This window comes from Babylonia areolata, chromosome 28 (assembly GCF_041734735.1).
Source record: "Babylonia areolata isolate BAREFJ2019XMU chromosome 28, ASM4173473v1, whole genome shotgun sequence".
Classification (NCBI taxonomy): Eukaryota; Metazoa; Mollusca; class Gastropoda; order Neogastropoda; family Buccinidae; genus Babylonia; species Babylonia areolata.
In genome coordinates, this window is record NC_134903.1 from 18,875,320 (window position 1) to 18,947,408 (window position 72,089).

At 43.7% G+C, this 72,089-nt stretch overlaps 3 protein-coding genes across 6 annotated transcripts in view; 2 read left to right on the forward strand and 1 right to left on the reverse strand.

Annotated features, from left to right (window-relative positions):
• LOC143301972 (segment polarity protein dishevelled homolog DVL-3-like) overlaps positions 1-7,161 on the forward strand; it is a 46,769-nt gene extending 39,608 nt beyond the window's left edge. Inside the window, exons 13-15 of the mRNA XM_076616454.1 lie at positions 1,853-2,179; positions 5,110-5,316; positions 6,824-7,161. Of these exons, the coding sequence (XP_076472569.1) occupies positions 1,853-2,179; positions 5,110-5,316; positions 6,824-7,161 (872 nt within the window). The remainder of the gene's footprint in view (positions 1-1,852; positions 2,180-5,109; positions 5,317-6,823) is intronic.
• A 21,347-nt stretch (positions 7,162-28,508) lies between these two features.
• On the forward strand, positions 28,509-50,962 carry LOC143301924 (myogenesis-regulating glycosidase-like). 4 transcript variants are annotated; one of them, XR_013057865.1, is made up of 7 exons: positions 28,509-28,638; positions 30,566-30,749; positions 37,033-37,365; positions 42,816-43,015; positions 44,630-45,237; positions 46,977-49,284; positions 49,692-50,962. XR_013057865.1 is itself a non-coding variant. In XM_076616367.1 (6 exons), the coding sequence occupies exons 2-6, from the start codon at positions 30,609-30,611 to the stop codon at positions 47,735-47,737; spliced, it is 2,043 nt and encodes a 680-aa protein (XP_076472482.1). In that variant the 5' UTR covers positions 28,509-28,638; positions 30,566-30,608; the 3' UTR covers positions 47,738-50,962. The 4 variants fall into 4 exon arrangements, 3 of the variants coding, with proteins under 3 accessions (XP_076472482.1, XP_076472484.1, XP_076472483.1); XM_076616367.1 differs by having other exon boundaries at positions 46,977-50,962; XM_076616369.1 differs by having other exon boundaries at positions 28,546-28,638; positions 30,585-30,749; positions 46,977-50,962.
• An 18,630-nt stretch (positions 50,963-69,592) lies between these two features.
• LOC143302107 (2-phosphoxylose phosphatase 1-like) overlaps positions 69,593-72,089 on the reverse strand; it is a 6,643-nt gene continuing 4,146 nt past the window's right edge. The window contains exon 3 of the mRNA XM_076616638.1: positions 69,593-71,349. Within this exon, the coding sequence (XP_076472753.1) occupies positions 70,109-71,349 (1,241 nt within the window). The 3' untranslated portion in view covers positions 69,593-70,108. The remainder of the gene's footprint in view (positions 71,350-72,089) is intronic.

The window sequence follows — 72,089 nt, forward strand, 5'->3', positions numbered from 1 at the left end:
GTACAGGTTCAAACCTCACACTCGCTCCTCCACCAGACCTTGAGTACACTCGCTCCTCTTGAGTACATTCGCTCCTCCACCAGACCTTGAGTACACTCGCTCCTCCACCAGACCTTGAGTACACTCACGAGTGTACTCTCTTGAGTACACTCGCTCCTCTTGAGTACACTCGCTCCTCCACCAAACCTTGAGTACACTCGCTCCTCTTGAGTACACTCGCTCCTCCACCAAACCTTGAGTACACTCGCTCCTCTTGAGTACACTCGCTCCTCCACCAGACCTTGAGTACACTCGCTTCTCTTGAGTACACTCGCTCCTCCACCAGACCTTGAGTACACTCGCTCCTCCACCAGACCTTGAGTACACTCGCTCCTCTTGAGTACACTCGCTCCTCCACCAGACCTTGGAGTACACTCACTCCACCACCAGACCTTGAGTACACTCACTCCACCACCAGACCTTGAGTACACTTGTTCCTCCACCAGACCTTGAGTACACTCGCTCCTCTTGAGTACATTCGCTCCTCCACCAGACCTTGAGTACACTTGTTCCTCCACCAGACCTTGAGCACACATGTTCCTCCACCAGACCTTGAGTACACTTGTTCCTCCACCAGACCTTGAGTACACTCACTCCACCTGACCTTGAGTACACTCGCTCCTCTTGAGTACATTCGCTCCTCCACCAGACCTTGAGTACACTTGTTCCTCCACCAGACCTTGAGCACACATGTTCCTCCACCAGACCTTGAGTACACTTGTTCCTCCACCAGACCTTGAGTACACTCACTCCACCACCAGACCTTGAGTACACTCACTCCACCACCAGACCTTTGAGTACACTCACTCCTCCACCAGACCTTGAGTACACATGTTCCTCCACCAGACCTTGAGTACACTCACTCCACCACCAGACCTTGAGTACACTTGTTCCTCCACCAGACCTTTGAGTACACTCACTCCTCCACCAGACCTTGAGTACACTTGTTCCTCCACCAGACCTTGAGTACACTCACTCCTCCACCAGACCTTGAGTACACATGTTCCTCCACCAGACCTTGAGTACACTCGCTCCTCTTGAGTACACTCGCTCCTCCACCAGACCTTGAGTACACTTGTTCCACCACCAGACCTTGAGTACACTTGTTCCTCCACCAGACCTTGAGTACACTTGTTCCTCCACCAGACCTTGAGTACACTCGCTTCTCTTGAGTACACTCGCTCCTCCACCAGACCTTGAGTACACATGTTCCTCCACCAGACCTTGAGTACACATAGACCTTGAGTACACATGTTCCTCCACCAGACCTTGAGTACACATGTTCCTCCACCAGACCTTGAGTACACTCGCTTCTCTTGAGTACACTCGCTCCTCCACCAGACCTTGAGTACACATGTTCCTCCACCAGACCTTGAGTACACTCGCTCCTCCACCAGACCTTGAGTTGTGGCCTGGATGCTAGTCATTCAGACGAGATGAAATACTAAGGTCCCATATGAAGCATGCACTTTGCATTCATGAAAAAACAACTCCAGCAACACAGTTGTCCCTGGTAAAAAATTATTTAGAAAATTTCACTTTGATAAGAAAACAATATACTTGCAGTCGGGGGGGGGGGAGAAAAAAAAAAGTTGTTTTTTTTTTTTTTTTTTTTTTTTTCACACAGAGAAGTCTGTTGTGATGAATAGAAAAGTAGTACAATACAGTGCAATACAGTACAATACATTGCAATACAATGTAACACAACACAACACAACACAATGTGTTCAAGGGACACAGGCTGCACACAAGACGAGACGGTGTACAGAAGGTAACCAAAAACACTGTCCGTCACTGCTGTCTGTCCCCCCAGGACCCCCCGTGTACCCAGACCTCAGCGCCGTCAGCCTGGACGATGTGGACTCCGTCTCGGACGCCGACCGCGACACCCTCGTCCCCCTCCCGACCCCCTCCTCCGGCCCCGCCCCCCTGCCCCCCAACCCCTACGCCTCCGTCGTCATTGACGGCAGCGGGGGCAGCAGCATCTATGCGGCGGGGAGCTTTGTCAAGGACGTCACCCCCACGCCCAACAGTGGCGGCGCCCCCCCGCCCCTCCCCCCTCCCCTGTGCAGCCCCCCCGGTGGTGGTGGAGGAGGAGGAGGGGGTAACGACAGTGCCAGCAGCGTGTACAGTGCCTCAGGTAAGTTTGTTGCGATGTAGGCAGGCGTTTGTATTTGTATTTGTATTCCTTTTTATCACAACAGATTTCTCTGTGTGAGATTTGGGCTGCGCTCCCCAGGGAGAGCGCGTCGCTACACTACAGTGCCACCCCTTTTTTTGTATTTTTTCCTGCATGCAGTTTTATTTGTTTTTCCTGTCAAGTGGATTTTTCTACAGAATTTTGCCAGGAACAACCCTTTTGTTGCCGTGGGTTCTTTTACGTGTGCTAAGTGCATGCTGCACACGGGACCTCGGTTTATCGTCTCATCCGAATGACTAGCGTCCAGACCACCACTCAAGGTCTAGTGGAGGGGGAGAAAATATCGGTGGCTGAGCCATGATTCGAACCAGCGCCCTCAGATTCTCTCGCTTCCTAGGCGGACGCGTTACCTCTAGGCCATCACTCCACTAGCTGGTAGGCTGGTTTGGCTGGTACAGGTGTGAGAGTGAGAGAGCAATGAATAGCATGTGTTCTTTTAGAATGTTTGCCATTTTGTTTACGCTCCCATCCGCATCCCCATTTTCTGATCAGAACACCACCACACATATTTCAGCATCCCCATTTTCTAATCAGAACAACACCACACGTATTTCAGCATCCCTGTTTTCTAATCAGAACAACTCCACATGTATTTCAGCATTTCTGCATCCCCATTTTCTAATCAGAACAACACCACACATATTTCAGCATCCCCATTTTCTAATCAGAACACCACCACACGTATTTCAGCATCCCTGTTTTCTAATCAGAACACCACCACACGTATTTCAGCATCCTCGTTTTCTAATCAGAACAACACCACACGTATTTCAGCATCCCCGTTTTCTAATCAGAACAACACCACACGTATTTCAGCATCATCCCCATTTTCTAATCAGAACAACACCACACGTATTTCAGCATCATCCCCATTTTCTAATCAGAACAACACCACACGTATTTCAGCATCATCCCCATTTTCTAATCAGAGCACCACCACACGTATTTCAGCATCCCCGTTTTCTAATCAGAACACCACCACACGTATTTCAGCATCCCCATTTTCTAATCAGAACACCACCACACGTATATTTCAGCATCCCTGTTTTCTAATCAGAACACCACCACACGTATTTCAGCATCCCCATTTTCTAATCAGAACACCACCACACATCAGCATCCCCATTTTCTAATCAGAACACCACCACACGTATTTCAGCATCCCCGTTTTCTAATCAGAACAACACCACACGTATTTCAGCACCCCCATTTTCTAATCAGAACAACACCACACGTATTTCAGCATCATCGTTTTCTAATCAGAACACCACCACACGTATTTCAGCATCCCCGTTTTCTAATCAGAACACCACCACACGTATTTCAGCATCCCCGTTTACTAATCAGAGCACCACCACATGTATTTCAGCATCCCCATTTTCTAATCAGAACAACACCACACGTATTTCAGCATCCCCATTTTCTAATCAGAACAACACCACACATATTTCAGCATCCCCGTTTACTAATCAGAGCACCACCACACGTATTTCAGCATCCCCGTTTACTAATCAGAACACCACCACACGTATTTCAGCATCCCCGTTTACTAATCAGAGCACCACCACACGTATTTCAGCACCCCCGTTTTCTAATCAGAACAACACCACACGTATTTCAGCATCATCGTTTTCTAATCAGAACACCACCACACGTATTTCAGCATCCCCGTTTTCTAATCAGAACACCACCACACGTATTTCAGCATCCCCGTTTTCTAATCAGAACAACACCACACGTATTTCAGCATCCCCGTTTTCTAATCAGAACAACACCACACGTATTTCAGCACTAAGTTTCTGATCCAGGGATCACATCAAGCATTTGCACTGACAGTGCATTTTCTGATCTGACAAGTACAGCATGCAGTGTCATCAGTCATTTTCATATCTCAGCAAGTACAGCCATACAGATTCTTCAATCATTTTCTTGTCTCAACAAGTACAGCCATACAGATTCTTCAATCATTTTCTAGTCTCAACAAGTACAGCCATACAGATTCTATAGTCATTTCTTGTCTCAACAAGTAGAGCCATACAGATTCTTCAATCATTTTCTTGTCTCAGCAAGTAGAGCCATACAGATTCTTCAGTCATTTTCCTGTCTCAACAAGTACAGCCATACAGATTCTTCAATCATTTTCTTGTCTCAACAAGTACAGCCATACAGATTCTTCAATCATTTTCTTGTCTCAACAAGTACAGCCATACAGATTCTTCAATCATTTTCTTGTCTCAACAAGTACAGCCATACAGATTCTTCAATCATTTTCTTGTCTCAACAAGTACAGCCATACAGATTCTATAGTCATTTCGTGTCTCAGCAAGTACAGCCATACAGATTTTTCAATCATTTTCTTGTCTCAACAAGTACAGCCATACAGATTCTTCAATCATTTTCTTGTCTCAACAAGTACAGCCATACAGATTCTATAGTCATTTCGTGTCTCAGCAAGTACAGCCATACAGATTCTTCAATCATTTTCTTGTCTCAACAAGTACAGCCATACAGATTCTTCAATCATTTTCTTGTCTCAACAAGTACAGCCATACAGATTCTTCAATCATTTTCTTATCTCAGGATGTACAGCCATACAGCTTCATCAATCATTTTCTTATCTCATCAAAAACAACCAAACAGTGTCATCTAGTCATTTTCTGATCTCAACAAGTACAGCCGGCTATACAGATTCTTCTACTACAGTCATTTTCATATCTTTAACAAGGGAATCCATGCTGTTTCATCAATGATTTTCACATCTCTCAGCATGCAGTTTCATCAATCATTTCACATCTCAGACACGATCGATCACCCATGCAGTTTCCGTGCTAATGACACAGGTGTTTTTCTGTCCCCCTCCTCCCTTTCAGTGCACAATGCCTGTTCGTGTGTCCCCCTGTCAGTCAAATGGCCCGCCTGTCTGACCGCCGAGCGCATGCTGGTCAAAACGGTGTGCACCGAGAAGTCAGAACCGAACAACAACTCCTCCTCTGCCAAGGTCACGGGGCCCCGCAGTTCCAAGGAGACCACCACCACCCCTGCCACCACCACCACCTCTGCCATGCCGGGAAACGAAGGTGAGTGTGGTGTGGCAGAAGTATGTTGGAAGTAGTCGCGTTGTTCAGGATGGGGTGGGTGGGGGTGACTCTTGAGACTGTTACACACTTTCTTTGTGTTTAGTGGGCTGCAACTCCCACACTCTTCCCTATATATAAGTGGGCTTTTCACCCCCTCCTTCACTGGTACTGAGGTCCTTGTGAAAGTCCCAGAGTCATTAGAACTGAGGCCATGCTGCTCAAGACCCAACTGTGCTGGGTAGAACTCATCTCCAGAAAGGAAGACCACTGCCTGCCCGTGGTCATTCTGTACAGTGAACTGTTACCTGGTGGCCACAAGAAGGAAGCGGAACAAAGACATGCTTCTTCTTCTTCTTCTTCTTCTGCGTTCGTGGGCTTCAACTCCCACGTTCACTCGTATATACGCGAGTGGGCTTTTTATGTGTATGACCGTTTTTACCCCGCCATGTAGGCAGCCATACTCCGCTTTCGGGGGTGTGCATGCTGGTTATGTTCTTGTTTCCATAACCCACCGAACGCTGACATGGATTACAGGATCTTTAATGTGCGTATTTGATCTTATGCTTGCGTATACGCACGAAGGGGGTTCAGGCACTGGCAGGTCTGCACATATGTTGACTTGGGAGATCATAAAAATCTCCACCCTTTACCCACCAGGTGCTGTCACCGTGATTCGAACCCGGGACCCTCAGATCGAAAGTCCAACGCTTTAACCATTTGGCTATGGCGCCCGTCAAGACATGCTGAAGAAGGCCTTCTCCGTCTGTAACATCAACCCCAGCCAGTGGACTTATCAAAAACCACTGATTGAAGTTTCAGCCTGGCACCACACCAGGAAACTTAATCCTTTGGCGAACATAGGATGGAGTGGTCAGTGCCAGAGACATGTCCTGGTTTTGTGTGATTTGTCTGTATGCATCTCGGAAAGATAAATAGGTTTATGAAGACTTTTCATAATTGTACCACAGATAGATAAAATGAATAAATAGATAAATGGGTAGTATGACTTTTCATGTTGTGCATTCCCTGCAGATTGTTATAAATAAGTGACGGGCGCAATAGCCGAGTGGTTAAAGCGTTGGACTGTCAGTCTGAGGGTCCCGGGTTCGAATCACGGTGACGGCGCCTGGTGGGTAAAGGGTGGAGATTTTTACGATCTCCCAGGTCAACATATGTGCAGACCTGCTAGTGCCTGAACCCCCTTCGTGTGTATATGCAAGTAGAAGATCAAATACGCACGTTAAAGATCCTGTAATCCATGTCAGCGTTCGGTGGGTTATGGAAACAAGAACATACCCAGCATGCACACCCCCGAAAACAGAGTATGGCTGCCTACATGGCGGGGTAAAAACGGTCATACACGTAAAAGCCCACTCGTGTGCATACGAGTGAACGCAGAAGAAGTTATAAATAAGTAATTAAAGATAAAAGACTCAGAACATATTTTGCATACACCCCAAATTGATAAATAAATAACGACTTCCTGTTGTGCATGCCCCTGCCTCAGGGACCAGCCAGCCCAGCACCAGCCAGAAGAAGACTGCCGCAGCCCCACCTCACCATGAGAAACCCGAGTACGCCACCCCCACCCCCACCTCCGCCTCCACCCCCACCCCGACCCCGACCCCGACCCAGGGCTCTGCCAACGACCCTGACCTCACCCCTGTGCCCGGCCCACGCTGCCCCACAGTCAAGCCGCCCATGATGCCGGCGGTGCCAGCGACAACATCGTCATCGTCTGCCACTGTGGCTCTGGAATCGCTGCCACCGGAACTGTTGGGGAGTCGACAGTCGTTCCGAATGGCCATGGGCAACCCCTGTGAGTTCTTTGTTGATTTTATGTGACGTGGATTGCTCGCTGGTCATCACCGTTGTGTTCGGAGAGGCTAGACTTGTGGGAACTTGCCTTGGGTCGATGTGGTGGATTCTTTATTAGTCGTTGCCAAGGATGTTTGTGTTCTGAGAAGCTAGACTTGTGAGAACTTGCCTTGGTTCGATGTGGTGTTGTTTTTTTGGGTTTTTTTTTTTTACTGGTTGTAGCCAAGGATGTTCGTTCGATCGCCATACCAAAGACATCTTGGGTTGTAGTGGTACGTCCCTGTAGCGGATGTCCGTGACATGACAAAATGGTGTTGTGTCAGTGGTTCGTTGTCGTTTTTTTGTTTTTTTTCTGTTGTGAGTGTCGTTGTGAAGACATGGTGGTGATGTTGTGCTCATCTTTTTTTTGTAGCTGTGAGATCATTCTGGAATCCTTGATTTAAGATGTTGTGGCATCTGTTATGATTTTTTTTTTTGGTTTCTATTCATGTTCTTTGGAATCTTAAGATGTGCTCCAAGTAGCCTTCGTCATATCCACTGCTTGTGTTTTGTCAGTTTTGCAAAGGTTTGTGATGTATCTGCATGTTTTATGGCATGGAGGACTTCGAATCTTAAATGGCCAGTGCCATAGTGCAAACTTTTTCCTGAAACCTTTTTTTTCATTTTGATATCGTTTTTTTTTTTGTACGTGAGGGAGTTTTGCAAAGTTAAGATTTATGGAAGCAGGGATCGCGCTAGACTTTTTCAAAACGCGTGCAGCTTACGCAAAGTCGGCAAAAAAACGCGTAAGTTAGAGTCAGAATTGCGTCAGACCTATGACACTAAATCAAAGGTTTACTCACCTATTTTCGCCGCTCACGTCGGCGCTGAAATTCACCACAAACCCTGACAATCAGTTCGTTGCACTGGCTCAATGCTGCCGGACCTTCCATTGCAAGTTGCGCATACTCTGTTAATTGGCTGTAGCTGTTAAGAGTCACGTAGGCATCTCGCAGTGCTCCGCATGCACAGACACTTTGTCTTGTACCATCTGATTCAGTATCGCAAACCTAGCTGCCAAGTCAGTCCTAAAGATGCATTGATACGGCTTGGAGTAAAAGTTGTTTTGCGTAAGTGTTACGCGTGAGCGCTGTGAAAATGCGTCAGCGAAAATCAAAATGCGTCAAATACGCGAAAAACATGCGTTAACGCGATCCCTGTGGAAGGTGTGATTAGGGGGCCTGCCAAAGAGATGAAGCTGAGGTCAGTATTGTTTTGTGCAATTTTTCTCTCTTTTTTTTTTTTGTGGGCGAAGGGGGGGGGGGGTTGTGATGAGGAGAAGGAAGAGAGAGCTACGCAAACGAAAATGTCAGGGTAACCTCCCCACCCCCACCCACCCCCAAAAAAAGGAAAAAAGCTCCTCCCCCCTCCCCCCCCCCCCTTCCACTCTCCTCTTTTTCCCTCCTTATCTCTACCACCTGTCATGTCCTCCTCCGTCCACTCCCCTCAACACCTCCCCCCACCCCCCTTCATCCTGCCCCCACCCCTCTCCTCTCCTCTCCCCCAGGTTCTGTTTTTCCACACCTCTCTTTTTCTTTCTTTTTTTTCTCCACATCAGTAACTTACAGCTCTTCGCCCTGACTGACGATTGGAAAGTCGATATTTTGTGTGTGTGCGTGTGTGTATGTGGAGGAGGTGAGGGGAGGCGTAGGAGGGGGTCTGCTTCTCTCCACGTGTTGTAGAATGCTGTCACCTGTCAAACTGTGTAAAAAAAGTTTGATACAAGTGAAACGCTTTGACCCTTTTTTTTAGGATTCATGTGTCCTTTTTCACTCTTGTTTCTTCCAGGACATGCATTGACACTTAACTGTGTGTGTTTTAGGACCAGTGTTTTAGATTACTTGACTCTGTATTCAGGACAAGTGTTAATGTTTGACTCAGTATTTTAGACTGAAACCAGTGTATCACTTGACTCTATATTTCCATGCAAGTGTGACACTTAACTATTTAATTCAGGAAGTGTTTAATACTTAACAAGGACAAGTATAATACTTGATTGTATTTTGTAACAAGTGTAACACTTTGACTGTTTTATGACAAGTGAAACACTTGGCTGGTTTAGGACGAGTGTTAACACTTGACTCTGTTTCAGGATGATTGTAAAACATGACTGTACTTTAGGATGAGTGTTAATGCGTGACTCTCATAGCTTTAAGACAAAATGTAACACATGAATCTACGTTTTTGGACAAGCATGACATGGACTCCACAGGTTTGAAACAGCGAAAACACTCAGGGCATCAACAGGGTGTGGCTAACACAACGTGAGCCCTGCCTACTTTACAACAGCAGGGGAAACATTGACAACGATACTGGTCTTCAAGGCGGTAAACATCGACAGGACGCTGATCTTTTAGACGAGGCGATTGACTTTAATACTGCTTTTGACTATTAATTTGTGCTGAAAACCAGTTCAGTGCTCCACTGTCAATCAGCGTGAGACATAACTCCGGCCCAAGTCTTTTGTTCCAGCTGCTGAGTAAACAACATGTGATGGTTGATGTAGACAACCCTGAAGAAGAACAAACATCTGACAGGTGTTGTGTCATGCACACTATATTGGTCATCAGTACACCCATTGATTGAGCACCAGTACACAAAAGATTGGTCATCAGTACACCATTGATTGAGCACCAATACACAATTGATTTATCATCAGTTCACAATTGATTGGTCATTGATACACAGTTGATTTATCATCAGTACACAATAGATTGATTGTACACCCCTGTCAGATGACAAAGAGAGCAAGTAGGATTGTGTTAGACACCAGATTCTATCCTGAGGGATGAAGTGAGTTTTTGTCAGTTCACCAAGGGAATACGCTTTGTTGTGTGACTGTTGTTTGATAGTAGCCTGCAGTTGCCTCCTCAAGATCTTCCAAGACATCCGGTGTTGAGGTTTTCTACAACATTGGGCGTTAAGATCTTCCAAGGCATTGGACTTTAAGATTTTGCGAGACATTTGGCGTTGAGATCTTCCCAGAAATTGGGTGTTTAGACCTTCCAAGACACCCGGCATTAAAATCTTCCGTGACATTGGGCATTAAGACCTACCAAGACATCGGGTGTTGAGATCTTCCAAGACATTTGGCATTAAGACCTTCCAAGATATTGGGCATTAAGACCTTCCAAGACATTCAGCATTAAATTCTTCCATGACATTGGGTGTTGAGATCTTCCAAGACATTAGGTATTGAGATCTTCCAAGACATTTGGCGTTAAGACCTTCCAAGACATTGGGCATTAAGACCTTCCAAGATAATGAGCTGTAAAATCTTACACAACATTGGGTGTTAAGATGTCTCAGGACATTGGGTGTGCCAACAGCTGTGGATTGAAAGATCAGAGAAGTGTGAAGGAAATGTGTGGTTGAACAGAGACAGGACCTGTGCAACATCCACTGACCAGGGTTTCCTTCACTTGGGGCAAGGCACACACCTTCCTCTCGTTGAGGAGAAAGCCACAAAGAATATGTCTACATCTGTCCAGTGTCTTAAATGTCAGTCAGTGCTTGGATCTCATTACTTACGCAAAAAGTCATCAATCTTGTGTGGGAGAGTGACACACATTTGTCAAGTATTTTACAAAGCATTTACAAATTGCTTGTTGTAAAGTAGTGAAACCTTGACTGTTGTGTGAGAGGGAGAGAGAGAGCACGACAAAAGGCCAGTGACTTACCAGCCAGACAGTGCTGAAATCTGAATGTTTGTGAGGCAAAAGCTTTTACTTATCAATGAGAAAGTAACACAAGATGTTCGTCATCATATACCCGGCACTGTTTGAGTCACGTGAGGTTGTGTGTCACATAGCACTGTTCGATTCGTGTGATAAGTGTGACACACAGTAGGAACATGTACTTTGTGCTTGAAACTCTTCTGAGTTTGCAATTTCAATTTTGTACCAAAAAAAAAAAAAAAAAGAATTTAAGTCCGCGGATTTTGCATATTACAGCAATATTGATATTGATTGATGCTTTTTTTTTTTTTTTTTTTTTTTAATGTTTCCATGTTTGTCCATTTCACATATTGAATCATGTACAAAATCTTTTTTGCACTACTAACCACATTTTGTTGTTGTTGATTTTAATTGATTTGATTTGGGGGGGGGGGGGGGGGGGGGTGATTTGTAACTGATTCTATTTTGAAATACATTTTTATTGATGTATGCTGATGGTATGATGATTTTGAAATATGTTTTTTTTATCAATCATTCAATGTGTCTGTTTTATTTGATGGGAATGAAGTATTACTGCTGTACAAGACAGAGAATTCACAGGCATTATATTTTTTTTTTAAATTCTAATTTCTGTTGTATTCATGCTTGAAAGTATTTATCATGTCAATCTTTCCAGGTTGTGTCAGTTCTATCCTTCGCGGTTGTGTCACGCATATATTCTCTCTCGGTTGTGCTGCTGGTTTTTTCCATAGAACTATACAATCTGCAGGTTGTGCATCTGCCCCCAAAGTAACAAATTGTGCCGTTCTTTCCATTTGTAGGTTATATATCTGATTGAAAAATTTTTTTATTTGTGCCATTCTTTCCATTGGTAGGTTATATATCTGATTGATTTTTTTTTTTTTTTTTTTAATGATGTTGTTCTTTCCATTGGTAGGTTGTGCATTAAAGAAATATATAGTGCCATTCTTTCCTTGTTGTTATTGTGCCATAGTTTATGCTTTTTCTAACGGTAGATTGTGCCGTAGTGTTCCTGAGGAAATGACAGTGCAGCTAGCATAGTCCCTGTGCGTTCAGTGTTCTAAAGTGATTTCATACATCTTGAATCATTTACTGCTGATTTTTTTTTTTTTTTTTTTTTTTTTTTAACACATTTCCTACCGCAAACGAGAGTTTCTCGTTTTCACTGTGACGTCACAGCAGACCGCAAACGAGAGACTCTCGTTCCTGAACAGTACTTTCGTTTTTGCACTTCTCCCGTGTGAATAGCCTGTCCTGGCTCGTTGCGAGGGGATTCCCCTTCAAGGGACATTACTCTAGTATGCACAAACGTCGGTAGAACGTTTTCGAGTGCGTTGAAAAATGTCGAAGCGACGATCTTTTGCCCCCAAAGTTTGCGAGAACGAACTTGTTCTTGATTAAGACAGTGAATCGGAAGAAGAACTGTCTGATGATAGTTCAGGCGAGTTTCAGCCCAGCGATTCATCGGAAAATGACAGTGAGTAAGTAGGGATTTCAACCTTTCTTAACTCTTTGATTGCATAGTATAGTAAAAGAGATTTCATTCTTCATAACTTTGTCCCAGTAAAATGTTCATGATTAAATCTGTTTGATATCTTTCACTGATGAATGGGTTTTTTTTTTTCTATTTCATTTTAAACTTCTTGCTCCTTTATTATTGAACATATTTCAAGTGATATCACTGTTCTGATTTCTTTCGTTGCCCCGTATAATTGTCATGATTCCATCCATTTTAAATCTTTTCTCTGCTTAACTTTATTTTTGTGAGTGTGATGATTTTATCCTCCTTCAAATATAATTTCTACTCTCTTTCATTGTGTGTTATAATTGCACTGATTTGATCTTTCTGAACGACGGGCGCAATAGCCGAGTGGTTAAAGCGTTGGACTTTCAATCTGAGGGTCCCGGGTTCGAATCACGGTGACGGCGCCTGGTGGGTAAAGGGTGGAGATTTTTACGATCTCCCAGGTCAACATATGTGCACACCTGCTAGGGTCTGAACCCCCTTCGTGTGTAAACGCATGCAGAAGATCAAATGCGCACGTTAAAGATCCTGTAATCCATGTCAGCGTTCGGTGGGTTATGGAAGCAAGAACATACCCAGCATGCACACCCCCAAAAGCGGAGTATGGCTGCCTTCATGGCGGGGTAAAAACGGTCATGTACGTAAAAGCCCACTCGTATACATGCGAGTGAACGTGGGAGTTGCAGCCCACGAACGCAGAAGAAGAAGAAGAAGATCTTTCTGAACCCTTTCGCTGTCTGATATAATTGTAGTGATTTGATCCTTCTGAAGCTCTTTCATTGTCTGATATCATTTTAGTGTTTCATTTTTCTGAACTCTCCTTGGCCGATACAATGGTAGTGATATCATTCTTCCTAACTCTTTCATTGTCCAGTATAATTGTTGTGATTTCACTTTTATGAGCTCTTTCTTGCCTGATGTAATTGTAGTGACTTCATCCTTCTGTATTGCATTATATGATTTGAGTGATTTCACTTTTCTGAACTCTTTCGTTGTCTATTATAACAGTTGTGATTTCATTTTTCCATTTTCTTTCATTGCCTGATATGATTATAATGATTTCTGTAACTCTTATAATTATTGTCCAGTATAATTGTAGCAATTTAATCTTTCTTAATGCTTTCATTATCTTTTGTGATTGTAGTGATTTCATCTTTCTTTAACTCTTCCAGTGCCCAGAATAATTGATTTTAATCTTCGCAATTCTTTCCATGCCTGGTATGATTGTAGTGATTAGATGTTTCATTGTCTGATGGAATTGTGGTCATTTCATCTTCTTAATGCTTTTATTATCTGATATAATTGTATTGATTTCATCTTTCTTTAACTCACTCAGTACGGCCAGTCCTCTTTTTTCCTCAACACAGACCCCTTGGATGTCCAGTGGGTGTCTGAATGACCCAATCTTTAGCTTCCGTCGTAAGAATTGTGGTATTCTTTGTCAACATTCACCTCTTCAGAATAAGAGCCTTCCTCTAGCAATATTTTGATGATGGTAATTGGGGTGTAACGCTGTTAACGTTGTCTCTTTCGCCGTTCGTATGGAGAGAGTTAACTCTTCCATTTCCCAGTATACTCAAAGTGATTTAATCTTCTTTAAACTCGTTTTCTTTGTCCAGTATAATTATTTGCAGTGATTTCACATTTTTTTTAACCTTTTATTGTGCAGTACAGTTGTAGTGGAATCATTCTTCTTATTTCATTCAATTCCCAGTATAATTTATTGACTGTTTACTTCTTTCTCATTGCCCAGCTATGGAATTTTGAGTTGCTGTTACCTGCATGTGTTTTTGACTATTTCATCTGCAAAGTGCTTTCTTTCTGATCAGGGATGACACAGGATTTGGGGCACACTTTGTCTGAAAGTTTTGACAGTTCCCACACTAAAAGGAGGAAGATTTTCAGCAGGAGATTTGTCTTCACATTTGTTGTTCTTTTAGGGAAACCCTCAGATCCCTTGACCCACCCAGCATGATTCCCAGTCTGGACCGTTATTTTTAGAAGAGGAACATCCAGCATCAGACAGAACGTGTCCAAGTTACAGTTTTTATTCAACTTTAACTCATTCGGGACGACAAGTTTTCTCCCTTGCTTTTCCCCACAGACGGCCCATTTGTAAGGGTTTGGAAAAAAATTACAAAAAATACAAAATACAGAGTATGAAAATGAAACTTTGAAAAGGGTTTGGAAAAAAATTACAAAAAATACAAAATACAGAGTATGAAAATGAAACTTTGAGAACTGGTTTATTACATTTTGAGCTATTACAACAACAAAAAAATCAAATTTCTCATCTTATTTTTACAGTTTTGCCATATGTAGAAAATAATGCCAATTTTTCACCCCGAATCACCATACCCATGCTCGCTTTCTGCATTAAATTCACTTTCTTCTTCGTCATCATCCGCCTCTTCAATGTCCAACCCTTCAGTTTGTAGTATTTCAAGTACTTCGGCAACACTAAAACGTTGCCGTTGCTGCCTTGTTCGCTCCACAACATTTTGAGAAGAGCCCACTTTGCTAACAGGCTGGCACGCGAGCAGACGACTGGTCAGTGACTTTGTCAGCATGTGTGTGAGACGGGCCACACATGGCAGGCTGGCCAATCATACCATTCGATTGTGGAGTGACCCAGAATAGCGCACTCTGCTTGGCTAATCACAAAATCACGTGTACAGTGCATGGTGGATTTTTATTATTTCTGGAAAATGCTATTCCATTCCGTCGTCTGAAACCGAATACATTTTATGTAGGAATGCTCACGCATTCCTTCGTTCGGAGAGAGTTAAGGAAGGACTTGGCCATCCACTTGCTGGAAGTCGGTTGACTATTACTTTCATCAGTATGGGACACAGCAGGCAGTGCTTTGTGTGTGTGTCATCTCAACAGGCGTGGCTAAATACCATTGCATTGCAGGGCAGGGTCTCTTGCAGTGGGTGGTCTGAGGGTGACTTAACATTGATGGTTCCCTGTGGACTGTTAGCTCTTGGGCTGCAGGAATCAGAGGCAGGGTGTGGCTGCTGATGGTGGATTCAGGTTGAAGTGTACAGGAATAATGCCATAGACAAACGAAAAAACAAAACAAAATATTGCCTTCTTACAAAATTCAGAAGTGCTTCTCTGTTTTTTCTGACAATGCCTTCTTGCTGTATTCAAAAATGATTTCTTGACGTTTTGATCAACGATGCCTTCTTCGGTAATTACATAAGTTCATTTGAGAAGTAGTGCCTTGATATGGTATCGAGATTTTTTTTTTTTTTTTTAAATATATATATGAAAAGAAGCAGTGCCTTCTCTTAGCATTATGGAGTAGAACATTTGCGCTGCTGATTTACATTTGTTGTGTGGGGCTGTACTGATTGCTTTATGGTACTTTTCCTCTGTGTTGATTAATTGAATTGATGTGTAAGATGACTTTTTAAATAAATTTGCTGCTAATCATTCAGAATAACTGAGAACATTGATATAGTAACTGCTGCATGCCGATACATGTTTTGCCATATCGCTGCTTTTTAAGTCATTCCCTCATCTTTGCTTTGATGTTTTGAAAAATATATTTATTTCGCCTTGCTCATTTACTCCATTTCCCTTGCTTTGTTTAAGAAGTGAGGAGAGAGTGGGAAAGACTGGGCACAGAATGAGGAGTTGTGTGTGTGTGTGTGTGTGTGTGCCTGTGTGTGTGCGTGCTTGTATTTCCTCTGACATAAACAGCATCAGATGTCAGTTGTTGTTTTGTTTTTTTTTCGTTTTTTTTTGTTTGTTTCTGTTTTACTTCCAGGTAAAAGGTGATTTATAGACGGACTTCACCACAGTGTGCATCTGCAGTTCACTCTTGGTTTTCAGCATTGACCTCAGCCAGTCTGTGTTGTTTTGTATTGTGGCACTGTTTTGTCGAAACAGATTTCTCTGTGTGAAATTCGGGTTGCTGTCCACCAGGAGAGTGCGTCACCACAATGCAGCACCACTTTTTTTTTTCTTTTTCTTTTTTTTTTTTTTTTCCATTTGAGGTCATCGCATTATTCTTCTCATGGTAAACTTGGTATAGAAAATGTCGTTGATAAATAAAGTGACAGTACTAAAATTATATGGAATAGATAGCAGAAACATTTGCCATGACAAATTTGTTCACTGTATTTCACCTCTGGCATTAGGCATGGGTGAGAACATTGTTTCCTTGATATATGGGTTTCCATATTGGTATTTTTATCTCTTTTTTTTTTTTTTTTGCTTCAGTATTGATATGCACGCTTTGGTTGAATGGCCCTGGCCATGATCCCAGCTGCACAATATTCAGTATTACAGTCATTTCCATCCATGCACTATTATAACAGGAAAACATATATATATATATATATGTATGATAGTCAGTCGTGTCCGACTATGACCATCAGAACAGTAGAGGAGGCAACTGCTGTTCCGACTATTTGGACTAGAATTTGATTATAGTCTTGCCCAAGTTACATCCCCACTCTCTCAGCCAAGAGGGTTTTATGACAGTCGGCGTTGGGATGGTTCCCAAAGGCCAACCAGCCCACAAGGCTGCAGCACTAAGAGCCAGTGCAATTTTTCCTCCTAGTTTGAGAGTCATAATCTTTCACAAAAGACTAAGCTGTAAATGATTTCCCATTGACTGGAGAAACCATTGATAATACAACTCTCATTTTGCTGTTGGCCCAAATGTAAACTTATATCAATCTGATAAGTGCACCACTTGTGGGTTTAGCTATAGACTTCAACAAACTGTCTCCTGTGAACCAAGGACAGCATTTATATATATTTGTTGAAGTCTGTGGCTAAACCCACAAGTGGTGCACCAGTCTAGAGCTGCCCGTCCACCTCTGAAGTGAGAGAATCTGAATACCGCACTCACCAGTATTTTTCTCCACCACCACTAGACCTTTAGTGGTGGTCTGAACGCTAGTGGTTCAGATGAGACAATAAACTGAGGTCCCATATGCAGAATACACTTAGCAGACATGAAAGAACCTGTGGCATCGGAAAGGTTGTCCCTGCCGAAAAATCTGATTTCTTAGGAAAGCAAAAAGACTTTTGCAGGCAGAGAAAAAAGAAAATAATGAAAAAGGATGATGCAACACTGTGGCCACACTCTGCAAGGGAAGGGCAGTCCTAATGTTACACAGGGAAAGGTGTTGTGACAAAGAGTTATACAGTACAATGCAATAGAATACAATACATTATGATACAACACAATACAATACAATACAATACAACACAATACAATACAAATCCTGTGCGTGGATCACAGGAGAGAGGGATGATTGAAGTCTGCCACCACAATCACATTGTATGGTGTTTGCTTTGCGTCAAACTGCAGGGTTCTCACAGTTATGGAAGTATGGAAAAATCTAGGGGGGGTGGGGGGGGGGGTGAACAAACATAAAGCAGGAAGACTATTTCCAGGGCTGGAAAAGTCTCGGAAATAAATGTTTTACCCCTGCAAGTTCAGGAAAATTCTTGGATTTATCATACCTTTCTCCACACTACAGTAATAAATAAGATTTTGCTCACGCAATACAAAGAAGAAAAAAAAAACAAAGGCAATGGAAGTGGTGAAAATTAGATACAGATCCTTTAAAAAAAAAAAAATGTCTAATGATTTTATTTTCAGCAACAGTATTTAAACAAATTCCAATGTATTAAACTTTTCATATGTTATCACCCTTGAAAAATACATTGATAGTAAATGTTAAACCAAGCTGAATTGCCTTTCAGTCAGAACAAAAAAAAATGATCACTGCTAGTTTTGATGGATGTGTGGTAATTCTGTAGTGTATAGTGTGTGTGTGTGTGTGATTTTGTTTTTTGGATCTTGGAAAGTATAAGCAGGGTTTCGGGGGTTGGGGGGTGGGGGAGGTATGGAATTTTTTTGGTCAGACTTGTGGGAACCTGACTCGAAAAGTTTCTTAACGGAAAACTTTTGTATTGTCGTTGCACCGTCAGACTGTTATGCGTATCCGTGTCGTCTATATCAACAAAGCATTGTGCTTGGGTTGGGGAGTATATCCATTTTATATGGGTTTCTATATTATTATTCTGCATTTTAATGATTTTTATTTTGTTTTCTGTGTTTCATTTTGAACTGGTGATAAGCACTTTGGTTTGAAGTGACCTTTGGACACTGGTCACAAACATTTCAGTATTACAAAAATCATGTAGTCACTCCCACCCATGCACTGTGTCTTATGGGATGAAGGACATTTTACTTTTTGTGTTCAAGTTCTTGTGTTGTTTTGGGTTTGTTTTTTTTCTTTCCTTTTTTTGTTTTTTTTTTTTGTTTGTTTGTTTGTTATTTTTTACACTCAAAAATTCACATCAAACATGAAAATCCACTTTAAACACCATTGAAAGGAAGACTATTGTTCTGACATAAGACATTTTCTTGTGATTTGTTTCATTCATATTTCACTTTTTATTTTATTTTATTTGAGTTTAAAACACTGGGTTTTTTTTTTATAATAATGCAATTTGATGGCATATTGGCGGCATACTGTGCTTAATTAACTGATATTATACCATGCTTAGATACAAATGAATGTGTTCTTTTCCACTGTACTACTCACAGGGGTGGGAATTGATGATGGAATGTGTGCAAGAAAGATGTCGGGTGGAGAGTTTTGAAAAAGTTTTGCGTTTGTACAGAAAGTGACTTACATGTGCGTAACGATATGTTCTTGGTGTGCAGAAAATGGCGACGGACTAGTCAAGTTGAAGATGATCGGTTTATTTTAGTTTTGATATATGTTGACGGCTTTTCTTCTCTTTTTTTTTTAATTATATATTATGCTTCGTAGCATGTGCTGAATTCATATCAAAACAAAAACAAAAAATCTTGAAGAGCAGAGTAAACAAAAACACTTTTGTGTTCTGAAATCCATGTAGGTGTTTGTGTTTTTTGAAATTTTGGTGTGGATGTTTGTGGTGAGTGTGTGTATGTGTGTGATTGTGCGTGTGTATGGGTTTGTCCATGTGTATCTGTGTTTGTGTGTTTGTTTGTGTGTACATGTATGCTTTTGTATACTTGTCTGTACATTATGTGTTTGTGTGTGTGCTTCGTCTGAGAGAGACAGAGGAAGTCTATACTTTGTGAATGTCTCAGTGTGTGTATGCAAAACAGAAAACAACAAACAAAACAAATAACAAAAAAAAAAAAAAAAAAAAAATCTGTGAGAGTGTGAGAGGCAATATCATGTCTGCACGTGTTTAGCATGTGTTAGTTTTGGTTGGCATGTGTATGATGTCACATATACTTGTACCTTTTTTATGTGGTTGCGTCATTCTGCACGTTTGTGTCTGATCCACATTTGTGGCTTGATGTACGATACTGTTGGTTTTGATTGCAAGATTCTGTCACACTGAGCCTCCTCATCCAAAACAATTATTCCCAGTGATGTTGTTGAAGTGACAGAGCTACACCTGGTGGACTCATGAGGAAAGCATTGGGAAGACAGCCTATTGGTGGATGACGTCATGGGTAATTTAAGAGTCATCTGTTCCTTGCTTCATTCATCAACTTGTCAAGCTCATGCATTTGCACTAGTGCTGACCGAGATGCGCGCGCGCACACACACACACTCACACACACACACACACACACACACATAGAAAAGAGAGATTTACCATTGTTTCATTCCAGTCAATTATTCCATTGAAGGCATGAGAAACAGCATGTTCCTTGACAAAAACTGTACACGTTTGAAGCGCAGTGTTTGATGTTAACCCCTTGCCTTCTGAACCTGGGTGAAATGAGATCTGTGTGCTGTCAGTCTGAATAACAACTACTTCTTATGTACGTCAAAGTGTCATAGATGATAGTTATAATAATGAATAATAATAGTAATAATATGTTAATTTATATAGTGCCTAATCAAATCAGTTTGCTCTAAGAGCTTCACATTACAACAGTTTCAATTAAGATGAGAAAATCCATCACATGCTGGTTGGTCCATTAAGAGCAATCTCTCTCTCTTTCTCTCTCATTTTACTAACACCATGCTAGTGCCTGTGTGCGTGCGTGTGTGTGTGTGTGTGTGTGTGGTTGTTGTTTTGTTTTGATTTATGTATATTTTTTCCTCTGTTATGTATCTCTACTAACACCATGCTTTCATTTTATTAAATATTGTGTAGTGTAGACCCTATTCAGGGCGGGGACTGGATGTAAAAAAAGCACACCAGTGCTTATCTATTATCCTCGAAATAAAGAATTTGTCTTGTCTTGTCTTGTCTCTTGTCATACATGCAGACATATATAAATGTCTTCACACATATATGAATATGAAAATACAATAATATTGATAATGATGATATTGCTGAACTGAAGTAACCCAACTCGCAAGAGGAAGAAAATCATATACGCAATGATGACCGACATCCTGACCTGTCAACTCCATTCTGTCACAGTGAGATAACAGTCTTCACTGAGCAGCAGGTACATTTGCCAGCAGCTGTCAAGGGGGTAGGACTGTAAGCATGCTTGTGCATCTGGTCCAATGTATATGGCTGTAGTGTTCAGTGTTCTCTGTGATGTCGCCTGCAGTGGAATGCTTGCTTGTGGGGTTTTTTTGGGAGGGGAAGGGGGTTTTTTTGGGTTTTTTTTTTTGTTTGTTTGTTTTCTGCCCCATCAACTGCACCATTTTCAGTTGCATCTCCCCCACGCCACTCATTACGAGTCTGCCATACATGGCCACACCTGGGTTCATCCGTCGCAGTCCCAGTGACAGCAGTCCACAGAGAACCAGTGATGTCTAAGTAGACAGGAGGCCACACACCAGAGGAGACCCTGCACTGCCGTTGAGTCACTTTGATGGTGTTCAGTAGTGCCTGTTCTGATTTGATGTTCAAAGGACACCACCTACTAAGCCTCCTTACTGAGAATGATAATAGTTTAGTTGTTGAGCCTGTGACTAAGCGCGTTGGGTTACGCTGCTGGTCAGGCATCTGCTTGGCAGATGTGGTGTAGCATATATGGATTTGTCCGAACGCAGTGATGCCTCCTTGAGCTACTGATACTGAAACTGAGCCTGTGAGTGAGCATCCCCCACCCCCATCCCAATTACGACCACCATGTCCCTCCAATGACAGTCCCCCATGAATCTGACAACTCACTTGCTTCTTCACTGCTCTCCTCTTCCCAGTCCATTTTTCACAACAACAAAAAAAATGTTTGAAAATTTTATACTTGCAAGCACTAGTTCTAGCTCACATTACATGCATGGATGCCCGCACCTGTGTCCACGTGCGCTAACACACACACTTACCACACACACACACTCACCACACACACGCACACACACACACACACACGCCTCTTACTCTCCTTTTTCTTTTTCTCAGTGTCTGCACAGGAGAAGAAAAAAAAGAAATGTGTTTAAACTCATAACCTCCTATCACTGATCCACTTTGCTGTAACCATTTTTAGCATGATAGCTGATCATGCATGTGTGTATGTTACGTGTGCATGCATTTATGTGTCAGATTTCAGAAATGATTGATGTGAGTAATTAAGGTACGTAAAATTAATATGACAGCAGATTGTAAGGAGAATGCCATCATTATAACAGCGTGTGAACTGAATGCAAGCACCAAACATAATCATGAAAGCAGATATAATTGTGAACAACACTAACAGCATGTGAATTGAATGTTTCACCAAAGTAGTTGAACATAGCAACTCTAGATCTTGCCAGTATGGAGTAAACTATGAGACTGAAACAAACAAAAAAGTATTGGAATGGTTAGTATTTTGTCTTGCAGTGAAACTGCATGAAGCCTATCTTATGTGTGATTTGTAAGGCAAATTGAAACAAGAGAACTGGAATGGTTAGAATTTGTCTAACTGCGAAACTATACAATGTATAAGATGTGTGATTTAAATAAGATAGCCTATTTTGAAACAAAATGTTTAGGATTTAAACTCTTAACAGCTGCATACTGCTCTTGGTTTCAGAGACGACTGAGACAGAGTAAGAATAGAACTATGAAACATTTCAGTGGATGAAAACTTGTGTGACTATGTTATGTGGATTCTGTAGGGCCCATAGAATCTGAAGACACGGACTGATACAACGCAGACGGCGCCCTTCCGCTTCCTTCGTGTCGTCATTAACTGCGTGGTGATGTCATCCATGAATGACGTCATATCTGCTGACGTCGTCAAGCGCTACACAGGAATGATTGACAACATCGCAGTGTGACGCGGGTGTAACTGACGACACACGTTGTGTGTGTGTGTGCGTGTGTGTGTGTGTGTGTGTGTGTTGGATGGGTTTACATTATTTGTTTTTATTCTACTGATCTTTCTTTCGTTTTTATTTTTGGTATTTGTTTGTCTGTTTGTTTATTCCGTAACGCTTGATTTTACTCGAGTGCTGTGCCTCAATTCTCAGAATCCATGAGTCTTCCATCATACGTAGAAACATTTTGTTTGCAGTCTGTGTCTGTGTGCACGTGTGTGTGCATGCGTGTTTTTTGCGTATGTGAGTCTGTTCGCGTGTGTGTATCTTTGTATGGCTGTGTGTGCGTACACATGTGTGTATCGTGTACATGTCTGCGTGCATCTCTCTCTCTCCCTCTGTTTTCATTTCATTTTCCAAAGCTGAACGTCGACTCTGATTATTTTATTTAGAAATTAACTACCAAAAAAGACTTGGATGAAAAATACGATCGTTTGTGTTAGGCCTGATCGACCTGACCGTTAACTGTATGTTGGAAAGGGGAAAGGAACACAAAAATCTCCACAGCTGGGGCAGATTACAAAACTATATAGCTCACTGCTCCCAATACCTCGACTTACCTTCTTCTTCTTCTTCTGCGTTCGTGTGCTGCTACTCCCACGTTCACTCGTATGTACACGAATGGGCTTTTACGTGTATGACCGTTTTTACCCTGCGCTGTAGCAGCAGCCATACTCCGCTTTCGGGGGGTGTATGCTGGGTATGTTGTTTCCATAACCCACCGAACGCTGACACGGATTACAGGATCTTTAACGTGCGTATTTGATGTTCTGCTTGCGTGTACACACGAAGGGGGTTCAGGCACTGGCAGGTCTGCACATATGTTGACTTGGGAGATCGTAAAATTCTCCACCCTTTACCCACCAGGTGCCGTCACCGAGATTCGAACCCGGGTCCCTCAGATTGAAAGTCCAACGCTTTAACCACTCGGCTATTGCGCCCGTCGACTTACCTTCGATCCATAACCTTCAAGACGCTCCATCATCTGCCAAGACAGAGAGTCCGTGAGCCCGCTTTTGCCCTTATACCCAAGTTTGACTAGAAAATCAAACTGAGTCTTGTCATTCGGATGAGACGATAAACCGATCGAGGTCGATCCCGTGTGCCGCACGCACTTGTTCCACTGAAAAAGAACCCATGGCAACGAGAGTGGAATTGTCCCCTGGCAAAATTCTGCTGCAGAAATCCACTCTGATATGTAAAAAAAAAAATATATATATATATATATATGCACTCAATGCCTAAGCGCGTTGGGTAATGCTGCTGGTCAGGCAACTGCCTAGCAGATATATATAATGGTGCAGCGTATATGGATTTGTCCGAATGCAGTGACGCCTCCTTGAGAAACTGAAACTGATCTACCCCCCTGCAGTATCTCCCCGATCGGCTGCTGATTCCAAAGTGCTGACAACCCCAGGAAGAAACAAAAAATGCTGAGGTCAGCGATCTCACTTTCTCCTTGCCGTCTTGGCCCAGTTTCTATGAAAGCTTCTCCGAAGGCCTTCAACATCAGCCACGACACATGGGAGCTGAATGCAATGGACAGACCAAAGTGGCGTTCAGCTGTCCACAAAGGCGCCAAATCCTGTGAGGCCAACAGAATCGCTGCAGCAGAGCAACGCAGACAGGCCAGGAAAAGCAGTGCCAGCAAGTCCCCGACAGCCGCCACCATCTCCTGTCCACACTGCGTCAGAACCTTCCGGGCGCGGATTGGCCTGACCAGTCATCTGCGCACCCACAGAGCCCAACCCACCCACCCCCAGGATGACTAGATGGTCCTCGTCGATCCCGACGGACGAACCACACATGAAGTATGGAACGAACTAGTTGCCCGGCCTTCTCTGCACGTCACCTGGATTCCCCAGTTTGGTTTAAAAAGTCTCTCGGTGTGTGTTTTGTTTTGTTTATTTTATTTTATTTTTCATTTTATTTTATCTAATTAATTAATTTATTTATTTTCATTTATTTTATTTTATCTTATTTATATATTTTTTCTTTCTCAAGGCCTGGCTAAGCGCGTTGGGTTATGCTGCTGGTCAGGCATCTGCTTAATTGGTAGATGTGGTGTAGCATATAATTATGGATTTGTCCGAACGCAGTGACGCCTCCTTGAGCTACTGATACTGATACTGATCTCAAAACACATCTCTTTGGTTCTGCCTACCGTCTTATTGAATAATGTGCTTCTTGGACATTTGTTGGTTCTCTCTCACTCTTTCTCTCTCTGTGTGTGTGTGTGTGTGTGTGTGTGTGTGAGAGAGAGAGAGAGAGAGCGCGTGTATGTGTATGTTTGTACACGTTATTGTTTGTGGACAGTATGTCATGCATGAATGCATTTGTGTATGTATAACTTTTATTGTAACGCCACGCGCTTCCATTTAGCCCTGTATGGGAGATGGTAGTTCTAGTCGTGTTCAACATAACGTCTTTCTAATCTATGTGATATTCGGCGGTTGGCCAACAGAAGAAAAAAAAAAAGTGGTGGAAATGTCGAGGGGACGCGCGTACGTGTGGGGAGGGGGGTTGGGAAGTTGGGGGGGGGGGGTGCAACTGTGTTAAAGAGTGTCGATGCGCGTGTGCGTAGTGTGGGAAGTATGTATTTGTGTTTGTAAATATCTGGGTTCGGGGGTGTGCATGCGTGTTACATGTGCGTGTGTGTGTGTGTGTGTGTGTGTGCGGAAGAATCGAAGGGACGGGAAGGGGAGGGACGTGGACGCTCGCGGAGCTGTACGTAGGCCTTCTTACTTCATGATGTGGATGTGTGCGCAGTTTGTGTTCAACAAAGCAATAATATCTCTCTCAAGTTCTCTTGTGCTCAGCATGCTTATGCAAATATTTCTCTTGTTTTGACGATTGATAAACTTATGCCAGTTAACATCCATGATGATGTATAGTTACAGCTAGCAGTTCAGGTTAGCATGCATGTTTATTGATTTTTTAAAAAGTCAATCTATTATTATTATTATTATTTTTATCATTATTGGTCTGGGTGTCAGTCAGTCTTGGCCATAATAAAGTGATACAAATAAAACTTGTGTTGCGTGGATTCACTGTCGCTGAAACGTCTGCACTGTGTCCCTGACTGAATCTATCTCTGTGTTCTGTCATTCAGTCACTCTGTCACACACACACTCTCTCTCTCTCTCTCTCTCTCTCTCTCTATCTCTCTCTCTCTCTCTCTCTCTCTCTCTCTCTCTCTCTCTGTATAGATAGATATATATATATATATATATATATATATATATAATGTACACACACACACACACACACACACACACACACACACAATGTAGTTTATTCAAACATTCGGGAAATATTTGTTGGACACAATTTTTAAGCCTGTAGAGCAGCAGAAAATGATAAACAAAGTTTATAACGTATTTGGGGAGAAAAAAAAAACGTCTCAAGAGAATCTTATTAACAGGAAAAAGACAAACCACATGGCAACATGGTCATTGCACAAGTTAAAAGGCAATGCTGGCCCTCCTGTGATAATGATATATCCGATCATAAAGATATTAATGAAAGAATTTTCGTTCAATGGAGAGAAAGTCAGTAGAACCATTTGTTGAAATGTTCTCAGAGTAATACGCTTGGAAGGTCTATCACAAACAGAAAAACACAGAACCGAAAAACACATTATACAAAACCAAGTCCTGATAACACTCAATACAACAATACTCCACTCACACTCAGTGAGGATGAGGACGCATTGTTATCCTTCCCGAGAAAAAAAATAACAAAAAAACAAACAAAACAGAAAAAAAAACCCGTAGGAATTGATCGACGCAGTCTCAAATGATATTAGTGCTGGCATTTACCAGAACATTTTGTTGTTTTTATTACTTAAGCTTTTTCGAAAGCGCTGGGTTGAGGTATATATGCCAGCACAATGGAAACAGTCCCAGTATTGTAATAATTATCAGTTCATAAACAAGGAAAATGCAAATCAATGAAGAATATTGGTTACAAACCAAGTGCACTAAATCAAATCGCGGTAAACTGATGGACAGAATATATATATTTTGAGAAGGCTGGTGTAGGCCTGTACTGTGTGCCGCAGAATGATGAAGATGCTCATCTACTATGCCCGTGAGAGTTTTGATTGATTGATGTGGATACTTATATAGCGCCTATCCTCTAAGCGCTTTACATACACGGCGACATTTGCACCACAGGCTGCCTACCTGGGTAGAGCCGACTGACGGCTGCCACTGGGCGCTCATCATTCGTTTCCTGTGTCATTCAATCAGATTTCAGACGCACACACATACACACTCAGACAGACATGTAACATTTTACGTGTATGACCGTGTTTTTTTTGTTTTTTTGTTTTGTTGTTGTTGTTGTTTTGTTTTTATTTATTTACCCCGCCCTGTAGGCAGCCATACTCCGTTTTCGGGGGTGTGCATGCTGGGTATATTCTTGTTTCCATAACTCACCGAACGCTGACATGGATTACAGGATCTTTAACGTGCGTATTTGATCTTCTGCGTGCGCATACACACGAAGGGGGCTCAAGCACTAGCAGGTCTGCACATATGTTGACCTGGGAGATCGGAAAAATCTCCACCCTTTACCCACCAGGTGCACCGAGATTCGAACCCGGGACCCTCAGATTGAAAGTCCAGCGCTTTAACCATTCGGCTATTGCGCCCGTTTGGGTTCGATTCCCGCTCTCGCCCTTTCTCCCAACTTTGACTGGAAGAAACAAACCGAGCACGTGTCTGGTCATTCGGATGAGACGATAAACCGAGGTCCCGTATAGTTGACGCACATGGCACCCTGAAAAAGAACCCATGGCCACAAAAGGGTGGCTTCTTAGTGACAAAATTCGGTCGAAGAAATCCACTCTGATAGGTATACATACCTCCATCAAGTTATATATGCATTATATTCAAGACCTGACTAAGCGCGTGGGGTTATTGTGCTGGTCAGGCCGCACTCTGCAGGCAGATAATTCATGGTGTGGCGAATATGGATTTGTCCGAACGCAGCGACGGATGTACTGCTGCCATAAAAAGAAATCCATTCCAACCAGTCTATAGCGCGCGGGTTTTCAAAGAGATAGGTTTGCAACAGATATTTTGGTTAAAATTACATGTGTAAAACATAAATGTGCTGGAGGAAATAAGTACAACACGTTAATGCTTGCAAATTATATAATCATAGTATATAGATGTAATAACCAATTAAGTTTTGTACTGTACGCATGCACATGAGGTCCCTATAAAGCTGTATGATGAGAATGTTTTAATAAAAACAAAATCGTTGTCAAACTTGTAGTGGTCAAAAGACAGATATGTCACACGTGAAACTGCATGGAACTATAGTGAGTAGTTGAACAGTTTACGTTCGAGCCGTATTTAAAAAGAAAAAAAAAGATGTACATTCAGTTTTCAACAACAGCAATAAAATTAAGCTTGAATATAAACATGTGCCCGATTTGTGACCCAAATAATTAAAACCTCTCACCATAAGCCCATAGAAGTAACACACACAACAAGAGAGAGAGAGAGAGAGAGAGAGAGAGTACTGTTACATGATGAAACATGGTAAATAATAATAATAATAATAATAATAATAACAATAACAATGAAGATTTTTCAAAATCTTCCTCTGTCTCTACATTAGTTGTTTTTCACACTGATGCTGCTTTGAGAAATTTTGGTGAAAGAAAAAGTGTTCTCAAAACTTTTTATCGGCAATATGCAATTAAAATCAAAGTAGTAATAATGAAGTGTTGCTATTGACAACCAAACTCTGAATGCTAAATCTTGCGAAGGGAGATCAGTCGTATTGCACAGTGCACATGCCGGTGGCACATGGTATGCAAATTAGAAAGGTCAATCGGCTGTCACAGCAGAAGCGAGGTTAAAGTGTGTTTGTGACAGCAACTCTTCACCACGATTTGAAATCAGAACCATGTTTCAGTCTGCAAAGAGGATATAACTCGGTAAAGTCTCTGTTGCGCAAGCCACGTAGACATCAGGTAAGAGAGCATGGCTGAACTGTTTTGTGCATATTTGTGCTCTTGTGAAATGCAATGATCTTGAGGTACTCACAGAGTGTGCATCCACTCGGGCACTGATTACAATCTGTCGTGGCGTGTTTACAGTTCAGTCTGACCTTCACTACAAGCTCAACAACCGTTAGCGCTTGAAGCCCCAAACCTGGCTCTGAAATCCAAAAATTGACAAAAATGGCTGCCTTGCGTGCTTCTTTTATTATTTAAAATTTTTTTTTTTTTTAGCAACGTTTAATTGTATTATTCACTTGAGATCTGATCGAGCTTCATAAGAAGTAGCTGTAGTGTGTGTGTGTGGTGTTGATTGCCACGACAGGTAAGTGTGCCAGTAAACTCATTATCGACTGAAGGTCACACGCAGTCAGGCACTGCGATCAGTGTAGGGTCTGTAGAACTCCAGGACCGGTGAAATACGTGTTCTCAGCTAGCACCATGGCTGTCGAGGGCAGCTGAGTTAGGACAGGAGAGTGCATATGGAGTCTAAAGCTAACACGACATCGCCCCCTCCCCCACACCCCCATCCCACCACATCGTACCCCCTCTCATTGACATGATGACAGATGTATGTCTCATCCAACACTATTCTGTTCTGACCAGAACATAGTCAAATGATATCACAAACAAATATTTATGATAGTTATGCATCAGTTCAGGCATGAGCTTTTTTTCTGTTGTGTTGAACAAAACAAAGTAATTGGCGCAACTGCCGAGTGGCTAAATAAAGTATTGGACTTTCAGTGTGAGGGAGTCAGGTTCGAATCCAGGTCATGGCATCATGTATGTAAAGGGTGGAGATTTTTCTGATCTCCTGGGTCAACAGATGTGCAGACCCACAAGAGCCTGAACACCAATCGTGTGCATATGCATGCAGAAGATCAATGCACGTTAAAGATCCTTCGATCCATGTCAGCATTGGATGGGTTTTGGAAGCAAGAAGTGAAGAACATACCCGGCATGCATCCCCCTGAAAATGGAGTATGGCTGTCTATCACTGTGTGATGGGGGCAAAACGTTTATACACATAAAAGCACACTCGTGCACTATATGAGTGATCATGGGAGTTGCAGCCCATGAACGAAGAAGAAGAAGAAACAGAACAAAGTAAAAGGATTAATTGTCAGTTGGTGTTAGCAAATGACACTTAATTCATTTGCCCAATTCATCTTCTGTTATTCAAGATTTTAACAATTTCCTCCAGTTATACTATATTTTAATATGTCTGTATTTACATGATTTATACTCATTTGAATGAGGGTGAGGAAGGTGCAGGGTGAGAGCAACATCTTTTCTGTGTATCAGTGTCAACCTTTGTACAAAAAAGCCCAAAATTTGGGATCATTTTAACTTGTTTTGTGGGCTTATTTTGTTGTCCATTTTATTAATTTGTTTTTGTATTTGTATTTCTTTTTATCACAACAGATTTCTCTGTGTGAAATTCTGGCTGCTCTCCCCAGGGAGAGCGTGTCGCTACACTACAGCGCCACCCATTTTTTTGTATTTTTTCCTGCGTGCAGTTTTTTATTTGTTTTTCCTGTCAAACTCGAAGTGGATTTTTCTACAGAATTTTGCCAGGAACAACCCTTTTGTTGCCGTGGATTCTTTTACCTGCACTAAGTGCATGCTGCACACGGGACCTTGGTTTATCGTCTCATCCGAATGACTAGCGTCCAGACCACCACTCAAGGTCTAGTGGAGGGGGAGAAAATATCGGCGGCTGAGCCGTGATTCGAACCAGCGCGCTCAGATTCTCTCGCTTCCTAGGCGGACGCATTACCTCTAGGCCATCACTCCACTCAGTAATATATTTGTATGTGGAGTGAATGTTTAGGAGAGAAACATGATTTGTACAGAGGAACTGATACCAAATTTTAGTCATGACTATTCCCAACAGAGTGAGAGCCTGGTTACAGCACATCGCACACACACTGATCGCCATGGACCGTCACCAGACCGTGACGATAGAGAAACAGAAGCTGCAGCGTCTGGCACTGCTGGCGGCCCTCCTCTCCGCCTTCCTCTACCTGTCCTACGTCATGCTGTTCGGCCCCTGCACCATGAGTCTGCCAGGCTTTAAGGTACCGTTCTGTTTAATGTCAGCACCATTTGTCTGCCAGGCTTTAAGGTACCGTTCTATTGAATGTCAGCACCATTAGTCTACCAGGCTTTAAGGTACTGTCCTATTTAATGTCAGGACCATTTGTCTGCCAGGCTTTAACTTTAAGGTACTGTCTTATTTAATGTCAGCACCATTTGTCTGCCAGGCTTTAAGGTACCGTTCTATTTAATGTCAGCACCATTAGTCTGCCAGGCTTTAAGGTACTGTCCTATTTAATGTCAGCACCATTTGTCTGCCAGGCTTTAACTTTAAGGTACCGTCTTATTTAATGTCAGCACCATTTGTCTGCCAGCCTTTAAGGTACATTCTTATTTAATGTCAGCACCATTTGTCTGCCAGGCTTTAACTTTAAGGTACCGTCTTATTTAATGTCAGCACCATTTGTCTGCTGGGTTTTAAGGTACCGTCCTATTTAATGTCAGCACGATTTGTCTGCCAGGCTTTAAGGTACCGTCCTATTTAATGTCAGCACCATTTTTCTGCCAGTCTTTAAGGTACCATCCTATTTTATGTCAGCACGATTTGTCTGCCAGGCTTTAAGGTACCGTCCTATTTAATGTCAGCACCATTTTTCTGCCAGCTTTAACTTTAAGATACCGTCTTATTTAATGTCAGCACCATTTGTCTGCCAGGCTTTAACTTTAAGGTACCGTCTTATTTAATGTCAGCACCATTTGTCTGCCAGGCTTTAACTTTAAGGTACCGTCTTATTTAATGTCAGCACCATTTGTCTGCCAGGCTTTAACTTTAAGGTACCGTCTTATTTAATGTCAGCACCATTTGTCTGCTGGGTTTTAAGGTACCGTCCTATTTAATGTCAGCACGATTTGTCTGCCAGGCTTTAAGGTACCGTCCTATTTAATGTCAGCACCATTTTTCTGCCAGTCTTTAAGGTACCATCCTATTTTATGTCAGCACGATTTGTCTGCCAGGCTTTAAGGTACCGTCCTATTTAATGTCAGCACCATTTTTCTGCCAGCTTTAACTTTCAGGTACCGTCTTATTTAATGTCAGCACCATTTGTCTGCCAGGCTTTAACTTTAAGGTACCGTCTTATTTAAGGTCAGCACCATTTGTCTGCCAGGCTTTAACTTTAAGGTACCGTCTTATTTAATGTCAGCACCATTTGTCTGCCAGGCTTTAACTTTAAGGTACCGTCTTATTTAATGTTAGAACCATTTGTCTGCCAGCCTTTAAGGTACCGTTCTATTTAATGTCAGCACCATTAGTCTGCTGGGCTTTAAGGTACCGTCCTATTTAATGTCAGCACCATTAGTCTGCTGGGCTTTAAGGTACCGTCCTATTTAATGTCAGCACCATTAGTCTGCCAGGCTTTAAGGTACCGTCCTATTTAATGTCAGCACCATTAGTCTGCTGGGCTTTAAGGTACCGTCCTATTTAATGTCAGCACCATTAGTCTGCCAGGCTTTAAAGTACCATTCTATTTAATGTCAGCACCATTAGTCTGCTGGGCATTAAGGTACCGTCCTATTTAATGTCAGCACCATTAGTCTGCTGGGCTTTAAGGTACTGTTCTATTTAATGTCAGCACCATTAGTCTGCCAGGCTTTAAGGTACCATCCTATTTAATGTCAGCGCCATTAGTCTGCCAGGCTTTAAGGTACCATTCTATTTAATGTCAGCACCATTAGTCTGCCAGGCTTTAAGGTACCATCCTATTTAATGTCAGCACCATTAGTCTGCCAGGCTTTCAGGTACCGTCCTATTTAATGTCAGCACCATTAGTCTGCCAGGCTTTAAGGTACCATTCTATTTAATGTCAGCACCAGTTGTCTGCCAGGCTTTAAGGTACCGCCCTATTTAATGTCAGCACCATTAGTCTGCCAGGCTTTAAGGTACCATCCTATTTAATGTCAGCACCAGTTGTCTGCCAGGCTTTAAGGTACCGTCTTATTTAATTGTCAGCACCATTAGTCTGCCAGGCTTTAAGGTACCGTCCTATTTAATGTCAGCACCATTTTTCTGCCAGCTTTAACTTTAAGGTACCGTTCTATTTAATGTCAGCACCATTAGTCTGCCAGGCTTTAAGGTACCATCCTATTTAATGTCAGCACCATTAGTCTGCCAGGCTTTAAGGTACCATCCTATTTAATGTCAGCACCACTAGTCTGCCAGGCTTTAAGGTACCATCCTATTTAATGTCAGCACCATTAGTCTGCCAGGCTTTAAGGTACCGTCCTATTTAATGTCAGCACCATTAGTCTGCCAGGCTTTAAGGTACCGCCCTATTTAATGTCAGCACCATTAGTCTGCCAGGCTTTAAGGTACCATCCTATTTAATGTCAGCACCATTAGTCTGCCAGGCTTTAAGGTACCGTCCTATTTAATGTCAGCACCATTAGTCTGCCAGGCTTTAAGGTACCATTCTATTTAATGTCAGCACCAGTTGTCTGCCAGGCTTTAAGGTACCGTCTTATTTAATGTCAGCACTATTAGTCTGCCAGGCTTTAAGGTACCATCCTATTTAATGTCAGCACCATTAGTCTGCTGGGGTTTTACTCTTTCTATACTAAGGTATGCTATAGCGCACAACACTATGTTACTGTGGTATGCTATAGCGTACTGCAAGTTTAAAAATTCATAGTTCATAGGTTAATGGTCTTGTGCAGAATTAAACAGCACAGCTGTGTTTTACAGTAACCCTAAAGTGCACCTGTACTTTTATTGTGGCTGAGAATGCCTTTGAGTACAGTACATGCGAGTGTACAGTCACCCAACTCTGCCTTCTTGCTCGCTTTGACAAGATGGCATCTCTGTCAGCTTCAGCAGGTTCTGTGGCTCAATTCGAATGCAGACTGATTCTGTTGTGGATATCCACTGTGCATACGCATTTGGCCATTCAGTTGCTACAATTAGGAAGTGTCTATGGTTACAAAAGACCACATTTGTGAAATTTCTATTACATGAGAAAAACTCCCCTCCCCACCCCACCCCCACCCCCCTTTATGTCAGTTGTGAAAAACTAGGATTTTTTTTTTCAAAATATAATAAATCAGTCAATAATAAAATGAGTGCTTTGAAACTTTGCCAAAATGTTAGTCCATTCTATTCTTTATATTGCAAAATTTCACAGCTGTATGTACTTGTGTTTTTTTTAAAGATATCTTTCTGGTAACATAAACAAACAGCCAGTACAGAGAGTATAATGAAGGAAGTCATCGGGCAGTATAGAATGAGTTAAGGTATCGTCGTATGTGACATCAGCATCATGAGTGCACCAGGCTTTAAGGTATCGTTCTATGTAATGTTAGCATAGTGAGCCTGCCTGGTTTTAAGGTATCATCCTATGTAATATCAGCACTATGAGTCTGGCAAGCTTTAACTAGTTTAAGGTATCCTATGTAATGATGTCAGCACCGTGATTCTGCTTTAAGGTATCGTCCTATGTAATGATGTCAGCGCCATGATTCTGCTTTACGGTATCGTCCTATGTAATAATGTCAGCACCGTGATTCTGCTTTACGGTATCGTCCTATGTAATAATGTCAGCACCGTGATTCTGCTTTAAGGTATCGTCCAATGTAATGATGTCAGCACCGTGATTCTGCTTTAAGGTATCGTCCTATGTAATGATGTCAGCACCGTGATTCTGCTTTAAGGTATCGTCCTATGTAATAATGTCAGCACCGTGATTCTGCTTTAAGGTATCGTCCAGTGTAATGATGTCAGCACCGTGATTCTGCTTTAAGGTATCGTCCTATGTAATAATGTCAGCACCATGATTCTGCTTTAAGGTATCGTCCTATGTAATAATGTCAGCACCGTGATTCTGCTTTAAGGTATCGTCCTATGTAATGATGTCACCACCTTTTGTCTGCTTTAAGGTATCGTCCTATGTAATAATGTCAGCACCGTGATTCTGCTTTAAGGTATTGTCCAGTGTAATAATGTCAGCACCGTGATTCTGCTTTAAGGTATCATCCTATGTAATGATGTCAGCACCGTGATTCTGCTTTAAGGTATCGTCCTATGTAATGATGTCAGCACCGTGATTCTGCTTTAAGGTATCGTCCAATGTAATGATGTCAGCGCCATGATTCTGCTTTAAGGTATCGTCCTATGTAATAATGTCAGCACCGTGATTCTGCTTTACGGTATCGTCCTATGTAATGATGTCAGCACCGTGATTCTGCTTTAAGGTATCATCCTATGTAATGATGTCAGCACCGTGATTCTGCTTTAAGGTATCGTCCAGTGTAATAATGTCAGCACCATGAGTCTGCCCGGCTTTAAGCTGTCGTCCTATGTATTGATGACAGCAGTTGCATTGTATTTCATGGTGTTACTCTTTGTCACAACGGATTTCTCTGTGTGAAATTCAGGCTGCTCCGCTTGGGTGACTCTGTTGCTGTAGACTCTGTTGCTGTAGTGCAGCGGCACCCTTATTTTATGAATTTCATTTCTGCATGCAGGATGATTTCACTGTTCTGTTTTCCCATCAAAGAGGATTTCTCTAATGAATTTCGCCAAGGACTTGTAACCCATTTTGTTGCCATGGATTCTTTTTACATGCGCTAAGTGTATGCTACACAGGACCTCAACTTACTGTCTCATCCAAAGGACTTATAATAATGCTCTGTGTATGTGCCTGCATGTGTGTGTGTGTGTGTTTGCGTGCGTGTGCATGTGTGTGTGTGTGTGTGTGTGTGTGCATGTGTGTGTGTGTGTGTTTGCGTGTACGTGCGTGCATGTGTGTGTGTGTGTGTGTGTGCATGTGTGTGTGTGTGTGTGTCTGTCTGTCTGTCTGTGGGTGCACATGCATGTGAGTGTATGCAAATGTGCATGTTTATATAATCACACACAGAGCACATATATCATGACACTCAAAGCCCTTCACACATTCACATGAACGCACATACACACATTCTGTGTGAAGCCACTGAAGGATTTTGTCAAACTGCAAACCAAGCTCTTACAATAACTGTTTGAAATAACTGAATGAAAAAAATTACTTGTTTGTTTGTTTGTTTGACACACACACACACACACACACACACACACACACACACACACACACACACACACACACACACACACACACACACACACAGAGCTTTTCTTAACATTTGATTCATACTCCATAGTTGTTGACTGGTTTCTTGAATGTGTCCTCCCAAAAGTAAGGTCAAAATAGTAGGAAGAGATATTTGGAAAAGAAAAGAAAAAACAAAAAACAACCCAATAATGATAATAATAATCACACACACACACACACACACACACACACACACACACACACATATATATATATATGTTGTTGTTTTTTTTGATAGTCAGTCGTGTCTGACTATGACCATCAGAACAGCAGAGGAGGCAACTGCTGTTCGACTATTTGGGTCAGAATTTGATTATTGTGGAGAGTGTCTTGCCCAAGTACATCCCCACTCTCTCGGCCAAGAGGGTTTTAGGACAGTCGGCGTTGGGATGGTTCCCAAAGGCCAACTAGCCCACAAGGCTGCAGCACTAAGAGCCAGTGCAATTTTGCCTCCTAGTTTGAGAGTCATAGTCCTTCACATAAGACTGAACTGTAAATGGTTTCCCATTGACTGGAGAAACCATTGATAATACAGCTCTCACTTTGCTGTTGGCCCAAATGTAAACTTTTGTCAATCTGTGATATAAGCTGAGTGTTGGGCCGAACACACACACACACACACACACACACACACACACACACACACACACACACACACATATATATATATATATATATATAAAGAAAGAGAGAGAGAGCAAAGTCTTACAGTTTAATGCACTGTACAGTCTCTGTACACACACTGACAGTTTATGCACAGTGGAATAACTCTAACAACGTATACACAATACTCTGGCTCCTCCTCACACACATATGCATACACCCGTATGTGTGCATAAGTGTGTGTGTGTGTGTGTGTGTTTATGTTATTGATACGATTATCATCATGACCACACAAACGCCAGTCTGTTAACCACACAAACGCCAGTCTGTTAACCACACAAACACCAGTTTGTTGACCACACAAACGCCACAAACTACCAGTCTGTTAACCACACAAACACCAGTCTGTTAACCACACAAACACTTGTTTGTTGACCACACAAACGCCAGTTTGTTAACCACACAAACACCTGTTTGTTGACCACACAAACGCCAGTCTGTTAACCACACAAACGCCAGTTTGTTAACCACACAAACACCTGTTTGTTGACCACACAAACACCAGTCTAACTACTGTTGCCAGGTGACGGGAGACCTGGATTTCCGTTTCACGTCCAGCAGCAACGAGCCGCTCCTGTCGGGTCACTTCGACTTCGGCCACCCTCGCCCTGACAGCATGAGCTTCGACAAGCACATCATCGACCGCATGGACTACTGCATCTCGGAGAAGGAGTACAACACGGGCTGCATCGAGGAGCTGCACCACCAGCGGATCCGTGTCAGCTACGAGGAGACGTCACTGGCCAAGTGTTACCACATCGTCCGTGAGGGGCTGCAGTGCCCCAGCCAGGAGGTGAAGGACTGCTTCGACATGAGCGATGCCCATTGGTACGGAGGGTTCACGAGCTTGAATCAGGTGAGGGATGTGTTCTAGTTGACTCACTTGTGTAAACAAAGTGAGTCTGTGTTTTAACCCGGTGTTCGGTTGTCTCTGTGTGTGTGTGTGTGTGTGTCCATGGTAAACTTTAACATTGACATTTTCTCTCCAACTACTTTGTCAGTTGACACCAAATTTGGCATAAAAATAGGAAAAATTCAGTTCTTTCCAGTCATCTTGTTTAAAACAATATTGCACCTCCGGGATGGGCACAAAAAAATGAAAAAAGAAGCCTAATTATATGCAAACTGCATTTACTGTTATATTTATATTTTTTGTATTCTCTAAACTTGGCACTTTGACCTCTTATTCTGACACAACAACAAGAGGAGTCATTATTATCATTTTTTGTTCAAACAGGTACTTCTTTTGCTAAGCATGGAATTTTTATTTATTTTGCAAACGTTTTGGTGCAGATAGTAAAAAAGGGAAATTACTCTGTAATTAATGCAAGGGGACTTAATTTATCACAAGTGAGTCTTGAAGGCCTTGCCTCTCTTGTTTTTTTTGTTTTGTTTAGCTAATGTGGAGTTAGGTCAGCACAAGCTATTGCAGCAACCCTGAAAATAAGTATGGCACGGTTGGTCATGGAACATGAACAACCACGGCTTTGAGGTGAGGGTGATGATGAGTTTTTGTTTTGTAGTGAACTGTGGAGTTTGGCCAGTGATTGCAGCAACTCTAAATGTAACTGTGGAGTTTGGCCAGTGATTGCAGCAACTCTAAATGTAACTCTGGTGTCAGTGGTCAAGGACTGTCAACAGCCGTCCCTTCCCAGGCTGATGGCACCACTGTCTTTGTCCCCGCTCTCTCCTTGCATACGGTGACCCCTCCCGCCACCTCCACCCTGACTCTCCTTGTGTGCAGGCCTCTCTGTACTGCAGCCTGTAGTTGAATGACATATCGCTGTCACATTCAACAACTTGAGCAGTTTCACCAGAGATGCCTACGAAAGATCCTTGGTATAAAGTGGCAAGACAGGGTCTCCAACCTCCAGGTACCCAGTATCGAAAGCCTGCTGATCCAGTGCCAGCTACGCTGGACAGGACATGTTGTCTGCATGACAGACTGCAGGATCCCGAAGATGCTTTTGTATGGCCAGCTGAAGGAAGGCCACCGCAAACTTGGAGGACCCTGCAAGCGCTTCAAGGACACCTTGAAGACAAACCTCAAAGCCTGTGATATAGACATTGCTTCCTGGGAAATTGATGCCCTGGACTGTTCTCGCTGGAGGATGCTGTGCTCTAGTGGCATAAAGACGTTTGAAAACAAGATAACGCTCGCCATTAAGGAGAAGCATGAGTGAAGGAAGCAGGGCTCAACTTCTGGAGACATTTTCCCTTGCAACACCTGTGGGAAGTGCTGTGCATCCAGAATCGGCCTCTTCTCCCATATGAGGACACACACCGACAGATAAGCCTGCTTGCCTACTCATCCATCGATCCAACAGGAGACTCCATCAGTTGAACAGAATGAAGTATTTATACGTCCAGCCAGTGTTCTCTCCGGATGTAACCTCACAATAACAATAAGAACAACAAGATTATTACAGTTAGTGGAGGTGTGGTGGGGAGCTGAAGACGTTGGTAGGTTGCTGACAGGATTCTAAAGACCCTTCTTTTTCTAGATTTTATATGTGTACATCTGAAATTTAGGGGGTGGGGGGTTACACGGCATCGCAATCAACCTGTCAGACTTGTCCAAAATCAAGCCAGTGGTTTCTTTTTCTTTCTTGACAATGTTTGCTGTGTTTTCAGCCCTGATACAGATACAGTGAATGAATAAATGACTGTGTGTAACACCCTGAGCAGCCAGTCAGCCTGTTGGACTGGTCACAAATCAGCCAATGGCAATGACTCTCTGTAACACACAAACTAACCAATCAGCCTGTTGGACTTGTCACAAATCAGCCAATGGCAATGACTCTCTGTAACACACAATTAACCAATCAGCCTGTTGGACTGGTCACAAATCAGCCAATGGCAGTGACTCTCTGTAACACACAATTAACCAATCAGCCTGTTTGGTCACAAATCAGCCAATGGCAATGACTCTCTGTAACACACAATTAACCAATCAGCCTGTTGGACTGGTCACAAATCAGCCAATGGCAATGGCTTTCTGTAGCACACAAACTAACCAATCGGCCTGTTGGACTCGTCACAAATCAGCCAGTGGCAATGGCTTTCTGTAACACACAAACTAACCAATCAGCCTGTTGGACTTGTCACAAATCAGCCAATGGCAATGACTTTCTGTAACACACAATTAACCAATCAGCCTGTTGGATTTGTCACAAATCAGCCAATGGCAATGATTTTCTGTAACACACAATTAACCAATCAGCCTGTTGGATTTGTCACAAATCAGCCAATGGCAATGGCTTTCTGTAACACACAAACTAACCAATCGGCCTGTTGGACTCGTCACAAATCAGCCAATGGCAATGGCTTTCTGTAACACACAAACTAACCAATCAGCCTGTTGGACTCGTCACAAATCAGCCAATGGCAATGGCTTTCTGTAACACACAAACTAACCAATCAGCCTGTTGGACTGGTCACAAATCAGCCAATGGCAATGGCTTTCTGTAACACACAATTAACCAATCAGCCTGTTGGACTGGTCACAAATCAGCCAATGGCAATGACTCTCTGTAACACACAAACTAACCAATCGGCCTGTTGGACTCGTCACAAATCAGCCAATGGCAATGGCTCTCTGTAACACACAAACTAACCAATCGGCCTGTTGGACTCGTCACAAATCAGCCAATGGCAATGACTCTCTGTAACACACAATTAACCAATCAGCCTGTTGGACTGGTCACAAATCAGCCAATGGCAATGACTTTCTGTAACACACAAACTAACCAATCGGCCTGTTGGACTCGTCACAAATCAGCCAATGGCAATGGCCTTTCTGTAGCACACAAACTAACCAATCGGCCTGTTGGACTCGTCACTGCTTCTCTTGATCATCAACCAGTCCTGGGACACAGGGAAACTTCCAGACCAGTGGAGAGAAGCCATCATCGTCCCCATCAGAAAGAAGCAGAAGGATAAGACTAAGAAGTCCAGCTATCGACCAATCAGCCTCCTGAGTTGTCTGGGCAAGGTGATGGAAAGGATGGTGAACACTCGACTCCTGAAACACCTTGAAGAAAACCACCTGCTCAGCAATACCCAATCAGCCTACAGGAAAAACCGCAGCACCGAAGACCAGCTGGTGTACCTTGCACAGGAGATAGAGACTGCCTTTCAAGAAAAGAAGAAGGTGCTTGCAGTCTTCGTGGACCTAACCAAGGCCTTCGACAAGGTCTGGAAGGCAGGACTTCTCCTGAAGCTCCTCAACAAGAAAGTGGAAGGGAAGATGTACCGCTGGATCCAGGATTTCCTCCAACACCGCAGGGCAAGGGTAAAACTCGACGGGAAAATCAGCCATCGGGTCACTCTACAGCAAGGTGTGCCGCAAGGAGGAGTCTTTTCCCCTACACTTTTCCTCATCTTCATCGACGACATCGCTGAGAAGATCTCCAAGCATGTCTCCAGAGCCCTCCACGCTGATGACTTTGCTGCCTGGAGTGCTGCGGAATACCTCACGTCCGCCAGCCACAGAATGCAGGAAGCACTCAATCACGTGGGAACATGGGCCTCTGCCTGGGGAGTAGACATCAACACCACCAAGACAGTCTCAGCAATCTTCTCGCTGTCACCGATGTCAGAAACCTCCCACCTCAAACTGAACGGAATGCAGTTGAAACAGGATGACACGCCAATGTACCTGGGTGTGAAGCTCGACAAGCGATTGACATGGAACCCCCATCTCAAGGACATCGAGAGACGAGCAACCAGAAAACTGGCCATCCGGAAAAAACTCGCCGGGACCTCTTGGGGTGCCAACAGCAGCATACTGCAGAGGGTGTACACTGGAACTGTCAGGCCAACCCTGGAGTATGGCAGCACTGCCTGGGCCACGGCATCAGCAACCAACACAAGCCGCCTGAGCAAAGTTCAGAACGCAGGGCTACGGCTGATCACTGGCGGGATAAAGACGACTCCAGTTCAGGCGATGGAGAAACACACAGGCCTCCACCCACTCAAAGATAGACGAGAGGAAAAAGTCTTCATCCACAGCGAGAAGCTCCTGCGCATGCCAACTCACCCAATGCACGAAAAACTGAAGCACCCAACAAAGAACAGACTGAAGCGGACCAGCTTCAACCACCTCTCCAAGACCCTGCACCGCCAACATGAAGACCTGCTGCCCTCGTCCCCTGCCGAGATGGAAACACTCCCCGACTTCGAGGAACCGGCCGACCAACTGGAAGGAGTCTCAATCATCACAAAAGTCCCTGGCATCGACCAAAAGGACTGCCAAGCCCCTCCCCTGCTGAAAGCTCTGACATTGGAGATGATTGAGACTCAGTACAACCCCAGCGAATGGACGCACGTCTTCACAGATGGATCCTCGGAGGGAGCGGTGAAGAATGGAGGAGCAGGCATCTTCATCAGGCACACAGATGGAAGACTGACCCCTGGAGCCTTCCCCACAGGAAGAATCTCCTCGAACTACAGAGCGGAGACAGCAGCACTACTCCATGCTGCACAAGGCCTCAGGACGTCAGTCAACCCACCACCAAAGATAGCCTTCTTCACTGACTGCAGATCTCTCCTGCAGGGACTCCAGTCAACCAGAAACGAACAGCAGCTGACAAACATCAAAGCAGCCCTTCATGACCTTTCAAAACGGTCGACTGTCACTGTTCAGTGGGTTCCTTCTCACTGTGGGGTCATGGGGAACGAAAAGGCCGATGCTCTCTCCAAGGCAGGCAGCAAAATGAAGCAGTTCAGCCACCCCGTGACCTACAGAGAGGCCAGGACCATCATCCACAACCGTTACCAGAACCAGTGGATGAGAAGGCTGGGTGCAAACAGTGGTGTCGATCCAATCCACCAGCTCCAGAGACACCAGCAGACTGTCCTCTTCAGACTGAGAACCGGCCACTGCCGACTACTGAGTCACCTTCACCGTATGAAGATCGCCCACACTGATGAGTGTCCATGTGGCACTGGACCCCAGACCCCTGAACACATCCTCCAACACTGCCCAACCCATGAAGCTCTACGGCGTCAAACCTGGCCAGGGGGCACGGAGCTACAGGCGCAGCTTTGGGGAGACCGCCACGACCTGGAGAAGACCGTGGGCTACATCGTGGCGACGGGGGTGACCGTCTGACGCAGCCAAAACATCGAACGCAGAAGAAGAAGAAGGACTCGTCACAAATCAGCCAATGGCAATGGCCTTTCTGTAGCACACAAACTAACCAATCAGCCAGTGGCAATGGCTTTCTGTAGCACACAAACTAACCAATCGGCCACATGGACGGCGACACATCAGCCAACCAGTGTGTCGTGTTTCCGTCACAGCCCTGGCCCCTAGAGAAGGCGGAGCTGCCCTCATCAGTGTACGTGTCCAGCGACAGCGGTTTCCACACGCACGGGGTGGGGGGGGTGTTGGAACGGCTCTTCTTCAGTTCAAAGGGCGTGGGGATCTTCGTGTCACCCGACGTGCCGCTCTTCGTCAGCCTGAACCCCTTGGGGGATCGTCGCCTCTGTCTGTCGGCCAGGTTGGTGTTTGTCTCTTCTGCTTAGTATTATTTTATTGTTTTTATTGTTGTTATCGTTGTTGTTATTATTAGATATGATTATGATTATTATGAATATTATTATTGTTGTTATTACTTTTATTAATATTATTATGGTGGTTGTCGTTGTCGTCGTCATCATCATCATCATCATCATTTATACTGATACAGCACCTTTCCTCTATCAGAGGCAGAACTCGAAGCGCTTTACAAGCAAGGGAGTCATTTGCGCTACAGGCTGCCTGCCTGGGTAGAGCTGACTGACGGCTGCCTTTAGGCGCTCATCATTTGTTTCCCATGTCATCCAGTCTGGCTTCAGTCATGTGCGCACACACACGCACACGCACACACACACGCACACACAGACACGCACACACACACACAGAGACACAGACACACACAGACACACACACACACGCACAGAGACACAGACACACACACACACACACAGACACACACACACACACACACACACACACACACACACACACACACACACACACACACATGTATATTAGAGTAGCTTTTAGTTCAGTCTGAGCTTTCAGGATTAAACCCCACTCTCGTCAGAATTTTCTCCCCCTCTACTTGACCTGCAGTGGTTGTCTGGATGCTAGTCATAAGGATGAAACGATAAACCTAGGTCCTGTTTGTAGCAGTCACCTTGTACATGTAAAAGAACCCAATGCCACTGAACACCACCGAAGTGACTCAGCAGGAGTGCAGGGTCTCCACTGGTGTGTGGCCTCCTGGCGACCTAACATCGATGGCTCCCTGTGGACTGCCGACGCTGGAACTGCGACGGACGAACCCGGGTGTGGTCGTGTATGGGGGGGGGAATCTAAATGAGCGGCGTGGGAGTAATGCCACTGAAATGGTGCAGATGATGGGGCAGCAAAAAAAAAAAAAAAAAGAAGAAGAAGAAGAACCCAATGCAATGTGAGTTGTCCCAGGCAACATTTTATGGAAAAATCCACCTTGATGGTCAAACAGTGGCTTCTGCAGACAGGAAAGAAACAGAAAGGGTGGCTCTGCACCGGGTCCACACACTCTCCCCTGGGGAGAGCAGCTTGAATTTCAAACAGAGAAATCTGTTGTGACAAAAAAGTGATGCAATAAAGTACCAAACAAAAATACACTACAGTGAAAGACAGAACAGCACAGCACAGTACAGTACTGTACAATTTTCTCACTTGATAACATGTTTTTTTTTTGGTCAGACGTGGTTTGAGGTGGTCTTTACACTAGTAACATGGGGGGGGGGGGGGGGGGGGGGAGCTTTTCCACATTGTACAGAGTAGCATATTGGCATTTTGTTAATTTTTTTCCCCTTTATTTTATTTTGTTTCGGTATTAAGACACACACTTCGATTACGTTGCTTCTGGACCTTGGGTGCCAAATCTTTCAGTATCACAAAAGTCAGTCAGTGACGCCGTGCAGTGACGTTTAGGTGTGTCCACAGATATGACGGAGCTCGTTACAGTTTGTCAGCCTTGATATGACCCAGCCAGGTTAGCTGGGCTTTCAGGAGCAATGACAGATAGTCATGATTCAGGGTGGTCATTAAACACCACGATGTGTCTGTATTCCCACAGGTACGACGGAGGTTACTACACCAGCCCCAACCACCAGCCCCCCACCCTTAACTACACCATCTGCCACGCCCCCGACGCCCGCACCATCTTCACCTACATGTCGGAGCAGTTCCTGCCCCGCCCCCAGGACACCCCCGATCCCCGCCTCTTCACCCTCCCCATCTGGTCCACCTGGGCCGCCTTCAAGAAGAACATCACTCAGCAGAAGGTCCTCGACTTCGCCGCCAACATCACGAAATATGAACTCCCTGCCGCGCAGGTGGAGATCGACGATGACTGGACGCCGCACTATGGCGACCTTGACTTTGATGCGAAGAAGTTCCCTGACCCGGCCGGCATGGTGAAACAGCTGAAGGACATGGGGCACCGGGTCACGCTGTGGACACACCCCTTCATGAGCCTGGACTCGCAGGCGTTCCAGGACGCGGCGGAGAATCACTACGTGGTGACCACCAGGGGGAGTCAGACTCCGGCGCTGGTTCCCTGGTGGAACGGGAAGATGGCGGCGCTGGTGGACGTGACGAACCCTGCGGCCGTTCAGTGGTACCTGGACAGACTGCAGGCACTGAGGGACACGTACGGCGTCAGCTCCTTCAAGTTTGATGCTGGTTCGTGGCTGGATTTTCATTTCATTTTATTAAATTTTATTTTATTTATTATCTTTTTTTGCCTGCTATTTTGGGACTTTTCTCTCTGTATCTCAGTGATGATTAATGATGACAGGGGTGATGAAGATGCTGTTTCAGTGGTCCATTCAGGTTTGGGACTACTTGACAAAGCCTGGCAATTTTGGGACATTTTGCTTTCTGCATTTAATTAAGTGATGATGAATGATGATGGGGGTGATGAAGATGCTACAATGGAGGTCTATTCAGGTTTGGCACCACGTGACAAGGCTGCACTCTCATAACACATTCCAGCATCAACCAGGCTGAGAGATACAGGTACCTGCAATGTTGGTTGAGAAATTTGAGCAACACCCCCAAAGACACATCTCTGAAGTGGATGACCCTTGGCAGCTTTCCATTCAGCTAAATCAACTCTGGGTAGGAGTCCGCTACAAGCCAAACCCCGCTTCCAATGGGGATCAAATCTGTTACCTCACAGTTGTCAGTCTACAATGCTGACCACTTCACCACGGCTGCTGGTTGATAATTTTTGTTTATTAACTCACTCCGGATGAATAGTTCTCTCCCTTGCTTTTCCCGACAGACGACCCATTTGTTAGGGTTAGGAAAAAAAATCACAAAAAATACAAAACATAAAGTAACTGAATGAAACTCACTGTACTCGACCCACTGACCCCTCTCCTCACGTTGTGTGAACACCCCACCCCCCTCCCTCTCCACTACTCTCAGAAGCTGAGTCACTATCAGTACCTTCTTGCTGGTAGCTTTCTTCACTGCAGATACTTTATTCAACGTCTTCATCATCCTCATCGATGTCAAAAAACCTTCAGTTCGAAGCATTTCAATCACTTCAGCAGCAGTAAAAGCCGCTGTCGTGATCTAATTTCCTCCAAAAATTTCCGCTTGTATCACCTGCGATGCCATTTTCGATACGTATGCAGATTAGCTTGTCATGTGGGGTCCTGAACTCGCTGGCTCGCTGTGGAGTGTGTTGTTACAGAATCTCATATGAAGAAACTTTCCAGTAGACCCTTAACAAGTTGGCAATGCCTGGTGTAGCTGCAATTGTTATGCTATGCCAGAAATGCTATCATTCCATTGTCTGGAGTGAGTTAAAACATTGAGGAAGATGATTGTTATTTTGGGGTAATCTACATTGTGTTGCTTTTTTTGTATAGTTTGTTTAGTTTTTAACTGTTTTTTTTTTTCTCTCCAGAGTTCACTTTTATTCTGTGTACAGTACAATAAAAGTAAAAGAGAGTGTAATTACACTGTCTGCCATTAATGTGTGTTTACTGTTTGTGTATTCATATTATTCATAGGAAAAAAAAAGTAATTATAGGGAAAATATGTTAGTGAGTGAAAACTCCTGTTGCTGCTGCAGAGAAATTGTTTGGCAAGTGGACAGGTCTGCTATTAGTATTTATAGTGGTGGTATTGGGTTGTTATTATTGGATATAATCTCAAAGAAAATAGCTGAAGCATTCCTGGAGAAATTTTATCCAAACGACAACGAATCATTTAATGGTTTGAAAAACACAATCGAAATGAAACAAGAATGAAATTGCTTTTCTCAGGTGAGCAGACAGTTTTATTATTATAATCATGTTGTCGTTTTTGATGACCTTTTTTCATTCCATTAATCACAAAAGAGACATCTTGTTTTGTGTGTGTGTGTGTGTGTGTGTGTGTGTGTGTGTGTGTGTGTGTGTGTGCAGGGGAGGCAATGTACGTGCCACAGCATGCAGGAACGTTCACTCCCATGGACAACCCCGGTGCCTACAGTAAAGGGTGGGCGGAACTTGCATACAATGCTGACCTTGACCCTCGACACCAGGAGGTTCGATGCGCGTGGAACACCCAGTCCCTGCCCGTCTTCCTGCGACTCTTCGACCGCATGTCGACCTGGGAGGCGGAGTCGGGCGGCCTGGAGACGCTCATCCCATCGGTGCTGACCCTGGGACTGCTGGGATACCCGTTCGTCTTGCCGGACATGATCGGGGGCAATGCGTACGTGGACATGTCGTTTATGGATGGGGAGTACCCCGACAAGGAGCTTTACGTGCGCTGGCTGGAGGCGAGTGCGTTGCTACCGGCGATGCAGTTTTCCATACCTCCCTGGGCGTACGACGATGAGGTGGTGGCCATCACGCGGCGTTACGTGGAGCTCCATGAAAAATACGCCCCCACCATCCTGACTCTGGCTCGGGAGGCAGTGGTGACGGGAAAGCCGATCATTCGGCCGTTGTGGTGGGTGGCGCCGACCGACGAGGAAGCGCTGACCATGGCGTCGCAGTTTCTGCTGGGCGACGACCTGATTGTGGCGCCAGTTCTGATTCGCGGGGCTCGCAAGCGAGACATTTACATTCCTGAAGGGGTGTGGAAGGATGTGCTGCGGGATCAGTCCGTCACAGGTCCTGTCTGGTTACGAGGGTACGACGTGCAGCTGAATGAGTTGCCTCTCTTTGAGAGAATTTAGGAGCCTTGAATGCTGGGTGGGAGTGGGTGTGTGTTCTTTTCAGGAGCTGAGTTTGTGTGTTATTTGGAAATCATGACATATATCCATTTGTTTGCGTGTGTTTTTGGCTATCACTGAGTTTGCTTGTGTATTTGGAAATCATGACATGTATTCATGTGTGTTTGCACATGTTTTTTTGATCTCATGATATTTATGTATAGATTAACGTGTGTTTGCTTGTGTATTTGGTTATCGTTATATATGTTTGCCAGTATATTTGGATATCATGATATGTGTTCGCCTGTATTTGGATATCATGACATATAATAATGTGTGCACATTTTTGCCCTTTGAGTGAATCTTATTCATGTGTATCTGGGAGTTTGTGTGTACTTTTTGGAGGTTCAGTTTCCTTGTGTGTTTAGATATGATGATATGTTATGTTCAAGTGTGTGCATTTTTTTTTTTCCTGGTTTTGAAAATAATGATGCAGGTTTGCTGTTACGTGTAGGTTTGGCACAATTTACTAACACTTGTAGCCTTGTCGCTGAAATCTGTTTGTGCTCTTGAGAAGTGATTTGCTCGTGTAACTGGACGTATACATCATATGTATGTTTATGGATGCACATATCTCTGTCTCTGTCTCTGATAAGAATACACACACACAGACACACACACACACACACACACACACACACACACACACACACACAAAAGAATCTGTAGAAAGAAAGTGTGAGGAACAAAATATCATTTGCTTGTCTGAACTTTGAAACCAAAACCAATTTAAATCAATGGGGCATTAAGGCTGGTGAAGCTAATGAAGAGCTTGCCTGATGATCTAGTTTGTGTGTGTGTGTAGATAACCAGGGTCATTTTCATTGCTGGGGTAGTTTGTGTGTGTGTGTGTGTGTAGATAATCAGGGTCATTTTCATTGCTGGGGTAGTTTGTGTGTGTGTGTGTGTGTGTAGATAATCAGGGTCATTTTCATTGCTGGGGTAGTTTGTGTGTGTGTGTAGATAATCAGGGTCATTTTCATTGCTGGGGTAGTTTGTGTGTGTGTGTGTGTGTGTGTAGATAATCAGGGTCACTTTCATTGCTGGGGTAGTTTGTGTGTGTGTGTGTGTGTGTGTAGATAATTGGGGTCATTTTCATTGCTGGGGTAGTTTGTGTGTGTGTGCGTGTAGATAATCAGGGTCACTTTCATTGCTGGAGTAGTTTGTGTGTGTGTGTGTGTGTGTAGATAACCGGGGTCATTTTCATTGCTGGGGTAGTTTGTGTGTGTGTGTGTGTGTGTAGATAATCAGGGTCACTTTCATTGCTGGAGTAGTTTGTGTGTGTGTGTGTGTAGATAATCAGGGTCACTTTCATTGCTGGGGTAGTTTGTGTGTGTGTGTGTGTGTGTAGATAATCAGGGTCACTTTCATTGCTGGAGTAGTTTGTGTGTGTGTGTAGATAATCAGGGTCATTTTCATTGCTGGGGTAGTTTGTGTGTGTGTGTAGATAATCAGGGTCATTTTCATTGCTGGGGTAGTTTGTGTGTGTGTGTGTGTGTGTAGATAATTGGGTCATTTTCATTGCTGGAGTAGTTTGTGTGTGCGTGTAGATAATCAGGGTCATTTTCATTGCTGGGGTAGTTTGTGTGTGTGTGTGTGTGTGTAGATAATTGGGGTCATTTTCATTGCTGGGGTAGTTTGTGTGTGTGTGTAGATAATCAGGGTCATTTTCATTGCTGGGGTAGTTTGTATGTGTGTGTGTGTAGATAATCAGGGTCATTTTCATTGCTGGGGTAGTTTGTGTGTGTGTGCGTGTAGATAATCAGGGTCACTTTCATTGCTGGGGTAGTTTGTGTGTGTGTGTAGATAACCGGGGTCATTTTCATTGCTGGGGTAGTTTGTGTGTGTGTGTGTGTAGATAACCGGGGTCATTTTCATTGCTGGAGTAGTTTGTGTGTGTGTGTGTGTAGATAATCAGGGTCATTTTCATTGCTGGGGTAGTTTGTGTGTGTTGAGGAAGGCACAGGTCAAAAATGTCAAAAGACATGCATGTTTTCATAATAATTTCTTTGATCTGGTTATAGATTCCGTTGGCGTTATTTTGAAATTCATACTCGAAGTAATGAATGAGTAAGGAGTGAGCTCAGTGTATGTGTGTCAGCATTCTTGTTCTCCCCAAAACTCCTGCAAAATCATGGTATGTTTGTGAAAAAACAACAACAAAAAAAAAACAACACAAAATAATACCATAAAGTACATCACTAGTTTCATGTGGTTTTCTTTCATATTTTTTTTTTTTTTTTCAGTGGATTTGAGATGGATGCTGATTTCATAAACCTAGGTCTGGACCGAATGTTAAGAGTTGTGTGTTGTATGCTTGTCAGTCTTGCCATCTGCGTAATATATAATCGATGAGTTATGCATGCAGATTCACAAACGCGTAATTATGATGTACACTTGTGACAGTATCTGTTTTGTGGTAATCAGTATTCCACAGAGCCAAAAAAAAAAGAAAAAAAAAAGAAAAAAGTGGAACATTCCAGGATGATCTGAGTTCGAGCCTGTTTTTGAACTTGTGCATCTTCAGCATGATGCTGAGGTGTTTGCCGGTGTGTTTTTTATACAGTGTAAAATGTGTTCAGGGGGCCGAGTCGAAACGAGTACACAGAATGTAAGAAAAATATACAGACAAGCCGCATGCAGCAAAATAAGGCCAAATGAACATGCTTAATAGCCAAAAAAAGCGTAAGACGAGACAGAGCGAAAACCTGACAAGATGGCGTGGAGAGCCTTGGCCAAAGGAATGATTCAGCGCTTATAGCTTTTAGAGGCGTTTGATTGGCTAAGAGCGGACCGGGCAACAAAGGGCGTCTTTTCACTGTTAGCTGCGCGAAATTTGGCCAAGCAGAGCAAACCGATAGGCCTAGTTTGCATCAGTTTGACATGGTAAGTATATGTATCACCAGACATGGAGTATAATACAAACTCCTCCTTTCTGTCCGAAAGTTTCTTTCACTCTTTGTTTCTGGCCTTTCCATTTTCTTTTCTTTTCCGCCTTGTCGGTCGGTTCACCAAATTTGTATTTGTGTTTCTTTGGACACAACAGATTTCTCTCTATAGAAAGCTTTGCATTTTTTTTCAGCCTTCTTTTGGGGCTTGACAATCAGGCATTCTAACTATGTGGAGTGATGGCCTAGAGGTAACGCGTCCACCTAGGAAGTGAGAGAATCTGAGTGCGCTGGTTCGAATCACAGTCGATTTCTCCCCCTCCACTATACCTTGAGTGGTGGTCAGGACGCTAGTCATTTAGATGAGAAGATAAACCGAGGTCCCGTGTGCAGCATGCACTTAGCGCACATAAAGGAACCCACGGCAACAAAAGGGTTGTTCCTGGCAAAATTCTGTAGAAAAAAACACTCCGATAGGAAAAACAAATAAAACTGCATGCAGGAAAAAACACAAAAAAATGGGTGGCGCTGTAGTATAGCGACGCACTCTCCCTGGGGAGAGCAGCCCGAATTTCACACAGAGAAATCTATTGTGGCAAAAGGAGAAATACAATACAATGCAACATGCAAAAAGGATGTGTGGTTTGCCCCCCCTTTTTTTTTAATGCTTGATATCATATGTAATTTTGCGTATTGTGCATGCTTGTGTTCAGGTTATTTCATTAATTCCCCCTGCGAAGAACTGGTGGAATGGTCATGTCTGAGGCATGTCCTAAGTGTGTGTGCAAAAATTTGACAGAACTAGTGCCTAATTTTTTTTTCCAATTGTTTTTTTTTTCTTCTTCTCAGTTTCTATGGGACAGATACTGACCGTGTTTTGGCACTGTGCGTCGGCTGGGCTCTGTGTAACAGCGATAATTATCACCATCTAGTGAGAGCTGTATTATCAATGGTTTCTCCAGTCAATGGGAAATCATTTACAGCTTAGTCTTTTGTGAAGGACTATGACTCTCAAACTAGGAGGCAAAATTGCACTGGCTCTTAGTGCTGCAGCCTTGTGGGCTAGTTGGCCTTTGTGAACCATCCCAACGCCGACTGTCCTAAAACCCTCTTGGCCGAGAGAGTGGGGATGTAACTTGGGCAAGACACTCTCCACTATAATCAAATTCTAGCCCAAATAGTCGGAACAGCAGTTGCCTCCTCTGCTGTTCTGATGGTCATAGTTGGACACGACTGACTATCACATCACCATCTAACATTTTTATTTATGAAGCAGACTGTGATGATGAGATTGAGAGTCAAGAAGTTGTATTTTACAGTATGTGGTTTGTCCGTCGGGATCAACGAGGACCATCTAGTCATCATGGGGGTGGGTGGGTTGGGCTCTGTGGGTGCGCAGATGACTGGTCAGGCCAATCCACGCCCGGAAGGTTCTGATGCAGTGTGGACAGGGGATGGTGGCGGCTGTCGGGGACTTGCTGGCACTGCTTTTCCTGGCCTGTCTGCGTTGCTCTGCTGCAGCGATTCTGTTGGCCTCACAGGATTTGGCGCCTTTGTGGACAGCTGAACGCCACTTTGGTCTGTCCATTGCATTCAGCTCCCATGTGTCATGGCTGGTGTTAAAGGCCTTCAGAGAAGCTTTCAGAGTGTCTTTGAAGCGCTTCTTTTGGCCTCATTGGGAGCACTTGCCATGTTGGAGTTCACCGTACAGCAGTTTCTTGGGGAGCCGGTGGTCTGGCATGCGAACTACATGGCCGGCCAAGCGCAGCTGGGCCTGCATCAAGATGGTGTAGATGCTGGGCAAGTTTGCACGAGTGAGCACCTCTGTGTCAGGGATCTTCTCTTGCCACTTTATGCCGAGAAGTTTTCTGAGGCTGGTGGTGTGGAAGTGGTTCAGCTTTTTGGCGTGGCATTTGTAGACCGTCCCTGATTCACATCCATAGAGTAGTGTGGTGAGAACTATGGCCTTGTATACTTTGAGCTTCGTCTCCAGGGTGATGCCTCTCCTGTTCAAAACGTTCTTATGGAGTCTGCCGAAGGCAGCGCTGGCTTTGGCGAGTCTGGCGTTGACCTCGTCGTCGATGACAACTGTGTGAGAGAGTGTACTGCCCAGGTATTTTACAGTAGACAATCTTTAAAGGCGTTGCGTTGAAATTTAAACAAATATATTGTTGTTGTCATTATTGCTAATCCAGAAATTATTTATTTGGAATTATAATTTCTTTTATAGTATATAAGTATTAAAAGCATTGGAATAATATATATATATATATATATATATATATATATATATATATATATATATATATAAAGACATTTGGTCCAGATCTTATCTGTTAGTCTTAGTTATGACTGTTTCATATCCACCTTTTGGCACTGTTAATCCACCTTCCAAGTAACATAACAACATGACAACAATGTTGGTTAAAAAGGTGAAAGCTCCACTCACCTTGAACAGCCATCAGAGCAGTGATTTGAACCCACTGTGTCTGGGAATCAGCACAGGAAGGCAGGACCCAGTTCTCTCTCCTTTCCGCTGTTTTGAACCTTCCCCAGTCAAAGTCAGCCCACCCACCCATCACATCACACCCAGGGTTGAGTGAGGAAATCAGAGTAAAGTGCCTTTCCCCCCAAGGACACCACAATACCATGTACATGTGGAGCCTTTTTTTTTTTTTTTTAATTATTATTATTTAGTTTGTTAGTTATTTATATATTTATTTTATTTTATTTTATTCTGTTAATTTTTTTAATTATATTTTTATTATTTAGTTAGTTTGTTATTTGTTTATTTATATATTTATTTATTTATTTTATTTTATTCTATTAATTTTTTAAATTATTATTATTATTTAGTTATTTATTTATATGTTTATTTATTTATTTTATTTTATTTTTTTTGTTTGTACGCTTATAGTTGACTTCATCAAGTTTTTGCGCCTTATACATATTATTGTTATTAGTAGTAGTTCCTTTTTTATGTAATTATTTATTTCATTTTATTTCATTTTTTTTATTTATTTTTTTCTCAAGGCCTGACTAAGCGCGTTGGGTTACGCAGCTGGTCAGGCATCTGCTTGGCAGATGTGGTGTAGCGTATATGGATTTGTCCGAACGCAGTGACGCACCTCCTTGAGCTACTGAAACTGAAACTGAAACTGAAACGGAGCCTTGAACCCTTGACCACTGGTGACCACTGGATCAGGTGTCCACCTGCTCTCCATCGTCTCTGCTGCATTGCCTCCATAACACTGGTCATTGGTCTGCTTGGGTGCATGTCAACTGATCCATGTCAGCTGATCCATATGCACCAATACTGTGGCAATAGTCACCAGTAGTCATTCGGATGAGACGATAAACCGAGGTCCCGTGTGCAGCATGCACTTAGCGCACGTAAAAGAACCCACGACAACAAAAGGGTTGTTCCTGGCAAAATTCTGTAGAAAAATCCACTTCGATAGGAAAAAAACAAATAAAACTGCACGCAGGAAAAAAAAAAAAGAAAAAAAAAAGGGTGGCGCTGTAGTGTAGCGACGCACTCTCCCTAGGGGAGAGCAGCCCGAATTTCACACAGAGAAATCTGCTGTGATAAAATGAAATACAAATAGTCAAAGCCTGTATCATTTATCCCCCCTGCAAATGATCAAGGAGTTATTTCCCTTCCCAAATTGCCAGCAGTTCCCAGAAAGGCCATTATTTTTTTTGTTTCAGTTAGTATTATAATTGTTATTATTATTATTATTTATTTGTTTATTAGTATTATTATTATTCTTTGTAGACAAGGATTCAGTTGTCAGTTCAGAAGGACCCACTTCCAAAAGTAGTGGTGAAAGCATGAAAAGAGATCTATACTAAATATCTTGTCCCATGACGGGCGCAGTAGCCGAGTGGTTAAAGCGTTGGACTTTCAATCTGAGAGTCCCGGGTTCGAATCACGGTGATGGCGCCTGGTGGGTAAAGGGTGGAGATTTTTACGATCTCCCAGGTCAACACATGTGCAGACCTGCTAGTGCCTGAACCCCCTTCGTGTGTATATGCAAGCAGAAGATCAAATACGCACGTTAAAGATCCTGTAATCCATGTCAGCGTTCGGTGGGTTATGGAAACAACTGAGAACATACCCAGCATGCACACCCCCGAAAGCGGAGTATGGCTGCCTACATGGCGGGGTAAAAACGGTCATACACGTAAAAGCCCACTCGTGTGCATACGAGTGAACGTGGGAGTTGCAGCCCACGAACGAAGAAGAAGAAGAAGAAGATCTTGTCCCATGCAGTTGCCGCCAGTCAGCTGTGACAATAGGTGAGAATAGCGGGGATCTGGGAGCGTGTCAGTACTCCCCATGTTTGACACTTCCCCTCCTGCAATCCCCCTGTATCGTACCATCACTAAAGTGGAGTGATGGATGGCCTAGAGGTAACGCGTCCGCCTAGGAAGCGAGGAGGAATTTTTGTTTAATGTCCCGTCACACATATCGGTGATTGAAGACATTTTGTTAAAGTATTTATGAATACATCTGAGTATTATCGGTTAGAAGGGGTGGGAGATGTGGATGAATGGAGGGTTGGGGGGAAACTGGGCAAATGAGGGTAAAAATGTGGGTGAAATTTGGAAGAAAAACAAAAACCCTCTAAATACAGTTACAGGAAATTCCTTAAAGGACTTCGTAAAAGAGAAGTCGTTAAACTGAAAAGCGAAACAACTCGGAAGCGAGAGAATCTGAGCGCGCTGGTTCAAATCACGGCTCAGCCGCTGATATTTTCTCCCCATCCACTAGACCTTGAGTGGCAGTCTGGACGCTAAGTCATTCGGATGAGATGATAAACCGAGGTCCCGTGTGCAGCATGCACTTCACCTTCACCTTCACCTCTCCCGTAGTCTGGGTTCAGACCGTTGGGGCACCGCTGCTGACCTGGCCACCACCCCTCTCCACTCTTCACGGTTTTCTGATTTCCTCAGGGCGTCACCGAGCGTCAAGCCTGTCCACCCCCGGATGTTGTCTTCCCATCTCTTCTTCTGCCGTCCTCTCCTTCTGCCTCCTTGTACGGTGCCTTGCAGGAACGTTTTGGCAAGACCAGATGATCGGGAGATGTGTCCATACCACCTAAGTTTGCGTTTTTTCACTATGGACAGAAGGTCTTCGTAGGGTCCAATACTTTGCTTGATTCTGTTCTTCACTTCCGTGTTAGTGATGTGGTCTCTGTAGGAGATGCCAAGTAGTCTACGAAAGCATCTCATCTCGACAGCTTGGATTCTTCTCTCGATGTCTGCAGTCAGGGTCCAAGTCTCGCAGGCGTAGAGCAATATTGATATAACCAGGGAACGCATCAGTCTGATTTTTGAGCTGAGAGCGATGTTTTTGTTGTTCCAGATGGTGTTCAGCTTGTTGAGTGCCATTGTTGTTTGGGCAATTCTCGAGAGTACTTCTGGTTTAGATCCTTCATCTGACACGATTGCTCCCAGATATTTGAAGCTGTGGACTGTTTTAAGCTTTTCGTCGTTGACTTTGATGTCAATGCTGATGCCGTTGGTGTTGTTAGTCATCAGTTTGGTTTTCTCCGCACTGATTTGCATTCCATACGATGTGGAGGCTTTGTCTAGATGTTTGACCAGGCTTGCCAGTTCTTCTTCTTTTCCAGCCAGTCCATCAATGTCGTCGGCAAAACGTAGGTTTGTGATTGTTCTGCCGCCTATGCTGACTGTTCCTACATGCTCTTCCAGTGCGTCAGTCATTATTCTTTCTAAGAAGATGTTGAAGAGTGTTGGGGAGAGTAGACAGCCTTGTCTCACTCCGACTGTGGTTCTGAACCAGTCCCCGATGCTATTGTTGAGGTAGACGGCGCTGGTGGCTTTGTCATAGAGGTGCTGTATCAGTCTGATCAGGTTGGCGTTGATGTTGTACAGATTCATGGTAGCCCACAAAGCTGCATGCCAGACCCTGTCAAATGCCTTCTTGAAATCAATGAAGACGTGGTAGAGGTCTTGTTGGTGTTGATGGTACCTCTCACATAGCAACCTCAAGTTGAAGATTTGTTCAGTTGTGCTCCTTCCTGGTCTGAAACCTGCCTGTTCTTCAGCAATGATGTTTTCTGCTTGTGGTTTCAGTCTGTTAAGCAGGATCTTCAACATGACTTTGCTGGGATGACTAATCAGGCTGATGGTGCGGTAGTTTTGACACTGCTGGAGATTGCCCTTTTTGGGGAGGGTGATGATCAGTGATTGTGTCCACGGTGTGGGCCATTCCCCTGTTTGCCAGATCTTGTTGCAGATTTTCAGTAGCACATCTATCATAACTTCACCCCCTGCTTGGACCAGTTCTGATGGGATGTTGTCCACTCCTGCCGATTTCCCTTTTTTCAGCGATGCTATAGCTGCCTCTATTTCTTCACGGAGTATGGGGTGATTACTGTTATCAGTGGCTGGTGGAACATTCAGTATTGCTGGATCACCTGTGGTCTGTATGTTGTATAGCTCTGAGCAGTATTCTGTCCATCGCTTTAGGATGTCTTGTTCTTCTGTTAGACATTTTCCATCCTTTTTCCAGCATGCACTTAGCGCACGTAAAAGAACCCATGGCAACAAAAGGGTTGTTCCTGGCAAAATTCTGTAGCAAAATCCACCAGGATAGGAAAGAAAACAAATAAAACTGCACGCAGGAAAAAAAAAAAAAAAAAATGGGTGGCGCTGTAGTGTAGCGACGTGCTCTCAATGGGGAGAGCAGCCCAAATTTCACACTCTGTCGTGATAAAAAACCATACAAATACAAATAAAGATCACACACTTATTTTTTGGTTGGTTTTTTTTTTTTGTTTTTTTTTTTTTCTCATGATGACAGTTATTATTATACACCAGATTGTGATTTTGTTTTGGTGGTTGTTCTAAATGTATTCCAAAAAAAAAAAAAAAAAGAAAAAAAGTTGATTGATCATAAACTCATGTGTTGTGGTAAAAACACTTGTGTATCTGCATATAAATGTGCACACACTTTCTTTCTATCTTACATTCACACGCAGCACAAATCCCCACAAACACGTGCATCCATACGCATTCACACACACACACACACACGCACACACACACACACATGCACGCACACACACTAACCTCACACAGCATACACATATATGCACAGTCTTCCCTTCAGCTGGTTGTTAAGAGACAGAATCTTATCTCAGTGAATGCACAAAAATCCTGTGAAAACTGTCTTTCCTGATTGGAATAGATTGGTTTTGAGATGAATGTAGAAATATGATAAATGTTTTATTCATATCTCAGTGAAAATGAACTCAGTCTCAATTAAAACCAAGAATGAAATTCAGAAAGTGTGTGTTTGTGTGTGTGTGTGTGTTGTGTGTGTGTGTGTATGTATGTATGTGCATGTTATGTATGTGTGTTGTGTGTGTGTGTGTGTGTGTGTGTGTGTATGTGCATGTATGTACGTGTGTGTGTGTGTGTGTATGTATGTATGTGCATGTGTGTGTGTGTGTGTGTGTGCATGTATGTATGTGAATGTATGTGTGTGTGTGTGTGTGTACATGTATGTATGTGTGTGTGTGTGTGTGTGTATGTATGTGCATGTATGTATGTGTGTGTGTGTGTGCGTATGTAGTATACAGACCACAAGGGACGATAAACTGAAAACAAACAAGCAAAACACACTGCATGATAAGTTTTTCTCCGATAAAACCAAAAATTCAGTTTATTCATTTAATGCCCACAAACCACTGTCATGATTATTGGAAAACTTGAATATTAAGAAAAAAAAAGGCAGATTATACAAGGAAAACTTCAACATCCAGTCTTCCAGTGGTCAAGAAATTCAAGCAAAAATGGGACTTGTCTATTTTTAACAACACCACACACACTCTCTCTCTTGCTGCCACCAAACCCCTCCCCCAACCAAAATACACACATACTACACCCATGTGGAAGGTGTAAAAAATCTTTTTTTTTTTTATACGTGCACAAAAATGTTCGCAAATCACCATGTTAGCCCACAATAATGTCTCGCAATCCCACGACTTCTCTCGCTTTGAGAGAAAATGTTTGGATTGCAAGAAAGTGTGGTTGTTCCCCTCCAACATTTTCTCTCAGTTGCGAGAGAAATGGTGGGGGTGCTTCCATGATTCTCTTCTTTCTTCCCCACCCAGTTTGTGTAGTTAGCATTTAACAACACATGTACAGGAGTGGAGTGGTGGCCTAGAGGTAACGTGTCCACCTAGGAAGCGAGACAATCTGAGCGCGCTGGTTCAAATCACGGCTCAGCCGCCGATATTTTCTCCCCCTCTGCTCGACCTTGAGTGGTGGTATGGACGCTAGTCATTCAGATGAGACGATAAACCGAGGTCCCGTGTGCAGCATGCACTTAGCGCAAGTAAAAGAACCCACGGCAACAAAAGGGTTGTTCCTGGCAAAATTCTGTAGAAAAATCCACTTCGATAGGAAAAACAAATAAAACTGCACGCAGGAAAAAACACCAAAAAAAATGGGTGGCGCTGTAGTGTAACGACACGCTCTCCCTGGGGAGAGCAGCCCAAATTTTGTACGGAGAAATCTGTTGTGATAAAAACAGATACAAACACAGTGCAGCACAGTACAAAGCACACCAGTAACATCCGCTGTGACTAGGGCTCGGCATAGGACGGCAGGGCCTAGGCCTCTTCTCCCGTTGCTTCAACCTTCCCCATCCCAAGTCAGGTCCTCTTTCACAGCTGGGTGGAGTGGGGGGGGGGTAAACTGGAGGCAACTGCCTTTCCCAAGGAACACAACACCATGCTGAAATCAGGCCTCGAACCCTGACCCCTGGTGAACACTGGATCACAAGTCTAACACCTAACTGACTGCGTGATCACAAGTCTAACACCTAACTGATTGCGTGATCACAAGTCTAACACCTAACTGATTGCGTGATCACAAGTCTAACACCTAACTGATTGTGTGCGAATGACTGGTGCCAAAGTGCTTTGATTTGTCTCTGCGCAAGATTCAGTGCTATATAAATACCATTTTTATTATTATTATTATTATTCTGCTATAGTACCAAACTGATTCATTCACTGTTGCATATATTCCGTTCAACCATGTAGCTCATCATTGATTGATTGATGTGGATACTTCTATAGCGCCTATCCTCGGTCAGAGACCTAGCTCTAAGCGCTTTACATACACGGGGACATCTGCACCACAGGCTGCCTACCTGGGTAGAGCCGACTGATGGCTACCACTGGGCGCTCATCATTCGTTTCCTGTGTCATTCAATCAGATTTCACATACACACTCAGACAGACATGTGACATTTTACGTGTATGACCGTTTGTTTGTTTTTTATTTACCCCGCCATGTAGGCAGCCATACTCCGTTTTCAGGGGTGTACATGCTGGGTATATTCTTGTTTCCATAATCCACCGAATGCTGACATGGATTACAGGATCTTTAACGTGCGTATCTGATCTTCTGCGTGCGCATACACACGAAGGGGGTTCAGGCACTAGCAGGTCTGCACATATGTTGACCTGGGAGACTGGAAAAATCTCCACCCTTTACCCACCAGGTGCACCGAGATTCGAACCCAGGACCCTCAGATTGAAAGTCCAGCGCTTTAACCATTCGGCTATTGCACCCCCAGCAGGGCTGAAATCATGTCTAGAACATCTTATACCAAAAAGCAAAACAAAAGCATGAAAAGTTCCCTGCACACAAAATATACAATCAGTTGATTGCACTGGTCACACCACCATTTCATTCCATGACTAAATTTATATAAGAACAACAACAAAACGATAATAATCATACCTTGTGAATGGAGAGAGTTACCACTCTTTACTATTTGTTACTTTGTGAATGGAGAGATTTTTACCACACTTTACTATTTGTTAATAATAATCATGATCACAAAAAAAAAGGAAAAAAAGAGATAATTTTACAGCCCTTTAAGTCTTTATTAGCTCTAGGCACTTCACAAAATAAGTAAATGAATAAATCAAATTAAACAAACAAAAACAAAAAGCAAAAAAAAAAACCCCAAAAAAAACCACACACAAAAAAAACCACTTATAATAAATAACAATACTTATGCTGTGCTCAAAGCACTTCACAAAAAAAACAAAACAAAAAAAACAACAACACAGCAACAACATGAACAACAAAGTGTGCTCATTCTGAAATGGGCAAAAAATCAATCATGATGGCTTCCAGCACAGAAGGTGAAAGTATCATTGCTCAGGTGTTTGAGCTGCCTGCATGCTGTTACCAGTGTTAGCCTCAGGGTTTCTCTCCCTTTACCTGTTTTCCCCCCAAACAATTGCCACATGAACACTGTCATGCATTTTGACAGCTTTGTATTGCTGACTTGTCACATTTCTCAAAACTTTTTTCTCTTGTATTTGTTAAAATCATGCTCAAGCATCACATAAACTTTCTTTTTTTTGTCGTCATTTTACTTAACAATGACCTTCAGATAAAGAGACAACAAACACACAAAAAAAGGCCAGTCTCAGTGTTTTGCAGGTTCATGTATGACATCAGAGAGGGACGGGGGGGGGGGGGGGGGGGGGGGGGGGGGGAGGGGGGGGGAAGTGTGAGCAATTATCTCCCTTCCTTGAGGGATGGAGGGTGCTGTCCCCTGTCACTTCCCTCTCTCAGGTTCACTTGAAAGGCCTGGTTTGTGGCTGTGTGTAAACCATGACAGAAAAAGAAACGGGGGAGGAAAAACCACCATCAAACAAACAAAACAACAACAGGAAAACTGAACAGAACAGTGATGAAACTGAGAACACCTCTGGCACAAAACTTTTTTTTCCTGAACATTGTTTTATCATTGAAAGCGTCCCGGGCACTTCCCCAACACATGGTTATGGTGGTTGCCTATATAGTCCGGCCGACTGCACAGAGTCATACCAGGGCTGCCAAACCATACAAATGCTCAACCACGTCAACACAAAACTGTCACATCTACAAAAACAGCAAAGACAAAACAAAACAAAAAAACAAAACACACACCCAAACACCAAGACAAAGCCACAAAGCACAGTTCATGCCACATTATCCTAATGATTTAGCTCTTTAGGGCAAATAAGACATAAAAAATTATAAAAACAAAAACAAAAAAAAACCAACTGTCAAAGCCGAACAAAAAATAAATCAAAAAGGCCATATGGGCAAATACCACTGCAGAATGGACAGCTAGTGCCCATCCCAGCGTTTACAGTATCAATACCTAATCGCTAAAGAGCAAAAACAGTACATCATAGACTGCGGAAAAGAGAAAAAAAATTGTCAAGGCTTGCTCAAAAAAAGAAAGGGGAATGGACTGGGAAGGCCGAAAAAGGAGACAACAGTGAAGGGAAAAAAAAAAAAAAAAAAAAGGCAGAAATTAATAGAGCAAGAAAAAAGAGGATATTTCTAGCCCAGGGATGCTGTAAATACTGAAAGACCCCTGGTATCCCCCACATGTGATGCTGCTGACAAGTGCACTTGTCAGTGAAGGGCTGTCACCTCACTGAGATCAGACAGAACTTACAGGTCAGGATGTCAGTGAAGGGCTGTCACCTCACTGAGATCAGACAAGGCTTACAGGTCAGGATGTCAGTGAAGGGCTGTCACCTCACTGAGATCAGACAGAACTTACAGGTCAGGATGTCAGTGAAGGGCTGTCACCTCACTGAGATCAGACAGAGCTTACAGGTCAGGATGTCAGTGAAGGGCTGTCACCTCACTGAGATCAGACAGAACTTACAGGTCAGGATGTCAGTGAAGGGCTGTCACCTCACTGAGATCAGACAGAACTTACAGGTCAGGATGTCAGTGAAGGGCTGTCACCTCACTGAGATCAGACAGAACTTACAGGTCAGGATGTCAGTGAAGGGCTGTCACCTCACTGAGCTAAGACTGAGCTTACAGGTCAGGATGTCAGTGAAGGGCTGTCACCTCACTGAGCTAAGACTGAGCTTACAGGTCAGGATGTCAGTGAAGGGCTGTCACCTCACTGAGCTAAGACTGAGCTTACAGGTCAGGATGTCAGTGAAGGGCTGTCACCTCACTGAGATCAGACAGAACTTACAGGTCAGGATGTCAGTGAAGGGCTGTCACCTCACTGAGCTAAGACGGAGCTTACAAGTCAGGGTGTCAGTGAAGGGCTGTCACCTCACTGATATAAGACAGAGCTTACAGGTCAGGATGTCAGTGAAGGGCTGTCACCTCACTGATATAAGACAGAGCTTACAGGTCAGGATGTCAGTGAAGGGCTGTCACCTCACAGAGGTAAGACAGAACGTACAGGTCAGGATGTCAGTGAAGGGCTGTCACCTCCATGAGATCAGACAGAACTTACAGGTCAGGATGTCAGTGAAGGGCTGTCACCTCACTGAGATCAGACAAGGCTTACAGGTCAGGATGTCAGTGAAGGGCTGTCACCTCACTGATATAAGACAGAGCTTACAGGTCAGGATGTCAGTGAAGGACTGTCACCTCACTGAGCTAAGACTGAGCTTACAGGTCTGGATGTCAGTGAAGGGCTGTCACCTCATGGAGGTAAGACAAGGCTTACAGGTCAGGATGTCAGTGAAGGGCTGTCACCTCACTGAGCTAAGACTGAGCTTACAGGTCAGGATGTCAGTGAAGGGCTGTCACCTCACTGAGCTAAGACTGAGCTTACAGGTCAGGGTGTCAGTGAAGGGCTGTCACCTCACTGAGCTAAGACTGAGCTTACAGGTCAGGATGTCAGTGAAGGGCTGTCACCTCACTGAGCTAAGACTGAGCTTACAGGTCAGGGTGTCAGTGAAGGGCTGTCACCTCACTGAGCTAAGACTGAGCTTACAGGTCAGGGTGTCAGTGAAGGGCTGTCACCCCACTGAGATAAGACAGAGCTTACAGGTCAGGATGTCAGTGAAGGGCTGTCACCTCACGGAGGTAAGACAGAGCTTACAGGTCAGGATGTCAGTGAAGGGCTGTCACCTCACTGAGCTAAGACTGAGCTTACAGGTCAGGGTGTCAGTGAAGGGCTGTCACCTCACTGAGATAAGACAGAGCTTACAGGTCAGGATGAGAGTCACTCACTCTGTACTGGAACTTGTTGGAACTGCATTGCTTTGTTCGTTCTTTAGTTTAACGTGTTTTCACTGTAAGTGATATTAGACGACGGAAGGAAAAAAAATCGAGTGGGAGGAGTGGGGGGGCCTGGTGAGGGGGGGATTACTGTGTACGCATACGAGTAAGTGAAAGTGTGTGTGTGTGTGTGAAAATTACTGATTTAAGTTTTGTTTAAAAAATAAACAAAAAAACAAAAACAATATAACATATTTCTAATGAAAAACTAACAACTATAACAGCGAACCAACTGGACTATTTAACAAGGATTTGAAAAAGTCATACATTAGCAATGAACTGCTGAAGATCGTCAACACTGAAGATGATTTCAGTTCAGGGATTTGAGACTTTAACATATCGCAAGTTGGTATATGATCGGCTGTTATGTGAGCACCACAGATGCAAGAAACATTACTGACATATTTTGTCCTAAAACAATTCATTTTCCATCTGCAGATTAGAGAAATGATTTGCCTCTTATGAAAATCATTATGGTAATGTTTTCCCATGAAACCATACATTTTCTTTATGTTCTTATGTAACTCCGAGTTACCGGTGTGTTTTTCTTCAAACTGAAATTTTGACCATTGGACTTTTTCTACCATGGTGTAACATTCCTGTAGTGAAAGCGAAATATTTAAATCTAACTGCATTGCTTCTGTTCAGCAAAATGAACAACATCACCACAAAGTCCACACATCACACTCAGGTCACACTGACCTTAGCTCACCAGTGTTCAGCACTAAAGGGGTTAAACAGCAGAGTCCTATAGTGGTATTAACGCACACAAAATTCACAAGCGCATACACTGGCAACTGCAGCTCAAAAAACATTAATGAAGAAGTTAATTAATAATGATAAAAATGCAGAGCGTAGTAGCAGCAGCAGCAATAGTGTAACAGTAGCAGTAGCAGGGATTCACAACAGCAGTAAACTGAATCAGGCTGCTAGCTCCTGAAAAAATACAGTACCCAGTAAAATGCATTTCCCTTTCAATACTCCTGTTATGTTTGTATACATGTAAAAGATATGAATGATACCAAAGAACACATCACTCATTGTTGTCGGAAAAAGACAAAAAAAAGAAAAAAAAGACAACAACAAAAAATGAGAAAGGAGGAAAAGAGATCCGATAATAATGCGACAAACTCTCACAAAAAGATGAGTCTCAGCTAGTATAATGCATATTATATATATATATATATATATATATATATATATATATATATATATGATTATATATTGGTTAAAGATTGAAGTCCCAACAGGAAAAGAAAGAGATCCGATAATGATGCAACAAACTTTCACAAAAAGATGAGTCTCAGCTAGTATAATGCATATTATATATATATATATATATATATATATATATATATATATATATATATATGATTATATATTGGTTAAAGATTGAAGTCCCAACAGGAAAAGAAAGAGATCTGATAAAGATGCAACAAACTTTCACAAAAAGATGAGTCTCAGCTAGTATAACGCATATTATATATATATACATATATAAATACATATATACATATATATGATTATATATTGGTTAAAGATTGAAGTCCCAACAGGAAAAGAAAGAGATCCGATAATGATGCAACAAACTCTCACAAAAAGATGAGTCTCAGCTAGTATAATGCATATTATATATATATATATATATATATATATATATATATATATATATGATTATATATTGGTTAAAGATTGAAGTCCCAACAGGAAAAGAAAGAGATCCGATAATGATGCAACAAACTTTCACAAAAAGATGAGTCTCAGCTAGTATAACGCATATTATATATATATATATATACATATATAAATATATATATACATATATATGATTATATATTGGTTAAAGATTGAAGTCCCAACAGGAAAAGAAAGAGATCCGATAATGATGCAACAAACTCTCTCACAGAAAGATGAGTCTCAGCTAGTATAATGCATATTATACACACACACACACACACATATGATTATATATTGGTTAAAGATTGAAGTCCCAACAACAGGGAAGTGAACTCCTATCCACTGTGTCCAGGGCTTGGGCACAGAAAGATGAGGACCCAATTCTCCCCCTCCGTCAACTGAAGTCACGTCCCCTTTCACACGCCTGCCCTGTTCGGCCACAGTGCTGCTGATTGCACGAAGTATGATTTGTCAAAAGAAAAAAAAAATTAAAGACCAGTATCAGTATCAGTATCAGTATCAGCAGTAGCTCAAGGAGGCGTCACTGCGTTTGGTCAAATCCATATACGGCTACATCCACCACATCTGCCAAGCAGATGCCTGACCAGCAGCGTAACCCAAACCGCTTAGTCAGGCTTTGAGGGAAAAAAAAAAAAAGAAAAAAAGAAAAAAAAGAAAAAAAGATAAATACATAAAAATACTACTACTACTACTACTACTACTAAGATTAGTGATCTGGTACACTCATCTCTGTGTGTGTGTGTCTCTCTCTCCGCTGTTGTGGATACATGTACACATGTAAAAGATACCCGATGATGCCTGATGAATACTGTCATGTACACATGTAAATGATATTCATGATACCAAATAAATACAGTCAAGTACACATGTAAATGATATTAACTATACCAAATAAATACAGTCATGTACACATGTAAATAAATACAGTCATGTACACATGTAAATGATATCAATTATACTAAATAAATACAGTCATGTGTACATGTAAAAGATATCAATGATACCAAATAAACGCCGTCATGAATACATGGAAAAGATATCAATGATACCAAATTCTGTCATGTACACATATAAAAGATATTAATGATACCAAATTAGTACTGTTATGTATACATGCAAAAAAAAAAAATTAACCCATTCATCCCTGGATAATGTTCACCCTCGACAGGTTTCCATGCCATATTGATGCAGAAAACTCCCCCAAAGAAAATATATTGTTTTTCCTCCAAATAGAGTGATGGCCCAGAGGTAACGCGTCCGCCTAGGAAGCCGAGAGAATCTGAGCGCGCTGGTTCGAATCACGGCTCAGCCGCCGATATTTTCTCCCCCTCCACTAGACCTTGAGTGGTGGTCTGGACACTAGTCATTCGGATGAGACAATAAACTGAGGTCCCGTGTGCAGCATGCACTTAGTGCACGTAAAAAGAACCCACGGCAACAAAAGGGTTGTTCCTGGCCACATATGCATGCACACATGCACACACACACACACAAACACACATGTGCACAAACACACACATGCTCACACACACACACTCACACACACACACTCAACTGTGCAGCAGAGTCTTCCCATCTTCATACAGGAGCTGTCCACAGACTGACAGCCAGAAGGTTCATTTCACATGAGCACATTACAACATTCACCTGGTATTTCTGACTGCAATGTCGCAGCATTTCACATGAGCACATTACAATATTCACCTGGTATTTCTGACTGCAATGTCGCAGCATTTCACATTAGCACATTACAATATTCACCTGGTATTTCTGACTGCAATGTCGCAGCATTTCACATTAGCACATTACAACATTCACCTGGTATTTCTGACTGCAATGTCGCAGCATTTCACATTAGCACATTACAACATTCACCTGGTATTTCTGACTGCAACATCGCAGCATTTCACATGAGCACATTACAATATTCACCTGGTATTTCTGATTGAAATGTCGCAGCATTTCACATTAGCACATTACAACATTCACCTGGTATTTCTGACTGCAATGTCGCAGCATTTCACATGAGCACATTACAATATTCACCTGGTATTTCTGACTGCAACGTCGCAGCATTTCACATGAGCACATTACAATATTCACCTGGTATTTCTGACTGCAACGTCGCAGCATTTCACATGAGCTTATTACAACATTCACCTGGTATTTCTGACTGCAATGTCGCAGCATTTCACATGAGCACATTACAATATTCACCTGGTATTTCTGATTGCAATGTCGCAGCATTTCACATGAGCACATTACAACATTCACCTGGTATTTCTGACTGCAATGTCGCAGCATTTCACATGAGCACATTACAATATTCACCTGGTATTTCTGACTGAAACGTCGCAGCATTTCACATTAGCACATTACAACATTCACCTGGTATTTCTGACTGCAATGTCGCAGCATTTCACATGAGCACATTACAATATTCACCTGGTATTTCTGACTGCAACGTCGCAGCATTTCACATTAGCACATTACAATATTCACCTGGTATTTCTGACTGCAATGTCGCAACTCACTCACTCTTCATCCTTCAGTTCCTCTGCCTCAAGATGTTATCACATGATGTATTATCTCCCTCCTGATCTACACCACCATTCCTTATTGATATTGATTTTTTTTTTTATGTCATGTCACGTCTCTCACGTTCTTTTCATTGCTATCATTCTGCCTCTTGATGCTACTGTATGATACCTTATCTATCACCTGTCACCAGACAATCTTACTACGGGGGCCTCATCGTATCAATTCCTTTTGTCATTTCAATGAAATGTTTGAAAGATCCACAACTTACAATAGATCTGCCCCCCCCCCCCCACCCACACACACTCTATGTATATATATATATATATATCCCAACAGCACTTCAACAGATCCATAACAGGTTTTGTAGTATAGACGACACAAGACCGACACTTACAATTCTTCCAACCCCTACACCCCTCCCCCCCGATCCTGTCCCACCATGCATTCATCTTCTTGTGCTCTTTGTTCTTCTGAAGGAAAAAAACCCAAAAAACAACAAACCATGACGCCTTCAGAACTGAAGACAGGTTGGGGAATGTAGATCTGGCTTCACCACACCAACAGATTGGAACTGACACTGCTGTGCAGTCTGCTTCATGCTCAAACTCTTTGAGTCAGTGCGTTTAAAATCAGTCTCGTTGATGCACATTTGTCTTGCCAAGCATTCCCTTACCTATATTATAAGCTCTCTCTGTGTGCGTGCGCGTGCGTGCATGCGTGCGTGCGTGCGTGCGTGTGTGTGTGTGTGTGTGTGTACTAATGCACAGTGCATACACTGTGTGAAAGGAGAGAGCATATATATCCCCAAGAACATGACTTTTTTTTATGTGCTGTACAAAATGATGACAATAATAATAAAAACATGGCATTTCATGGATATATTCCTGAACAATTGAAATTACTTCTTTGAAGATATATTATCACAATTACATCCCTGATAAGAAAAAAAAAAAAGAAAGTGCTTAATACTCTGACGGCTGATTGTGTGAAATATCCATCCATCATTCCACTGTATCCTTTGCTAGGTGGTGGTTGGTTTTTTTGCATGTGTTTTTTCCCCTCATTATTCTTATTCTATTTGATTTCATTTTCCTAACAGGTACACATTGTGTGTCTAAACTGTGAAATGCTTGCGGGTGTTTTGAGGGGGGCAGGGCAGGGGGGCTGGGGGGGGGGGGGGGGGTTGTTTTTCTCTCTCCCCTATTAATGTAGATCAATCTTATTGTCTGCTATCATTATTTGAAAATAAATGACAAATAAAATTTTAAAAATTTTTTAAAAAACAACATTTTTTTCAGCCACTTTTACTTCCCCCCAAAAAATCATGTGAGAAACAGCCTTGATCTGTGTTAGGAAGGAAGGTGGGAGGATGGTTCAGACACTCAGCTGCCAACAACAGAGAGAGTCTGTGAGAGTGTGGGTTCGAATCCCGCTCTCACCCTTTCTCCCAAGATTGACTGGAGAATCTTCTTCTTCTTCTTCTTCTGTGTTCGTGGACTGCAACTCCCACGTTCACTCGCATATACGCGAGTGGGCTTTTACATGCATGACCGTTTTTACCCTGCCATGTAGGCAGCCATACTCCGATTTCGGGCGTGTGCATGCTGGGTATGTTCTTGTTTCCATAACCCACCGAACACCGACATGGATTACGGGATCTTTAACGTGCGTATTTGATCTTCTGCTTGCGTATACACACAAAGGGGGTTCAGGCACTAGCAGGTCTGCACATATGTTGACCTGGGAGATCGGAAAAATCTCCACCCTTTACCCACCAGGCGCCGTCACCGTGATTCGAACCCGGGACCCTCAGATTGAAAGTCCAACGCTTTAACCATTCGGCTGTGGCGCCCGTCGGCTGGAGAATCAAACTGAGCGTCTGGTCACTCAGATGAGATGATAAACCAAGGTCCTGTGAAACTCAAAACTGAAACTGCTCTCAAAAGATGATCAACTCACACCGTGATTTCACTGCATCATAACTGTGAGACGTGACCTTCCCCCCCCCCTACAGGAGACAAGGCTGGTTGATTTCCAGAACCCATTATGAGCAATACTTCCCTTGCCACCCCACAGGCAAGGTACGCACCACACACACACACACAGGTCAGTACAGGACCTTGGAGCGACAGAAGTCCTCCAGGCCCTGCGAGTCACTCACCCCGATCACCTCCAGGTTCCCCCGCACCACAAAGTCCTCGAAACGTTTCAAGGCACACATGCCCTGGTCGGTGTGACCCTGACAGAACCTGACCCGCGAGGTCATGTCACGCCCGTTGTGCAGCACACGCAGGTAGTGTTTCCTGGGCGCCGAGCGCCGGCGGTACAGCTCCCAGACCAGGCGCGTGGCGTACGGCGGCCACTTCCCCTCGTACAGTCCCAGCGTCTGGAGCAGCGGGGTCATGGTCAGGTCGTGACCCGAGTACAGCGTGAACCTGACGGCCGAGCGATTATGGGCGGTCTCCTGCATGCTCTTCAGCATCTCCAGCAGCAGCGAGTGCGTGACAGTGCGGGAGTAGCGGTTGAACACGGCCTGCTGGGAACTGCGCTGCCCCGCCCCGTCCACCAGCGCCCACAGCTTCTCCAGCAAGGTCGGCGTGACACAGCCCCCACCCCCTTCCTCCCCCCCGCACGGCAGCGACAGGTTGTGACAGGCGTGACCCTGCAGGATGTCAATCAGCTGCGTCGGCCCCGGCAACCTGTTGACCTTGACCCCAAAGATGCGCGCCAGCGGGGGCATGGCTGCCTGCCAGGCGGAGTCCACGGCCCGGGGAACACGCACGGCGCGGTCCACTTCCTGACGCAGCTTGCCCAGGTTGGAGCAGCAGGCCGCCGGAACCAGCGACGGTCGACAGAACATCACGTTCGGGGACGCCCGCACGTGAACCTGGGAGAGGTCGAAGCGGGGCAGGAGCCCGTAGATAAAGGCCACGGCGCTCTGGTAGGTCCGCGAGGTGACGGTGCTGTGCACGGCCAGGTGGGCCAGGGGGGAGAAAGGGGGGGAGAACAGCCCCCACCCCTCCCCGTACTTGCGCCTCAGGCTGAGGCCGTTGAAGAGGTGCTGGAGGGCGCCCTGCCCCGTCAGCTGGGAACTGCCGCACGTCTGGTGCTGGGGGTGCAGCGACCAGCTGGCAAAGTCCCCGTGCTTCCGCTGACGCTCCTTCTGCTCCGCCATGTCTCGCAGGAAGTGCCGCAACTCTGGAACCGTCTGCAAGAAGTCGGCATCCATGGTGCAGCCCCCTGGCGGGGAGGGTGGGGGGACGTTGAGGAAGGAGGACATGGGGGTGCGGTCGCCGTGGCGAATGACGACGAAGGCGGAGAGGAGCTGGTAGTCGACTGGGGCCTCCCCTGTGTCATGTGTGTGCCATTCTTTAGTTTGACTTTTTCACTGTGATATGAGGTGAGGAGAGGGGGGGGAGGAAACTGATAGGGAGGGGGAACAACCATGTGTGTGTGTGTGTGTGAGTGAGTCAGATGTGTGTTGGCAAGATTTTTTATTGTAATTATTTCATTTTCCACCCTCTCCCTCTCTCCACACACACACTTCCAACACACCCTCCTCCCCACCACATTCACCCCCCTCCCCCCCCTCACCACCACACTTCACCCTCCCCCCCTCCCCCTCCCTCCCCATCACCACACACTTCACCCCTCTCCCCCTACCCCCCCCCACACCACACTTCACCCCCCCCCTCTCCCTCCCCATCACCACACACTTCACCCCCCTCCCCCATCACCACACACTTCACCCCCCCTCCCTCCCAATCACCACACACTTCACCCCCCCTCCCTCCCCACACACACCACCCTCTCCCCCACCCCTCACCCCTCCCCATCACCACACACTTCACCCCCCCCCTCCCTCCCCATCACCACACACTTCACCCCCCCCCTCTCCCTCCCCATCACCACACACTTCACCCCCCCCCCTCTCCCTCCCCATCACCACACACTTCACCCCCCCCTCTCCCTCCCCATCACCACACACTTCACCCCCCCTCCCTCTCCCTCCCCATCACCACACACTTCACCCCCCCCTCCCCCCCTCTCCCTCCCCATCACCACACACTTCACCCCCCCCTCCCCCT

Excerpts from the sequence above, each read along its gene's own strand:
- LOC143301924 (XM_076616367.1), top strand. The coding sequence starts at position 30,609 with ATGGACCGTCACCAGACCGTGACGATAGAGAAACAGAAGCTGCAGCGT. Across the intron at positions 37,366-42,815 it reads GGTTCACGAGCTTGAATCAG|CCCTGGCCCCTAGAGAAGGC; the intron begins GTGAGGGATGTG and ends TTTCCGTCACAG. Across the intron at positions 45,238-46,976 it reads CTCCTTCAAGTTTGATGCTG|GGGAGGCAATGTACGTGCCA; the intron begins GTTCGTGGCTGG and ends GTGTGTGTGCAG.